The sequence below is a fragment of the Dendropsophus ebraccatus genome, chromosome 5, assembly GCF_027789765.1.
Source record: "Dendropsophus ebraccatus isolate aDenEbr1 chromosome 5, aDenEbr1.pat, whole genome shotgun sequence".
Taxonomy (NCBI): Eukaryota; Metazoa; Chordata; class Amphibia; order Anura; family Hylidae; genus Dendropsophus; species Dendropsophus ebraccatus.
The window spans coordinates 4,701,369-4,773,457 of record NC_091458.1 but is presented as its reverse complement, the minus strand read 5'-3'; the positions used below and the strand labels follow the sequence as shown (position 1 = coordinate 4,773,457).

The following is a 72,089-nucleotide window of genomic DNA, read 5'->3' as shown; positions in this document are numbered from 1 at the left end:
CCTATGTTTCACCTGACACCACATATAAGTATACAATATTTACAGCTGTATACCTGACACTACATATAAGTATATGTTATATAAAGCTGTATACCTGACACTACATATAAGTATACGCTATATACAGCTGTATACCTGACACTACATATAAGTATACAGTATATACAGCTGTATACCTGACACTACATATAAGTACACGCTATATACAGCTGTATACCTTACACTGCATATAACTATACTGTATATACAGCTGTAGGCTGGGTTCACACTATGTATATTTGAGGCTGTATTTGTGAGGCTGTATAGCAACCAAAACCAGGAGTGGATTGAAAACACAGAAAGGATCTGTTCACATAATGTTGTAATTGAGTGGATGGCCGCCATTTAATGGCAAATATTTGCTGTTATTTTAAAACAACGGCTGTGGTATTGAAATAATGGCCGTTATTTACTGTTATATGGCGGCCATCCACTCAATTTCAACATTGTGTGAACATATCCTTTCTGGGTTTTCAATCCACTCCTGGTTTTGGTTGCTATGAGGACCTGACATGAGGACCAAATACAGCCTCAAATATACATAGTGTGAACCCAGCCGTATACCTGACACTACATATAAGTATATGGTATATACAGCTGTATACCTGACACTACATTGTATAATACATAGTCTGTGTGAGCTATTCCTGTAGATTTGTGACGTATTCCCACGGTGTTAGATGAATCAGTAATTGTATTTCTGTATCCAGGATGGTGTGAGATGAACAGGAGGCTGCCGGTCACTGAGGGATCATCACTCTGTCCCTATGACAGCTCTTCTGGGACCTTCACATCATCCAATTATTCTAACAAGCTGGACAGGAGATAATGATGTCCTGAGCTGCGGCCTGGCTTCCCTGCCACCAATTACTCAATAATTGCCTCAGATCCATCACATAGACTGGGGACGGAGCGCAGGGGCCAGGCCGGGGACGGAGCGCAGAGACCAGACCGGGGACGGAGCGCAGAGACCAGACCGGGGACCCAACACTTAGTAAACAGTCACCGGCCCCGGGGCCCTTGAGGCGGCCACTTCATTAGGCTTATTGTTGTATTTGTAGGATAGAAAGGGTAAATGATTATGAGCAGGAGATGAGGCTCCTGAGGGACCACGTTCAGTGCTGGCTCCCTGAGCTGCTGAAGAGCAAGAATCAGTTTGAATCTATACAGTAATACAGTAATATATGGTGTGCAATCATCTGCAGAGCGGTGTCCTGACAGCAAGAGCAAATGTGCTGCACTAATAATAATCAGAATACAGTGTACAACAATCTGCAGAGCGGCGTCCTGACAGCAAGAGCAAATGTGCTGCACTAATAATAATAATTAGAATACAGTGTGCAATCATCTGCAGAGTGGCGTCCTGACAGCAAGAGCAAATGTGCTGCACTAATAATAATCAGAATACAGTGTGCAATCATCTGCAGAGCGGCGTCCTGACAGCAAGAGCAAATGTGCTGCACTAATAATAATAATTAGAATACAGTGTGCAACCATCTGCAGAGCGGCGTCCTGACAGCAAGAGCGAATGTGCTGCACTAATAATAAAAATAATAATCAGAATATAGTGTGCAACCATCTGCAGAGCGGCGTCCTGACAGCAAGAGCGAATGTGCTGCACTAATAATAATAAATAATAATAATAATCAGAATATAGTGTGTAACCATCTGCAGAGCGCCGTCCTGACAGCAAGAGCGAATGTGCTGCACTAATAATAAAAATAATAATCAGAATATAGTGTGCAACCATCTGCAGAGCGGCGTCCTGACAGCAAGAGCGAATGTGCTGCACTAATAATAAAAATAATAATCAGAATATAGTGTGCAACCATCTGCAGAGCGGCGTCCTGACAGCAAGAGCGAATGTGCTGCACTAATAATAATAAATAATAATAATAATCAGAATATAGTGTGTAACCATCTGCAGAGCGGTGTCCTAACAGCAGGAGCGAATGTGCTGCACTAATAATAATAATGATAATAATAATAATAATAATCAGAATATAGTGTGTAACCATCTGCAGAGCGGTGTCCTGACAGCAAGAGCAAATGTGCTGCACTAATAATAACAATTAGAATACAGTGTGCAATCATCTGCAGAGCGGCGTCCTGACAGCAAGAGCAAATGTGCTGCACTAATAATAATAAATAATAATAATAATAATAATAATCAGAATATAGTGTGTAACCATCTGCAGAGCGGCGTCCTGACAGCAAGAGCGAATGTGCTGCACTAATAATAATAATAATCAGAATATAGTGTGCAACCATCTGCAGAGCGGCGTCCTGACAGCAAGAGCGAATGTGCTGCACTAATAATAAAAATAATAATCAGAATATAGTGTGCAACCATCTGCAGAGCGGCGTCCTGACAGCAAGAGCGAATGTGCTGCACTAATAATAATAATAATAATTAGAATATAGTGTGCAACCATCTGCAGAGCGGCGTCCTGACAGCAAGAGCGAATGTGCTGCACTAATAATAATAAATAATAATAATAATCAGAATATAGTGTGTAACCATCTGCAGAGCGGTGTCCTAACAGCAGGAGCGAATGTGCTGCACTAATAATAATAATAATAATAATAATAATAATAATCAGAATATAGTGTGTAACCATCTGCAGAGCGGTGTCCTGACAGCAAGAGCGAATGTGCTGCACTAATAATAACAATTAGAATACAGTGTGCAATCATCTGCAGAGCGGCGTCCTGACAGCAAGAGCAAATGTGCTGCACTAATAATAATAAATAATAATAATAATAATAATAATAATCAGAATATAGTGTGTAACCATCTGCAGAGCGGCGTCCTGACAGCAAGAGCGAATGTGCTGCACTAATAATAATAATAATCAGAATATAGTGTGTAACCATCTGCAGAGCGGCGTCCTGACAGCAAGAGTGAATGTGCTGCACTAATAATAACACTGGCCAACAATTTTTCAAAAGTTGTTTGGTTCAGAAATAAAATTCTCCATTTCTTAATGATTTTTCTGTGCTGAATTCAAATATCACAAGGAAAAGTGTGAATTGTCTCTAGTTCCTCTGATATGGGAGAGTTCTCATGTTACTGTTTTGTGAATTGTATAGAATCCAGTATAATAGCCGACAGATTTATTACTTCTGCAGCATAAGGAAGCTCGGTTACTGTTCATAAACTACTGAACTCTGAAATCAGCTACAATTCACAGGCAGGTCTAAGAATTCTTATAAATTAATTCTGTTTATTGACCTCTGGGATGTCGCTCCTTATTCCATGGCTTCTCGGTGCATTTACACCTGTCTTTTCTATTCATACATGGGATTGTGTCTGATAACTGTCCAACAGTAATCTGCAAGCATTGATGGCTTCCATTGAGGCTAGGTTCACACTGCGTTTTTGCAATCCGTTTTTTGCAAAAAACGGATGAAAAAAATGGATGCAATTGTGTGCATCTGTTTTGATCCATTTTTCCATTAACTTCCATTGTAAAAAAAAAAACAGATCCGTTTTTTTTAACGGACACAAAAACGTAGCTGACACTACTTTTGTGTTTGTCAAAAAAATGGATCCGTTTTGATCCGTTTATTATTTTATAATGGAAGTCAATGGAAGAACGGATGCACACAAATGCATACGTTTTTTTCATCCGTGTTTTGCAAAAAAAAAAACGGATTTCAAAAACGCAGTGTGAACCTAGCCTTACCCTGTTACCTTTTTTTCCATATTGGTCATTCTAAGATGATGCAATATACCAGTTGATGATGCAATACTGATGATGCAAACTTTTCCCAGTATTGTATCACAGGCTGTGAGAAATATAGAAAGTGCGTCCATATCTTGAAAGTTGGAGCCAATTTCAAAATTTGAACATCATTTTCGATTTCAGCCCCCAAAATTAGTTAAGATCAACTGTTTTCATGACGGAACCTTTTTGGCCGTTGACCAGTGTAATCAGTATAATAATCAGAATACAGTGTGCAACCATCTGCAGAGCGGTGTCCTAACAGCCGGGGGGAATGTGCTGCACTAATAATAAAAATCAGAATATAGTGTGCAACCATCTGCAGAGCGGCGTCCTGACAGCAAGAGCGAATGTGCTGCACTTATAATAATCAGAATACAGTGTGCAACTATCTGCAGGGTGGCATCCTGACAGCAAGAGCGAATGTGCTGCACTAATAATAATAATAATAATAATAATAATAGTAATATAATACAGTGTGCAACCATCTGCAGGACGGCGTCCTGACAGCTGGGGGGAATATGCTGCAATAATAATAATAATAATAATAATAATAATAATATATTCATATGTAATTAGACTCTAGACAGTAACATAAATGTCTAAGTTCAGATATCAGTTATAGTAATCATCATCATCATCATCAGTAAGTTCTTCTCACATTGATCGGCATATTAATACAAAGAATGAAAATCACTATTAGGCCAAGTTCACACGCTGTATTTTTTGATTAAACAACAGTCGTTGTTGCAGGTTTGCAGTAACGGCCATTGTTTAATGTCAGCGGCCAATCACATTAACCATTATGGAATCCCGGCCGCAGTGTATACACATAGTACATATATACATACACCCTGTATACACCACAGCCGGGATTCCTTGCAGCCGCACAGAAAACTGACATGTCTATTTTGTGCGGCTGCTATTCAGTGAACGGATTGTGCAGGCAATGTAAAGCGTGGCTCCGGCTCCCGGCTGTACTTTACATTGTGTGCGAATGTTGAATAGATGTCCATCTGGCTGGTACTGCCCTAGGTACTACACCTGCAGAGTATATATAGCTGCTTCTATGTATATATATCTGGTGACCACCCCCCGTGTGGAGATGGTACGGCCGGTCACTTGCCAAATGGTGAGGTGTGACGCCAGTTCTATAGTGGTTGGCCGAGATACTGTATGTGCCCAGTGATGCTATGTCGTGACGCCAGTGCCGGTTGGGCACACAGGTATGGGGGCACACCTGCTTTTATTTTAATGGGCCGGATATACCTTGTTCCAGTGTGGACAGTGACCTCCCGGGTTGTTGCGGGGTCCCTTGGGTACTTATCACGGTGGCCTGGAGTGGAGTTGTGACCCATCCGGACTATTGGTACTGCCACCCACAGAAAGGGGAGATGACCCAAGGAGTGTGTGTGCTGTGTCAGTGCTCAGCGAGGAATCACAGAGTCTCTTTACCATAAATATAATCTTAACTACCCTGAAGATACTGGAGGTGGCAGCAGATCATACAGCTTTGCCTGGATACAATACTTTACATTTGATACTTTAGGATCCAGATTTGTACTGAGAGCAGAAGGAGTGGTACAGTCGTGCTGACTGAGCTGCATGCTCACAGGTATGAAAGAGGATCAGAGAAGCAGAGAGGAGGATGTCGAGAGAGTCTCAACCCAAGTAGTACTGTGCACTGCCAGAACTTCAGAGGTAGAAAGTACTTGAGAAGAGAGAGAATACTTGTGCCTGTGTTTTGACTCTTTAGTCTTCGCACCACCTTATGCCCACCAGTGTCGAGTGACCCGTCCTAGTGGATGACACAAGCCCCAGACCTTGTTACCTGGGATGAGTGGAATGCTGAGGGTTCCCTGCATACACCCGCGCTGCAAGATAGAGTGCATAGGCTTCTAGCAACTTTGCTCTATCTGGATCAGTTCCTTACTTTCTTACTTACTGCAACGTGTCTCTCCTTGTCCACGGCATGAGTTGAGATGATCCCTGACTTGTCCTCTAGGGAAGATTTAATACTGCATAGTGTTGAGTGAGTGTACTTGAGAAGAAACTGTAGGTAGCTGCATGTGCTCTGGTCTATGTCTAGACTGCACAACTCAGACTGGGCCCAACCGGACAGCTGTATATATATATATATATATATATATATATATATATATATATATATATATACATACAGGCTGGGTTCACACACAGTATATTTCAGTCAGTATTGTGGTCCTCATTTCAACCAAAACCAGGAGTGGATCGAATACACAGAAAGGCTCTGTTCACACAATGGTGAAATTGAGTGGGTGGCCGCCAAATAACAGTAAATAACGGCCATTATTTCAATATAACAGCCGTCGTTTTAAAATAACAGCAAATATTTGCCATTATATGGCGGCCATCCACTCAATTTCAACATTGTGTGAACAGATCCTTTCTGTGTTTTCAATCCACTCCTGGTTTTGGTTGCAATGAGAACCACAATACTGACTGTAATATACTGTGTGTGAACCCAGCCACAGGGCGGTAATACCAGCTGCTGCTGTCCTAGGCACTACACCTGCAGAGTATATATAGCTGCTTCTACATGTATATACATACAGGGCAGTATTACCAGCTGCTGCTGCCCTACGCACTACACCTGAAGACCCCCCCCATCTTAACTCACCAATTAGCACCGCTATACCAGACCTGACCAATACCGCCATACTGTGACTGGAAAACACCACCATACAAGACCAGACCAATACCGCCATACTATGACTGGATAACACCGCTATACCAGACCTGACCAATACCACTATACTGTGACTGCATAACACTGCCACACCAGACCTGACCAATACCGTCATACCGTGACTGGGTAACACCGCCACACCAGACCTGACCAATATCACCATACTGTGACTGGATAACACCGCCATACCAGACCTGACCAATACCGCCATACTGTGACTAGATAACACCGCCATACCAGACCTGACCAAAATCACCATACTTTGATTGGATAACACCGCCATACCAGACCTGAACAATACCACCATACTGTGACTGGATAACACCGCCACACCAGACCTAACCATACTGCCATACTGTGACTGGATAACACCGCCACACCAGACCTGAACAATACCGCCATACTGTGACTGGATAACACTGCCATACCAGACCTGACCAATACCGCCATACTGTGACTGGATAACACCACCATACCAGACCTGACCAATACCGTCATACTGTGACTGGGTAACACCGCCATACCAGACCTGAACAACACCGCCATACTGTGATTGGATAACACAGCCATACCAGACCTGACCAATACCGCCATACTATGACTGGATAACACCACCATACCTGACCTGATCAATACCACCATACTGTGACTGGATAACACTGCCATACCAGACTTGACCAATACCGCCATACTCTGACTGGATAACACCACTATACCAGACCAGACCAATACCACCATACTGTGACTGGATAACACTGTCATACCAGACCTGAACAATACTGCCATACTGTGACTGAATAACACCGCCACACCAGACCTGACCAATACAGCCATACGGTGACTGGATAACACCGCTATACCAGACCAGACCAATACCGCCATACTGTAACTGGATAACACCCCCACACCAGACCTGAACAATACCACCATACTGAAACTGGATAACACCGCCACAACAGACCTGACCAATACCGCCATACTGTGACTGGATAACACCGCCATACTGTGACTGGTTAACACTGCCATACCAGACCTGACTAATACCGCCATACTGTGACTGGGTAACACCGCCACACCAGATCTGACCAATACCGCCATACTGTGCTGGATAACACTGTCATACCAGACCTGACCAATACAGCCATACTGTGACTGGATAACACCGCCATACCAGACCTGACCAATACCACCATACTGTAACTGGATAACACCCCCACACCAGACCTGAACAATACCACCATACTGTGACTGGATAACACCGCCATACCAGACCTGAACAATACCACTATACTGTAACTGGATAACACCCCCACACCAGACCTGAACAATACCACCATACTGTGACTGGATAACACCGCCACAACAGACCTGACCAATACTGCCATACTGTGACTGGATAACACCGTCACACCAGACCTGACCAATACCGCCATACTGTGATTGGATAACACTACCATTCCAGACCAGACCAATACTGCCATACTGTGACTGGATAACACCGCCATACCAGACCTGACCAATACCGCTATACTGCAACTGGATAACACTGCCATACCAGACCTGCACAACACCGCCATACTATGACTAGATAACACTGCCGCACCAGACCTGACCAATACCGCCATGCTGTGACTGAATAACACCGCCAAACTAGACCTGACCAATACCACCATACTGTGACTGGATAACACCGCCACACCATACCTGACCAATCCCGCCAAACCCCTCCCCTCCCCTCAAAAAAACACCAGATTTACTGGCAAATCTGAATGAAAGGTGGGAGACAAAAGAAAAAAAAAGTTGTTTCCTTCCTCCTGCTCCCTGGTGCTGCCCCCCCTGCCAAGTGCTGTCCTAGGCACCAGACCACGGGTGGCTAGTGGTAAATACAGCCCTGCCTAAATATAAAATAACCAGAAGTCTCCTATATAGAATAATGTAACTGACCATTACTAGAGAATTGTTATTAACTTTGCAAAGAGTTCAATTTCTAAACTAATCAAATCTTATAAAATGTTCATATAAACCCGGTCCAAAATGTCGGCTGCACATAGTACATTACTGTCTAGGAGAGATCTGATTATAAAAAGAGCCGATAAAGGCGGTAATATAGTCCTGATGACCCGCGAATATTACATGTCTGAAGCTAATAGACAATTAAGCGATAGTAGGGTCTACACTAGACTTACAGAAGATCCTACAAATAAAATTCAGCGCAAACTTACATCTCTACTTACCTGTAATATAGAGAGAAATGTTATCTCTGAAAAAACAGCTAAACGGCTAAAATATGATTTTCCTATAAAGCCGATATGGCATTTTTTACCAAAAGTGCACAAAAATTTAAGCCAACCACCAGGCCGCCCTATCGTGGCAGGGATCGGATCTGCCTTGGAGCCCCTCTCAAAATTTGTTGATTGGGCTTTGAGACCATTACTATAAACTGCCCCTGCTCACATAAAGGATACCAATGAGTTTTTAAAAATTATCCAAGATCAGGAATGGCAAGTAGGGGATATACTATGCTCTATAGACGTAGAGAGTCTATTCACCAGGATCCCCCACGAAGCAGGTATCCAAGCTGTCAGGAGTGCCCTCGCCGTTACCGATAAATCTGATATGTACCGTGACTTCATATGTGATGCACTTGAACTTATCCTCAAGAACAATGCATTCACATTTGATAGTCGCTGGTATATTCAGAATACTGGTACGGCGATGGGCACTCCTGTATCTTGTACTTATGCTAATATTTTCCTAGCTTATTTTGAAAAAATGTACATCTATTCCACAACAAACCCATATGCCAAGTACATCAGATCATACCACAGATTTGTGGATGATGTGTTTGTTATATGGGGGGGATCAGAGAAAGAATTCAGTGAGTTTATACAGCATCTTAACGAATTTAACTCCATGAACATGTATTTTACTTATAAGGTGGGAGGTTTAACCCTGGAGTTTCTTGATGTTAAGGTATTGGTGGAGAATGACGTACTCACTACTGAAGGTTATCGTAAACCCACGGCCACCAATGCCTTACTTCACTATCAGAGTTTCCATCCCGATCATGTAAAAAGAGCGGTCCCATTTGGTCAATATATGCGTATACATACATAAAACAAGTTGATGATTTAGATAGGAGACTCAGACAAAGAGGATATCCTTGGAATGTTTTAAAAGATACCAGGAAAAAAGCGAATGACTCTAATGTGAATATGGCCGTAAAAAATAGTGAAAGAAGATTTAATTTTTCTTTTAAGCATTCAAATATGGATACTAAAATAAAAACGGCCATAAATAGACATTTTAATTGAGTCAGACCATGATTTAAGAGATATTGCCATCCGGAAGCCCCTCCTTTCTTACCGTAGGGGTAAAACATTAGCAGATAATCTTACAAGTAGTGCGGTGCAATCCGCATCCCCTAATTGGTTAAGGGGAGCTGCTCCAAATGGCAATCATAAATGTGGACACTGTAACTTTTGTTGCTATAATATGTGCTCTAAATTCATCCGCATAGGAGGGCATGAACATACAATAAAACAATTTATGACATGTAGAAGTACATACATTGTCAGGTGTTTATATGTAAGATTCAGAGAGCACCGTAGATCTATCCGAACAGGAATAGGATCGCCGAGGTTAATAGAACACATAAATAGCGCCCACAATGGTAATGCGGATGTCTTGCGCTTTGCAGGTCTGGAGCAGGTAGAGCCACCTAGAAGAGGGGGGAATCGTCAGCGAATGTTGCTGCAAAGAGAGGCTCGCTGGATTATCCAGACCGATGCACTTGGACTATTGGGTCTAAATGACCGTAACGAACTTAGGGTATATTCACACGGGCGGGCTCGCAGCGAGATTCTCGCTGCGAGCCCGGCAGGTCCTGCCAGTTCCCATAAACTACATACTTGCTGCGGTCTAAACGACCGCAGCGAGTATATAATTATACCGCGCTTAACCCCTTCTACTCCCGCCGGCTGTAAGCAGCATACATTACCTGTCCTTGCTGCACGGGTCCGGCGTCCTGCTCTCCCGTCCGGCCAATTAGTGTGTTGCCCAGCCGCAGCCACTGATTGGCCGGGCGGGAGAGCAGGACGCCGGACCCGTGCAGCAAGGACAGGTAATGTATGCTGCTTACAGCGGGGGAGCCGGCGGGAGTAGAAGGGGTTAAGCGCCGTATAATTACATACTCGCTGCGGTCGTTTAGACCGCAGCAAGTATGTAGTTTATGGGAACTGACAGGACCTGCCGAGCTCGCAGCGAGAATCTCGCTGCGAGCCCGCCCGTGTGAATATACCCTTAGTGTGTTTTTATAATTTACCATTTGCATTCAGTTAATATGCTTTTATATTGTAAATCTTTTTAATGGTGTTTTGTCACTTTAAATGGTTACAACATTCTGGCAGTAACGCCTTACGTCTTAGACTATATAATGAGCACGTAAGAGCGTTATGACGTACCACTAAGCCTGTTGATGCGTATGACCGCGAAACGGCCGTCGCTTTAAGTGGAGTGCACCTGTATCTGCCATGTAACCTTTTTTGAGCACATGTGGTTACATTGTATGCTGTTCAGCGATTAATAAAGATTCCTATGAATTTCAAGTGAGTGCCGCAACGTCATAATTCTCTACCTGCTGTGTACATTACTGTATATCACAGCAAAAATGCAGTAGTAAGGGGTTACCAGTAATCGATAGGCTGCAAGGCACCATATTCACCCTCACCCTGAGACGTCACATTTTCTCCTTCACTATTTAGATTGGAGTAAATCATCTCTGTACAGTGAACTGAACGCATACATTTACATTAGATAGAGAGAGATAGAGGCAGAGAGAGGCAGGGTTAGACATGGTTATAAAAGGTTGATTAAGTATCAGGGACAGACAGAAGATAGTAAGGGGTAGTAGTGTTAGCTTTGTAGCTGTTAAATGGTTCCTGTCCTGTCACTTTGTATGTCAGTACACTCTGTCCACAGCTCTCCTGGGTGAAGTCCACAGCTCTTTTGTGTGAAGTTAACCCTGGTAATAAGGAGAGAGTATGTTGAAGCAATAATAAAGTGTTGTTACAGTACGTTTCCTATAATTCTCCTAAGATCTGCCACAAAGGTTGCAGGGGGCTTCACCAAGGTGTTGGTGATACTGTAGATGTAGCTTGTAGTTTCCCCCAGGGCCAGCTCCCTAATACTAATATGTGTTGTCCCACCACAGGTGTTTCTAGTATGGGCACCTGTCGTAAAAGTCCTGTACTATAGAGTATAGTGGTAATGTAGTTGCATTCTATATGTTTACCACAAAATGTCACCATGTATTACTTTTATATATATTGCACGGCTGTAGTCATTCAAGGGTTACTGTTATATTTTGTGATTCTGTGCACCAATGAGAGAGACTCTTTCTTCCCTACCTATCCCTATTCTCCTTTCTTCTGTACACTCTCTTCTTCACCACTCACAGAGATTGTTACACACACCCTGTAGGAAGTAGTCACATAGGGGGGGAGGAAGTGTAGGACCACACTTAGTTCTTTTCTGATTCTCTAAGGAGTAGCACACACAGATCAGGCATCACTGCTGAAAGCCAGGAGCCTGGTTCTGCTAGGTTCCCTGTCCGGGACAGACCAGCTGTTGTTGTGGACACATATGGAGAACACAGAGACTTTCTTTTCTAAAGCTACGCTTATATTCACAATGCAGTGCTAAACACTTAAGGAACACAAGTTAGAACACCCCAACCCGTGAACATCTCTAAAGGTGCAGGGTGGTAGACAGGTCCTAGACAGAGGAACTGACCCGGATAGAGCAAAGCCATAGCCAAGGCCTATGTACTCTATCTCGCATCGCAGATGACACCAGGACATGCTCGGACAGATTGCTCAACTCAGATAACCAAGACTGGGGCTTTTGTCACCCTCGTAGGATGGGTACCCCGACAATGGAGCGCAGAAGTGGTTTAGCAACAAAGGTTGAAACACGGGCACAAGTATTCTTCTTCTACTCAAGTATCTTCAAGTATCTCTTTTTCCAGAGCACATTACTAAATTGGGTTGGGGCTCTCCTGACAAACTCCTCTCTACTTTTCTGAACTCTCTACTTCACCCACTCAATATCTCTCAGAGAACGCAAGTCTGTATCCTAAAAGTCACTGGTTATCCTGTACTACAAGAGACTTGTTAATAAAGATCAGTTTATTTATTATACTGGGATAATTGCACCAGCACCTATACACACAGGCTACACCGTCCTTGGGTCATCTTCCCCTATCTGTGGGTGGCAGTACCAACAGTCCGGGTGGGTCATCTCTCCACTCCAGACCACCGTGATAGGAGCCCAAAGGACCCATCACAGCCCGGCAGGTCACCGACCACTGGGGACCAATATAGCCAGCCACACACTAAAGCAGGTATACCATCACACCTGTTTTCTGAACTATCACTGGAGTCACAACAGAACTATAACCGGCTGAGCTATATTCCACTGACCAACCACCATAGAAGTGGCGTCACCCGGAACAACTTAGTAGTTGACCAGTCGCAGCAGCACCACAAATACACCTACATCCCTTTAAAGATTGTGTGATTGTGGGTGGCCACCTATCACTTATACTCCATAACAAGTGCTTAGTGGTACCAACACCTGCAACCCCCGTTCACCACACCATCCTGGAATCAGTAGGTTTGCCTGGTTACAGAGAGGGTGGAAAGAGGGGGGATTCTGAGAGACCTAGGCCTAAATGTTCGGTCGGAGGGTTGGAGGTAGACCATAGTAGGGGCTCCTGGTTCCAATGGAGGGGGGTTACATGTGGCTCTATACCTGAAGGACAAGGTGTGATAAAAGGGGATGGTCACTAGACAAGCCTGGTGCTGTGTGAAGTAACACAGACCAGAATGGCTCCTATCTGGAAGGAGTGAATTCGCCAACTAGTTTTAAAGTAACCGCTAAACCTCGGTGCCTGGGTGGGCATTATGGCATGGCCATTGGACATGGAAGAGATGCCTTATCAGTAGTGATGAGCGAGCATGCTGGTCCGAGCTTGGTACTCGTTCGAGTGTTAGGGTACTCGATGGTACTCGAGAAAATACTCAAGAAAATCTCATCATCCGTTTCCTGTAAGTTTGGGCGCTATTTCTCAGCCAATAAACATGCAGGAGACTCTTTGGTACATCCTGCGATCATGTGGGACCCATATATGTCGATAGCAGCGATTGGTTGGCCAGATCAGATGACCCTGCCGTATACAAATGTCGGCCGGCAAGGCTCGGCTCACATGCATGCTGGAAGAGATTAGGTGTAGATATGTAGTCAACCGACTACAGGACCAAAGACCAAATCCACACCAGAATACGAAGAGCGCTGGAGTATACGCAATTTGCACACACCGGTGCAACCAGAAGTATCCAAAAGTAGATGGCGTAGTAAATCAATGTTCCTTTATTGCAACGCGTTTCGGCCCTATATTATCTAACATGGGCCTTTATCAAGCATACAAAGTAGACACTGCATAAGGTATATATAGGCACAATTTGATGACATCATGACATCATGTGGGCATTCCGGGTCAGTGACCTCAGGAAGTCCAAAGACAAAGTAAACAAACAAAAGCACATGGTCGGCAAACATAAATAAATAAATATACCCATGTGGCCCAAATGAACAGATATAAATATATGCTAAAAATATATATAAAAGATATGTATAAATAAATAAATAAATATAAATAAATATATATATATAAACCCGTAAACAAAGAAGAAGAAGCATCAGTCCATGAGTCCATAAAATTCCCAAAGCATACCGCTGTAAATTCATGATAAAAATACGCACAGTGTCGTTCCCACCGTCGGTGGTGATGTCCCCCAGTACAGCTGCGGAGTACACCCTTACATGCTGCATTTAGAGTTGTGCCTAATATTCGCACAACCTACCCAGGTGAGTGAATCCCTGTTAGATCTTTTGTCCATCCACCTGGTCATTCTTCACTACACGAGGAAGCGCCCCCTGTCTCCCTTCTTTTCATTTCAGGAAGAGATTAGGGACAGAGCTGCTGCTGGTCAGGGAGAGCGTTAGGGAGGGAATTAGCGTTCCAGTAGGCAGGGATACTAGCGAAACAACCAAACAGCCCTTGTTTATAAATAGTATTGCGATGGCCAAGCCCCTAGGGGCCTCTCCGCTGATAGGTGTAGTTACTGGCAGGAGCCGGAGCAGCTGCTGAGCAGAGGTTTATCACGGTTTTGGCACGAGGGTAACACAGCTGAGAACCGGGCTCCAGACCATGCAGAGGCTGGGCATGCGATTCCTCGTTGTCCTTAGTCAGGGCACCAATTATCACACCAATGCCAAGATTCAGAAACAACGGTAGTTGTATATTTATTGTAACGGTGGTAACTAGTAGCAAAAGTCTCTCCGGATGCAACCGGGTATAAGGCAGACTTGGATAAGGCAGAGTAATGGGTGATGCTGCAATAGGCTGTGATGATAGCGTACTGAATGATGGGAGTAGTAGTGATACTGAGGATAAGATGCTGGGCGGAATGGAACTGAGATGAATACTTGCTGTTGATGATCAGAGAAGAGGATGAGAGGAATGACTGAAGAACGGCACCCAGATCTTGAGAATAGATGAGAATCTTGAGGACTTGAGAATAGAACACAGCCAGGAACACTTCTTGTGGAACTGGAGCAGCAGAGCACATGTCTATTTCCTGACAGGGGAGAGAGGACACACAGAACCTGTCCCCCTGATGGTGGAGGACATGGTATCCTCAGCCAAAGCTCGATGGCCATTGGAGTTACCATGGAAGCAGGGGCAGTCACGTGACATCCAGCCATTGCATCATCACACCATTAGGCATATACAGTGAAATATACATGAGAAGTACTATACTTGAACACTGGGGGGCGACATAATACCTTTAGGCACTGATACCTGAATATGCATACAAGAAAAGAATGGAATAGCAGACCTGAACACTGAGAGGGGTGACACAATACACACAGTTTGCAGTGGACCATAGCTTTCCAGAACAGGACTGGTCATAATAAAAGTGTGAGGATAAGAGGACCTGTTCCGGGACACTACAGTATTACTACAGACTGCTGGCTGGGACTTGCAGTGCAGCTACCACAATTTTAGCAGCACACTGTGGTGATCGGCTGCTGACAGAAAGTGGACATTAGGTGTTGCACACAGACCCCTAAGAAGTGCTCAGTACTATTTTATTGGGCCCTCTACTATATTTCCTGATTTCTGTATTTCTTACACAAGCCATATCTAAGTTCACTACTGCTTCCACAGTGTAAAGGGGGTGTCACAGAGTGTGTATAGGTGCAGCCACCAACAGATTGTATCTCACAGCCTCACAAAAACTTGTGGGACCTGACCACCAGTATATTTTCTTATTTTTGTATTTCTTACTGAGGGCATATCCAAGCTCACTGCTAATTGCCCTGTGTAAGAGGTGGCATACACTATATACCTGCACTTACACACAGACTCTATACGACTGCCTCCAAAAGTAGTCTGAGTAAAAGCTGTGATCTGTAGTGCAGCTTTCTCAGTCTTGACTGTGCAGTGTCCATAAAATGGTGACCCCCAGGGGTAAGGGTCAAGGACGAGGGCGTGGGGTTCCAAGCGATGCAGTGGGCAGAGGCTGTGATTCAGGGCAGGGTGACACAGCAGCACCTGTTGAGGACAGTGGCGTAGCTACAGTGAAGGCAGGGAAGGCGACTGCTATGGGGCCCCTGCATGAAGGGGGCCCGAGGAAGCCTGCCCTGCCTTCATGGTAGGTATCCCGCTCCCCCAGGGGTCCAGAGAGGAAGAGGGACCCCCACTGCACTGTTCAGCCCCCTCACTGTAGTGCCGGGTGAGCGGGCTGAACAGAGGAGCAGGACCTGCCAGACGGCACAGGAGAGGGATAAAGGACCTTTGGGTCACATGACCCAAAGGTCCTCAATACCTATGTGAAGATCAGCCCGGACTACAGGAGGAGGAGGGGGGAAGCCTGGGAGCTGTAAGTGCTGTGTATGTGTGTCAGTGAGTGTATATATATATGTGTCTGTGGGTATGTGTATATGTCAGTATGTGTATATATGTATCTGTGTATATATTTATATGTCAGTATGTGTATGTATCTGTGGCTATATGTGTGTGTGTATGGCTGCAATGTCTGTAGCACTGGTGTATATGTGTGTTTGTGTATGTCAGCAATGTCTGTAGCACTGGTGTATATGTGTGTGTTTGTGTATGTCAGCAATGTCTGTAACATTGGTGTATATGTGTGTGTTTGTGTATGTCAGCAATTTCTGTAGCACTGGTGTATATGTGTGTGTTTGTGTATGTCAGCAATGTCTGTAGCACTGGTGTATATGTGTGTGTGTGTGTGTGTGTGTATGTCAGCAATGTCTGTAGCACTGGTGTATATGTGTGTGTTTGTGTATGTCAGCAATGTCTGTAGCACTGGTGTATATGTGTGTGTTTGCTCCCAAAGATGTTCTGCAGCAGCTTCTATTAATGCTGGGCTCTAATAAAAGAACTCACCATTAATATCTGCTGCATTTTCTTTTATTTCTGTTTGAGTATTTCTTATTACACTGAGATGATTTCCCTGTGTACAGTCTACTCATGGTGTATACATCAGCACTAGTGTAATCACATTACAGCGTATATATGTGTGTATGTCAGTGGCGTATCTGTATATATGTTAATGGTGCCTCTGTGTGTGTATATATATGTGTGTATGTCAGTGGCGTATCTGTATATATGTTAATGGTGCCTCTGTGTGTATATATGCGTCATTGTCTGTGTTTGGCGGGGGGGGGGGGGGGGGGGGGCGTACAGGATTTATGGGGCCCCATACAGTTTTTTGCTATGGGGCCCCATGAATCCTAGCTACGCCCCTGGTTGAGGAGGGAGCAGTGGCACACCGCAGACATTCACTCCCTAGCTTCTTCTCGCAACTTACGGGGTCTCAGGCAGAACATCTTTGGGAGCAAACCTGTCAATCACTTGAGACACAACTGACAAACACAAATACATCAGTAGGAAACAAGGTCCTTATAAGACTATAGGGCCCACAAACGATCCTTCAAACAGCATAGCGCAGGTATCAGAGTCAGCAGGTTAGTAAGCCATAAAATACTGGCCAGATGGGAATACCAAAGTGAGTTTATTAAAAAAGCGACGCGTTTCGGCACACTGGTCTATCAGTGCCTTTCTCAAGCTCAACAGAGAGTAAAATACAAAGCAATACATATACGCCTATGGTACAACAGGTCCCAGCATGGCACTTCCGGTATCGCCGATTACAAAACCATGTTAATCGCAAGCCACCCAGTCACATCACAACATGTAATATGTATACTGCCGGTACCACTATTAAACAAACTACAATCAAAATCCAAACAGGAAATATCATATACTTACTGTTCTACGACTGTCCATGTCTCTCACGTACCGAGTCCAATATGGCTGCGGCGGAAATGACATAGGACGTAGTGAACAGTATCCTCTAGTGACGTAAATGGCGTAAGACTACGCCAACTGCTTAGAAGTAATAGCCGATACGCCCCACTAGATGGCAACCTATCCGAATTCGAATCTCATTCCTTCTGTGTGTGAAATCACACACAGGGGAATGACAATTCATAGAAAAACTATATATTAATAAACATCAATAAATAAATAAATATATAAATAAATAGATAATTAGGTGATATCCTCTCTGCACTCTTAGAATCTAAAAATATCATATACAATATAAAATATATAAATATGTAAAAATCCCTATCTGCACAATGAAGTATAATTATATATGCTCTATAACCTCATTAAGACCATCAGGGTATAGTGATTGGATCCTATATATCCAGTATGTTTCCCGTTTATTAAGCACTGTCACTCTATTATGTGTATTTACTGGGATTTGTTCAATGGGAGTGATGGATATTTTGTTAAAATCTTTATTGTGTGAGCATGTAAGATGTCGTGACCCGCTATGTTTAAGAAATCCTTTAGTGGTATTATGTCTATGTGAGTTTATCCTCTTGTGTAGAGGTTGGATAGTTCGTCCGATATATTGTAGTCCACATTCACATGTAAGGAGGTATACCACAAAGGGGCAAGAGCAATCTAGGTGTTGTTTTATTTTAAATATTTCCCCTGTTATATTAGATTTAAAGGTTTTTGTCCCCATTGATATGTTTTGACAACACTTGCATTGTTTCTTTCCACATTTCCACACTCCCCTCTTCGCATCCTCTTCTGGCATAGTTGAGTTTCTACCTTTTTTGGAGTTTTTTAGCCTGCTTGGGGCTATGAAGTTACGTAATGTTTTTCCCCTCCTATAGGTTAAACCTGGTTTTTCCGGAATGAGTCTTTTTAGAATAGGATCCGTAATCAACAAATGCCAATGTTTCTCCAGAGTTTCCTTGATTAAACCATTACTATTATTAAAAGAGGTGATAAAATTGAAACGCCATTTTTCTGAATCACTACTTCCCTTCTTCTGAATTTTTTGCCGTGGTTCTAATAAATCATTCTGTGTTTTTGTAAGATTCTTCTTAAAAGCCCCGTCTATCAAATTCTTCGGGTAACCCTTCTCCGCAAAACGTTTTTTCAGGATTTTTGACTGTATTTTAAAATCTTCAGTATCAGTACAATTTTTCCTTATCCGATAAAATTGACTAAAAGGGGAGTGTGGAAATGTGGAAAGAAACAATGCAAGTGTTGTCAAAACATATCAATGGGGACAAAAACCTTTAAATCTAATATAACAGGGGAAATATTTAAAATAAAACAACACCTAGATTGCTCTTGCCCCTTTGTGGTATACCTCCTTACATGTGAGTGTGGACTACAATATATCGGACGAACTATCCAACCTCTACACAAGAGGATAAACTCACATAGACATAATACCACTAAAGGATTTCTTAAACATAGCGGGTCACGACATCTTACATGCTCACACAATAAAGATTTTAACAAAATATCCATCACTCCCATTGAACAAATCCCAGTAAATACACATAATAGAGTGACAGTGCTTAATAAACGGGAAACATACTGGATATATAGGATCCAATCACTATACCCTGATGGTCTTAATGAGGTTATAGAGCATATATAATTATACTTCATTGTGCAGATAGGGATTTTTACATATTTATATATTTTATATTGTATATGATATTTTTAGATTCTAAGAGTGCAGAGAGGATATCACCTAATTATCTATTTATTTATATATTTATTTATTTATTGATGTTTATTAATATATAGTTTTTCTATGAATTGTCATTCCCCTGTGTGTGATTTCACACACAGAAGGAATGAGATTCGAATTCGGATAGGTTGCCATCTAGTGGGGCGTATCGGCTATTACTTCTAAGCAGTTGGCGTAGTCTTACGCCATTTACGTCACTAGAGGATACTGTTCACTACGTCCTATGTCATTTCCGCCGCAGCCATATTGGACTCGGTACGTGAGAGACATGGACAGTCGTAGAACAGTAAGTATATGATATTTCCTGTTTGGATTTTGATTGTAGTTTGTTTAATAGTGGTACCGGCAGTATACATATTACATGTTGTGATGTGACTGGGTGGCTTGCGATTAACATGGTTTTGTAATCGGCGATACCGGAAGTGCCATGCTGGGACCTGTTGTACCATAGGCGTATATGTATTGCTTTGTATTTTACTCTCTGTTGAGCTTGAGAAAGGCACTGATAGACCAGTGTGCCGAAACGCGTCGCTTTTTTAATAAACTCACTTTGGTATTCCCATCTGGCCAGTATTTTATGGCTTACTAACCTGCTGACTCTGATACCTGCGCTATGCTGTTTGAAGGATCGTTTGTGGGCCCTATAGTCTTATAAGGACCTTGTTTCCTACTGATGTATTTGCTCCACATGCTATGTGGATGATCCCTGGCTAAGCTGCGGTATTGATATCACGTCTGTTATAGTGTTGTGCCTATTATCGCACAACCTAAAAAGGTGAGCACATTGACGTTTTTGTGCTTTATTGTTATCCAGTAACTCTGATATTGCACTAGGAAGCGCCCTTTCCTCCTTCTTCTTTTAAAACACAAACACACACATATACACCAGTGTTACAGACACTACTGACATACACACACATATACAGTACACCAGTGTTACAGACTATATACATATAGCCGTAGATACATACACATACTGACATATACATATACCCATAGATACACTCACTGACACACACAGCACTTTCAGCTCCCAGGGCTTCCCCCTCCTCCTCCTTCTGTAGTCCGAGCTGATCTTCACACAGAAGTATTGAGGACCTTTGGGTCATGTGATAAGGTCCTTCATCCCTCTCCTGTGCCGTGTCCTGCTCTCTGTTCCTCTCCTTTTGATGTTCAGCCTGATCAACCGACACTACAGTGAGGGGGCTGAACAGTATAGTGGGGGGTCCCAGTGGTCGGGAGCAGTGGTCGGCTGTCAGTGGCATACAGTACCTACCATGAAGGCAGAGCAGGCTTTCTCGGGCCCCCTTCCTGCAGGGGCCCCCTAGCAGTCGCCTTCCCTGCCTTCATGGTAGCTACACCACTGGTCTCAGGGTAGACCACTATTGAAACCGCAGCAGTGTGAACAGGTGCTGACGTGGATAGCGGATAATGTGTCCAGTAACTTATCCACCACCCAGTCTTCCACGCAGTCCACCCACGCTACCCAAGGGAGTGGAACCCTTGCTCCATTAGCTCAGCCTCCTTCCCCACAGCCTGGCCCCTCCAGGGAAAGAAGGGATTAAGAATTGGAGGAAAAGCTGGTGTATGAGGGCGAGGTGGGTAGATAAGCCTAGTGAAGACCGTGCTTCTGAGGGGGGGGGGGGGCAAGTTCAGCTATAGGACAGGTTGGAAGAGGGGTGGGCAGAGGGAGAGGCAGGGGCAGAGCAAGTAGATCAGCAACTGTTTCACGGAGTCAAACTCCAGTGGCCAGGGCTAGATGTTCCCGAGTCTGGAGGTTTTTTAGAGAAACTGCGGATGACCGACGGACTGTAGTGTGCGACCTGTGCCACGCCAGGATCAGCAGGGGAGCCACCACTACCAGCCTAACCACTACCAGCATGCGCAGGCATATGAGTGCTAAACACCCCACTCAGTGGAGCCAAGGCCGTTCACTTAATGCTCCTTCCCCTGTGTCACATGCTGGCTCTGTCAGTCCCCCCGCCCAGGCCCCAGGCACGAGCGCCTCCCACCCTACACGCACCCCTTTACCTCCACTATGCTCAAAGTCAGACTCCAGACTGTTGGCTGGGACATGTGGTGCAGCTACCCAGATTTTAGCAGCACACTGTGGTGATCGGCTGCTGGCAGAAAGGGGACAGCAGGTGTTGCATACAGACCCCTAAGAAGTCCTCAGTACTATTATATTATTACTATTATATAGTATATACCACCATCTTTCACAGGGCAATTAGCAGTGAGCTTGGATGTGACTGCAGTCATAAATGAAGAAATAAGAAAATATACAGGTCACACTAGATTCTGGAGGCTGTCGTATACAATCTGTGGGTAACGGCAGCTATATAGTATATAGTATATGCCACCACCATCTTTCACAGGGCAATTAGCAGTGAGCATGGATGTGACTCACCACTTCTCCCCAATGCTGATTGGATTTTGAGTTTGACTTGGAGGTGCTGGGCTGCCCTCCCCCTAGCGTGTTGTCAGAGCGGGTCATCAGTGCAGCTGGTGGCATCATTAGTCACTAATAAGCGCACAAGCATGTCAACTGACAGCGCTGACAGGCTGACGTTTATTAATTTTTTAATTTATTTATGTCTTATTGATGTCTAATTGTAATTAGCAGTGAGCTTGGTTGTGTGTGACAAGGAGCGGAACCTGGTGACGGCTCTGCAACTCGGCAACCTAACACATGTACCATGCCTGGCCCACGTCTCCAACCTAGTGTTGCTGCCGTTCCTTAAAACCTACCCCAATTTGGCTGACTTGCTCACCAAGGTGCACTGCATCTGTGCGCAATTCCGCAAGTCAACCAAGGAAAGTTACCCCAACTGCTACAGTCAAATTCTAAGTCAAATTCAAACTCAAAACAGCGGTGGGGGAAGAAGTGGGGAGTCACATGATACCAGAAATGTTACCCAAACTGCTACAGTCAAATTCAAAGTTGAAACAGCGCTGGGGGGAGAAGTGGGGAGTCACATAATGCAGGGAATGTTACCCCAACTGGTACAGTCAAATTCATAGTCAAATTCAATTAAGCATCCTTGTCTTGTCCATTTTGAACTATATTATCTGTGGATGTCATCTTACGGGTGTCCTCTGATTGTATTGTCCATCTTGGTCTTGGTCTGTGGTGTCAGGCTAAGTTTTTGGGTGGTTCATATGCTACCTGTGTTTGAATGGTTCCCTGTGTCCTCACCGCCATGCTGTGTCAGGCTAAATTTTGGGGTGGTTTATATGCTACCTCTGTTTTTAATGGTGTTCGGTTCAGGGAAGAAACAGAGTGCTGCACCTCACACCTATGGCTGATACTAGTGCCCCTAGGCTAAATAAAAAACACATCAGAATTTTGTGTATGAATTGATCAAGCCATACTGCCCCATGTACCTCGTGCCGGTATCTGATACAGTTATCGTTTTCTGTTTTTAATGGTTCTCTGTGTCCTCACCGCCATGCTGAGTCAGGCAAAGTTTTTAGGTGGTCCCTATGCCTACCTCTGTTTTAACCAGGCTGTTGCACAGAATTAGGCATAACGGTGCCATTAGGCAGCCTCAGAGGCATGCATACATGCTGCCCCTGCTATTTCCTGTCCATTTCCGTGGTGTTTCCATCATTTTCTGAGGTTGACAGGTTTTCACATGACCTTCCCTCTACCGAACTTGGGTCCCCTGCAAAAATGCTTGAGTTTCCCATTGACTTCAATGGGGTTCATTACTCGAAACGAGCACCCGAGTATCCGGAAATATTTGTCTCAAGTAACGAGCACCCAATCATTTTAGTATTGACTCATCACTACTCATCAGTGCAACTTCTACTTCTGGGGTCTTCATTTACTGATTTGCAGTCCCTGTCATTGAAGTTCATGAAAGTGATGGTACTTCACCTCTCAGGAACCCTATAGCAGCATTTCTCTTTCTAGCATTAACTTTTTCTAGTGGAGCCTCACTCAACAGAACAAAGTGATGCCTGGTCCTCACCAGACTGACCAAGAGGAGGCCAGAGCCTTAACAGTCAGACCAAAGGAAGGCCAGGGCTTCACCAGACTGACCAAGAGGAGGCCGGGGCCTCACCAGACCGACCAAGAGGATGCTGGGGCCTCACCAGACATACCAGGAGGATGCTGGAGCCTGACCAGGCTGACCAAGAGCAGGCAATGGCCTCACCAGATTGACCAAGAGGAAACCTCACTAGATTGACCAAGAGGAGGCAAGGGCCTCACCAGACTGACCAAAAGGAGGCCAGGGACTGAACATACCGACCAAAGGAAAACCAGGGCCTCCCCAGACCGACCAAGAGGATGCTGGGGTCTCACCAGACATACCAGGACGATGCTGGAGCCTGACCAGGCTGACCAATAGGAGGCAAGGGCCTCACCAGACTGACCAAGAGGAGGCCAGGGCCTTATTAGACTGACTAAGGGGATGCTGGGGCCTCACCAGATTGACTGTGGATATGGTGTTTAAAAATCTGGGTGACAACAACTATGGGCTGGACAACATGGAGAAAGCGTGGTACTCCCCCTCTCGGGAACAGCAGCATTTCTCAAACTTTTTCTAATTGAGCCTCACTCAACAGAGCAAAGTGATGCCTGGGACTCACCAGACTGACCAAGAGGAGGTCAGGACCTAAGAAGACTGACCAAGAGGAGGCCGGAGCCTCACCAGACTGACCAAGAGGATGCTGGGGCCTTACCAGACTAACCAGAAAGCTGCAACGGCCTTACCAGACTAACCAATAGGAGACAAGGACCTCACCAGATTGACCAAGAGGAGGCCGGAGCCTCACCAGACTGACCAAGAGGAGGCCAGGGCCTTATCAGAATGACCAAGAGGACGCTGGGGCATCACCAGACCGACTGTGGATATGGTGTTTGGAAATCTAGGTGACAACCCCTATGCGCTGGACAACAGGGGTAATCATTAGTTGTCCCCTAATGGGTGGGAATTATTTACCTATAGATGGCATCAACCTAACAATGGGTGATAACTATCTACCTGTAGTAGGTAAATGTGGGGAATATTCTACCTACTGGCATCTTCTTAATGTGGGGGTATTAAGTTAACTACTTACTGAGGGCATCCACGTAATAGGAAAATTACCTGAATTGTAATGAAAAAGTATCTATCTACTGGGGGCTTTGACCTAAGGCTATGTTCACACAACGTATATTTTCGTAAAAGTACGGCCGTTGTATCAATTGGCAACAGCAGCTGTACTTTTTACGAAAGTATACGTTGCCTTACTTTTTATGGAATCCCGGCCGGAGCGTATACACATAGTATACGCTCTGGTCAGGATCTTGAATGGCGCCATAGAAAACTGACATGTCAGTTTTCTGCGTTCGCTATTCAGTGAATAGCGGCCACAGAAAAGCCTGTCAGTGCACACTATGGAACCAGCGGCTCCGGCCGCACGCTCCATAGTGGGCAGTGGGGAGTTCTGATGCAGGCGCTCTACGGCTCTACGGCTGCAGAGATCATCTGGCTGATACTGCACTACCGGCCAGGATGATCTTTTCAGAGACTGGCCGTTCCGTGACCCAGCCAGGTCACGTAATGGCCGGTCTCTTACAGCATTTGAACATAGCCTAATGGTGGAAGTATCTATCTACTGCAGGCTTTAACCTAATGGGGGACTATCTGTCTACTGGGGGCTTCTACCTAATGGTGGAAGTATCTATCTACTGGGGGCTTCTACCTAATGGTGGAAGTATCTATCTACTGGGGGCTTCTACCTAATGGGGAAGTATCTATCTACTGGGGGCTTCTACCTAATGGGGAAGTATCTGTCTACTGGGGGCTTCTACCTAATGGTGGAAGTATCTACCTACTGGGGGCTTCTACCTAATGGTGGAAGTATCTATCTACTGGGGGCTTCTACCTAATGGGGAAGTATCTATCTACTGGGGGCTTCTACCTAATGGGGAAGTATCTGTCTACTGGGGGCTTCTACCTAATGGTGGAAGTATCTACCTACTGGGGGCTTCTACCTAATGTGGGAAGTATCTATCTACTGCAGGCTTTAACCTAATGGGGGACCATCTGTCTACTGGGGGCTTCTACCTAATGGTGGAAGTATCTACCTACTGGGGGCTTCTACCTAATGTGGGAAGTATCTATCTACTGCAGGCTTTAACCTAATGGGGGACCATCTGTCTACTGGGGGCTTCTACCTAATGGTGGAAGTATCTGTCTACTGGGGGCTTCTACCTAATGTGGGAAGTATCTATCTACTGGGGGCTTCTACCTAATGTGGGAAGTATCTACCTACTGGGGGCTTCTATCTGATGCAATCACATCAGATTGTGGATATGGTGTTTTGGGCTGGACAGAAGTGGTGATTACTAGTTGTCATCCGGCATAGGTTATAATTGTAGGTGACGGAAATGTCAGAAAAGACACCAGTGATGATTTTATTATAATATATCATTGTACTGCCATTAATCTCTACACTTTTGTATCCTGTCTGTTGACATTGAGTCATGTGGTCACATGGGGGTGCAGTCATTACATGGCCACCATCTGCCGGTCACAGTGCGCCACATTTAATGAGCCCATATTACGTCTTTATCACCGTAGTGCGGTTTATTATTGGAACTGAACTAATAACTGAGGACAGAGCAGGAATAACAAGGCCGGCCGGACTGTGACCAGGAGACTAGGGACGCACTAATTATCATGTTTACACAACACCCATCTCTGAGGACGTGGCAAACCACAAACACTGCCCTGCTGGGAGCGATCACAATCAGTCGCCTAATACCGCTCAGTCCAGAGTAACCCCTCCCAGATACTGTGTGTAATCACATGAAGAAAATATAATATTATATCGTAAAGATGAATGTAACATATACAGATCCAAAAACACTATATACAGGAATATAACAAATATAATACTGCCCCCTATATACAGGGATATAACTACTATAATACTGCTCCTATATACAGGGATATAACTACTATAATACTGCTCCTATATACAGGGATATAACTACTATAATACTGCTCCTATATACAGGGATATAACTACTATAATACTGCTCCTATATACAGGAATATAACTACTATAATTCTGCCCCTATATACAGGAATATAGTAGTTATATTCTTGTATATAGGAGCAGTATTATAGTAGTATATTCCTGTATATAGGAGCAGTATTATAGTAGTTATATTCCTGTATATAGGGGGCAGTATTATAGTAGTTATATCCCTGTATATAGGAGCAGTATTATAGTAGTATATTCCTGTATATAGGAGCAGTATTATAGTAGTATATTCCTGTATATAGGGAGCAGTATTATAGTAGTTATATCCCTGTATATAGGAGCAGTATTATAGTAGTTATATTCCTGTATATAGGAGGCAGTATTATAGTAGTTATATTCCTCTATATAGGGGACAGTATTATAGTAGTATATTCCTGTATATAGGAGCAGTATTATAGTAGTATATTCCTGTATATAGGGAGCAGTATTATAGTAGTTATGTGGTTCAGGGAAGAAACAGAGTGCTGCACCTCACACCTATGGCCGATACTAGTGCCGCTAGGCTAAATAAAAAACACATCAGAATTTTGTGTATGAATTGATCAGGCCACACTGCCCCATGTACCTCGTGCCGGTATCTGATACACATGGGTCCCTACACTAAGTCCACACCCTGCCAGTCAGTGGCCACCAACCCCGCAGGCGTGCACAGTCAGGGAACGGGGGCCATGGGACGGCCCTGCGACCCCCATGCCACAGGACCAGACCCAAAAACACCACACTAGAACCCGGCCAGCACCGCCGGCGGAGAAGGTCGCCCCCAAGCAGCACAAGTCTGGATAAGGAATTACACTCACCATAGCTGCAGCATTCTGTGAGAGCAGCAATGGTAAGTGTAATACCATATCCATACTTGTGTCGTTTGGGGGCAGCCTTCCCCGCCGGTGGTGCTGGCTGGGTTTTGGTGAGGCTTTTTGGGTCTGGTCCTGTGACATTGGGGTTGCAGGGCCGTTCCATGGCCTCCCTTCCCTGCATGTGCACGCTTTGCGGGGTTGGCGGTCGCTGACCGACACGGTGTTGAGTTAGCGTAGGGACCCGTGTGGACCAGAGGACCTGCGCGGTGGTACACGGGGCAATATGGCTTGATCAATTCATATACAGACACTCTGGTGTTGATTTTTAATATAGGCCTAGCGGCATTAGTGTCAGCCATAGATGGGATGTGCAGCCGTTCCATTCTCTCCAGTTCGTGTATTATAGTAGTTATATTCCTGTATATAGGAGCAGTATTATAGTAGTATATTCCTGTATATAGGGGGCAGTATTATAGTAGTTATATTCCTGTATATAGGAGCAGTATTATAGTAGTTATATCCTTGTATATAGGAGCAGTATTATAGTAGTTATATTCCTGTATATAGGGGGCAGTATTATAGTAGTTATATCCCTGTATATAGGGGGCAGTATTATAGTAGTTATATTCCTGTATATAGGGGTCAGTATTATAGTAGTATTTTCCTGTATATAGGAGTAGTATTATAGTAGTATAATACTGCTCCTATATACAGGAATATACTACTATAATACTGACCCCTATATACAGGAATATACTACTATAATACTGCTCCTATATACAGGGATATAACTACTATAATACTGCTCCTATATACAGGAATATAACTACTATAATACTGCTCCTATATACAGGAATATACTACTATAATACTGCTCCTATATACAAGAATATAACTACTATAATACGAACTGTAGAGAATGGAACGGCTGCACATCCCATCTATGGCTGATACTAATGCCGCTAGGCCTATATTAAAAATCAACACCAGAGTGTCTGTATATGAATTGATCAAGCCATATTGCCCCGTGTACCACCGCGCAGGTCCTCTGGTCCACACGGGTCCCTACGCTAACTCCACACCGTGTCGGTCAGCGACCGCCAACCCCGCAAAGCGTGCACGTACAGGGAAGGGAGGCCATGGAACGGCCCTGCAACCCCAATGTCACAGGACCAGACCCAAAAAGCCCCACCAAAACCCAGCCAGCACCACCGGCGGGGAAGGCTGCCCCCAAACGTTTTTTACTCCTTGTGCATCAAAGGCCATAGCACTTGCATTTTTCCTCCTAGAAACCCACATGACCCCTTATTTTTTGCGTCACTAATTGTACTTTGCAATGACGGCTGAATTTTTGCATAAAGTCACTGCGAAACCAGGAAAAAATTCAAAGTGTGGTGAAATTGAAAAAAAAAACGCATTTTGTTTATTTGGGGGAAATGTGTTTTTACGCCATTCGCCCTGGGGTAAAACTGACTTGTTATACATGTTCCTCAAGTCATTACGATTACTATGATATGTAACATGTATAACTTATATTGTATCGGATGGCCTGTAAAAAATTCAAACCATTGTCAACAAATATACGTTCCTTAGAATCGCTCTATTCCCAGGCTTATAGCGCTTTTATCCTTTGGTCTATGGGGCTGTGTCAGGTGTCATTCTTTGCGCCATGATGTGATCTTTCTATCGGTACCTTGATTGCGCATATACGACTTTTTGATCGCTTTTTATTACAATTTTTCTGGATTTGATGCGACCAAAAATGCGCAATTTTGCACTTTGGGATTTTTTTGCGCTGACGCCGTTTACTGTGCGAGATCAGGAATGTGATTAATTAATAGTTCGGGCGATTACGCACGCGGCGATACCAAACATGTTTATTTATTTATTTATTTGTTTACTTTTATTTATAACCTGGGAAAAGGGGGGGGAGGTGATTCAGACTTTTATTAGGGGAGGGGGCTTTTTATTGACAACAACACTATATATTTTTTTTTTACACATATACTAGAAGCCCCCATGGGGTTAGGGTTATTCCCCCCCTGGGGTTAGGGTTATTCCCCCTGGGGTTAGGGTTATTCCCCCTGGGGTTAGGGTTATTCCCCCCTGGGGTTAGGGTTATTCCCCCCCTAGGGTTAGGGTTATTCCCCCCTGGGGGACTTCTAGTATATACACTTTGATCTCTCATAGAGATCTCTGCAGCATAGATATGCTGCAGAGATCCATGAGATAGGCTGCTGCAGCCGGAAACAAACGAGTGCCGAGCCGGGACGGCGCCATCTTGGAGCGGTCCTCGGCCGGCTTCAGAAACGGAGATCGCTTCCCCGGGATAACATCCCGGGGGAGCGATCTCCTCCACTAGACACCAGGGAACAGCTGAATCCGGTAATCGGATGCAGCTGTCATGTTTGACAGCTGCATCTGATTACTGTATTAGCGGGCACGGCGATTGGACCGTGCCCGCTAATACCTACGGTCCCGGGCTATAAGCGGCACCCGGGACCGCCGCGGTTCAGAGCGGGGTCGCCGTGCGGCCCCGCTCTGAACGCCCTTACCGACAATAGGGCGTACCTATACGCCCTTTGTCGTTAAGGGGTTAAAGATGAAGGTGAGTTTGGTAATGGTGAGGATTGGGGGCACAGATTCAGATACCTCCAGCTGAGAAATGCCTTCGCTAGGACCCAGGATAAAGAGCTTTTCAGGGTAGGCTTTAGTGAGGGCATTGAACAGTTGAGGTGTATGGACATTACTAGGCACTGTATTTCCAAAATATATAAGATTCTGGGGAAGCAAAAATATAGAAATGCACTGTGTGGGTTTAGGAGTCAATGGGAAAGGGAAATAGGGACACTGTCCGATGGGTCTTGGGAGAGCATTGTGGGCAGTATATCTAAAGTGTCATCTAATCCAGAGTTTCAATTAACGCAGTTTAAAATTTTACACCGGTCCTATTATACACCTGTACTAATGAAACGTATAGGACTCAGAGAAGACTCAGTCTGTACACGGTGTAATATGGAGGATGCCAACCTGAGACATATGTTCTGGTCTTGTCCGGTAAGCGGGAAGTTCTGGTTGGAGGTTATGGATGAACTTCAAGGAAGGGGAGTGATATGTGAGCCCCTTAACTTCGAAAATGCTGTATTGGGAGAGAACAGTGTGATGGGGAAGTATAATGCCCTTGTTAATGCTGTTCTTTTTCAAGCGAGATTAATAATTTTAAGGAACTGGATAAACCCTGCAGGGCCCACTAAACGGGAATAGATCAATCAGGTTAGTAAAATCAAGAGGCTGGAAGCTTCCGGAGGAGGGAAGGAGAGCTCGGGAGGTGAAAGGTTAACTAGGATTTGGAAAGATTGGGTCTGAAAGATGGATTATAAGTATGTGTGCGGTTATACTATTTGGGTAAACTATAATTGCTACCCATATTATCCCCCCCCTTTTTTTTCCTTTTTTTTCTCTTCTTTCTTTCTTCTCTTTCCTTCCACGGCTGATCAGGGGTTGTGGTGGATGGGAGGGTGGGTGGTTATAGGGGGGGAGAAAAGGGGAAAAAAAGAGAATTGTTCATATTTTTTGTATGATGTATGAAGATGGTATGGCAATTTTATCTCTGTCTACTTTTTAAATACTGTAAAAATTGCTAAACTGAAAAGAATAAAGAATTAAAAAACAACAACCCAACATCAGAAGTTAGTATATAATTTCATCAAACCATATTGCCTCATGTACCACGTGCAGGTCTCTGATACACGAGTCCCTAACCAAAAAACATCACTGTGCCGGTCAGTGAACACAATCCCCGCAAAGCATGCGCAAGCAGAGAAGGGGGGCCACGGAATGGTCCTGCAACCCCAATGTTACAGGGCTAAACCCCTAAGGGGCCCCCCTTAACCCTGCCGGCACCTGTGTACATATGGGGAGGAACTCCTACTGTTCTCCCATTCTACCTGCAGGAGCAATGGTGAGAGGTAAAAGTTTGTTCACACTTGTGTCGCTTGGCATCCACTCTCTCCGCTGGCGGGGTTCGGGGGGGCCCCTTAGGGATTTGGTCCTGTGACATTGGGGTTGCAGGCCATTCCGTGGCCCCCCTTCTCTGCTTGCGCATGCTTTGCGGGGATTGTGGTCACTGACTGGCACAGTGCTGTTTTTTGGTTAGGGACTCATGTTAGGGACTCATCAGAGACCTGCACGTTGGTACATGAGGCAATAAGGTTTGATCAAATTATATACTAACTTCTGATGTTGGTTTTTTAAATGTACAGTAGCTGAACACGCTTCCATGTCAACCATGGGTGCGATGTGCAGCCATTTCTATCTTTTTGGCTTGTGCATATATAACTACAACAATACTGCCCCCTATTTCTGTTTCATTTAAGAGTCTCGAAACACAGGACTAGCCATATATCCCTCTGGGAAATGAGGCTCCACAGGCTTTTCTTTTGCATATTCATGTTTCACAGGGAGCAATGCACCTAGGATTTCACTGCATTGAGCGCTTTAATCGGCAGCCGGCAGTGTTATCGTTTTGGATGGTCTCGCTGAGATTAGCGATCTGTTTCTGTGGCTCTACTAGGCATTGCTCCCACCTAGCCAGACTCCTGCTCCACACTGATGAGGGGCAACACCCCAAAACAGCTGTCTGTGGATGGATACCTGTGTGGTGACCCCCGGACGATGTTGAAGAGGTAGGGCGGCTGGTCACTTGCTAGATGAAAGTGTGACGCCACTACTGTGGTGGATGGCCGAGATACAGTCGGACCTTTGCGTTTTGTCACGTGACACCAGTGCCTGGTGGGCACACAGGTGTGATGGCACTCCTGCTTTTAAGTAGTAAGGCCGGTTGTACCCTTCTCCCCTGTGGTCGGTGTCCTTTTGAGTTGCTGCAGGGTCCCTTGGGATTATGTCATCGGTGGCCAGAGTGGTATAGTAACCCTCCCGAGTAGTATTAGGACCCGCCACCCACAGATGTCCCAAGGTTGCGGTGTACGTGCTGTGCAGGTGGAGGTGAATGATCACAGACTCCGTTGATGACGTTGACTTGGTTACTACTTCTAAAGGTGCAGCAGGTAATACAACGAATCTTGAAATACACTTGATACAGTTCCAATAAATACACAAACACAGAACCACCATATCTGCGGGATAAGTGCAGAGTAGGATGTAGTAGAGTTGTACTGAGGTAGTAGAGAGGAGGGTGCCGTGAGCGTATCAATCCAATTAGTAATGTGCTCTGCCGGGATGTTGGAGTGTATAGAAGAATACTTGAAGAAGAAGAAGAAGAAACAACCCGTGCCTGTGTTTTGACCTTTCCTATAGTCTTCACACCATCTTATGCCCCACTAGCTTCGGCAGAATCGTACTGATGGGTGACACAGGCCCCAGACCCTTTTACCTGGGATGAGCTAGGTTAGGATTTCCTAAGTACACCCAAGTTGCGAGATGGAGTTCATAAACTTTACGCAACTTTGCTCCGCCCAGATCAGTTCCTAGCTCTTTGGTTCTTTTGCGGATACTGCCCTGCACTGTGGTTACTCCTTGTCCTCGGCATGGGTTGAGGTTATCTGTTGGCTAGTCCTCTGTTGAAGGGCTTAACAATGCATCACACAGAGTGTGCTGTGCTTTAAGGAGAAGGTTTGTAAGGAGACTCTGTCCTGCATCCTACCCATGTGGGGTACTGACTAAGACTGACATGTGGACTCCTCCCCTTCCTGTCCAACGTGCTTGTAAAGTGTGTTGTGGTTGGAAAGAGTGCAATAGAGAAATGGGATAGAAAAGAGAGGATAGGAGAGAAGAACGGAGAAATCCTACTGGTTAACAGAATCTGGGACTTACACAAACAATAACCCTTTAAGACACTTCAGCTGTGCAGCTTTTAGACCTTAGTTATACAATACAGCGACATCTAGAGGTCATCTATGGTAATACTGTAGCTACAACAAGACCACAAACAAGTACAAAATTTTACGGGTGTGAATAGAAGCAACACCCGTGGTGGGACACCACATACTCCCCCACTTAGAAAAAAGCCATTCACGGCGTAACACCTTGAGGAAAAGGTTGGACATTAGTAAAGGCACAGCATGGTTTATTATAACATAGTTAGAGGAAAAATACTCTTAAGAGCATATATACACATAAAACTTTTACTTTGAGGTTTAGGGCAATAATAAAATCGTCCACCATAAAACTCTTTTAGGGCACTGGTCCTTTTTTTTTGCAACAAAAATAACAATAGTGAGGTACCTTCCTCACAAGAAAGGGGAATGTAGGGAAGGGGATCACGGCTAGGCCGGGTGCAGGATCCTAAACAGGGACGTTACAAACTAGAGACACACAAGTACTGTAGGAGCCAACATGGCTCAACAGAGCAGCTCCGCCGAACTGCTCAAGGGACAGCATATTGCCTCTTCAGTATCCCTTTTGGGGGACACCGTTTCTAGAAGGTTAGAGAGCGTTGAGGTGCCAGCTTGGTGGACTTCTTCCTGGGCTGTGCCGGAAGCAGACGTCTGGATCCAAATCTTTTACATCAGACACACTCATCGGTCATAGTTGAAGCTGTAGTCATGACTGGTGCTGGAGCTGTGGTCACAGCAACATTGTAGGTGACTTGAGGCTGAATCTGTGACACGGTGCTGACCTCTGTGACAGCTGCTGCACGACGGACAGCAATGGCTGCAGTAGTAGTTTTCCGCCTGACATCTTGTCTGGTTAAGGATGGAGTCTTGGATTCAGTGGTTGTAGCCACAACAACTTGTTCCTCCAAGGTTTTTCTGTGGTGGTACTCTTCCCAGGTCTTGTTCCAGTCCTGTGATGCCGTGGGCTTGTAAGGTTCCTGCACATAGTGTTTTGGTCTGGTGATCACGCCAGCCCACTTGAGTCCTTTAAAAGCATAAGGAGTATATTCTACCATCTCACCATCTTTCAGGTTATGGCGGGTACCAGTCAAATACGACTGCTTTACGGCCCGACGACTTACACGGATCTGCTCACCAGTGTAGGAGTCTTGTACACGTCCATATCCCTTGTCCTTATCAAACGTTAGTACCGCGACTCTCTGTCTTTTCAGAGGCTTTTCACCAGGATGGGGTTGATCGTAACGCCTGATCAGTTCTCTGCTGCAATGACTTTCCTGGTGGCTACTCCACTGGACCGGGACTGTGCTGGTACTGGTGAGGCCTGTGGCTTTTCTGCCACCGGACGACAGAAGGGTGGCTGCTTAGCCAGACCAATGTCTCTGAGAACGTCCAGGAGCTGCTGGGCTTTACTCCTGTGAGCCTGCGGCTGCGGAGGTAGTGGAGGCAGTCCCGCCTCAGAAGGGTTGTGGCCCTGCAGCTCTGCAGGGGCCGGATCACGGGAGTGTGGGGGTGGAGTAGCTGTATACTCTGTGCCATCATCGTCAAAGGCGGCTTCAGCCGCATTCTCGTCCTCGTCATGCACGGAGAACTTTGAATAGGGATCACTGTCTCAGAGTTTCGGATGGCAAAGAAGCCGCTTTCACCTCCGGGTATGGCATCTCGTCGGCTGTGTAACCGGTGATTGTCGCGGCTGGGCCGGAGTGGAAGACAGTGGGGCAGGGTCCAGCTGCTTGTCTGCGGAGGTAGCTGACCAGCGGGCCATGGCTCCGACAATCTCTGCAATGGCTTTGATAGCTGAGTCATAGACCTGCTGCTCTTGATTTGCCATCTTGTCGTCTCTGAGGGCGGAGTCATCACTTCCGGCGGAGCGCAGGGGACATACATGGGCCTCGGCCTCCAACATCATGGCTGTGCCGGAAGTAGGAGAAGGCAGTTGTCTCCCCGTCAGGGGTCCTCCTAGAAACCAGTCCGTGTTGCGTTGTTCCACTAGGGGGCGGTGTTGAGATTTTGGCGCACTTTTAGGCAGTCTTTCCCGCGCCTTTCTCATTTTGGCGGTCTTTCTTGGTAGTGATGGCGCAGTCAATGTTCCAGACAATAAAGATGGCTCCCCCACTTTTATGAGCGCTGTAGGGCAGTAATTATCTTCAGGGCAATAGGTGGTGCAGTACTTAGTACACAGTTCCAACAGTGAAATACACACCATACACAGTGTTTTAGGCAGCGACAATAAACAGCAACAAGGCTTGTAATCCTGTTCGTGACGCCTCTTTTGTGGTATGCCCCCAGATGGTGTTGTAGCGGTGGGATGGCCGGTCACTAGATGGAAGTGTGACACCACTCCTGTGGTGGATGGCCGAGATACAGCTGGACCTTAGGGTTTTGTCACGTGACGCCAGTGCTTGGTGGGCACACAGGAGTGATGGCACGCCTGCTTTTAGTAAGGCCGGTTGTACCCTTTTTCCCTGTGGTCGGTGTCCTGTCGGGTTGCTGCAGGGTCCCTTGGGATTATGTCACAGATGGCCAGAGCGGTGTAGTAACCCTCCCGAGTAGTGGTAGGACCCGCCACCCACAGAAAGGGGAAATGTCTCAAGGTTGCGGTGTATATACTGTGCAGGTGGAGGTGAATAATAACAGAGTCTGTGGATAACCTTGACTTGGTTACTACTTGTAAAAGTGCAGCAGGTAATACAATGAATCTTGAAATACACTTGATACAGTTCCAATAAATATTAAGTACTGAGTAGGATGTACTGAAATAAGTACTGAGTAGGATGTAGTAGAGTTGATAAGGTTGTATTGAGATAGTAGAGAGGAGGGTGCCGTGAGAGTCTTAATCCAAGTAGTAATGTGCTGTGCCGGGAGGTTGGAGTATGTAGGAGAATACTTGTACTGAAAAAGAAGAAGACAAAGAAACAACCTGTGCCTGTGTTTTAATCTTTCCTTCACACCACCTGATTGCCACTAACATTGGCGGAACTGTACTGATGGGTGACACAGGCCCCAGACCCTGTTACCTGGGATGAGCGGAATGGTTAGGATTCCCTAAGTACACCTGCGCTGCGAGATAGAGTTCATAGACCTTTACGTAACTTTGCTCCCCCGGATTAGTTCCTAGCTCTTTGGCTCTCTTGTGGATACTGTCCTGCACTGTAGTGACTCCTAGTCCTCTGGGTGGGTTGAGGTTATCTGTTGGCTAGTCCTCTCTCGAAGGGCTTAACAGTGAATCACACAGGTTGTGTGGTGCCTCAAGAAAGAGGTTTGTGAGAGCTGACTGTTCTGCGTCCTACCTATGTGGGGTATTGGTTAGACCCAACTTGTAGAGGGGACCGGGCAGAGGGGCAAAGCCCCGGTAGAACCACTGTGGAGAGCTATCTGAGCTGCGTCCTTTCTCCACCTCGGCTAAGACTTCTCCTTCACCCAAGGGACAAACTTCCTAACCAGTGTGTAAGATAGGACAGAAGAAAGGGGTAATCCTACTAGTTAACAGAATTTGGGACATACCCAAACAATAAGACACAATAAGACAAACTTTAAGACACTTCAGCTGTGCAGCTTCTAGACCTTAGTTATACAATACAGCGACATCTAGTGGTCATCTTTGGTAATACTGTAGCTGCAACAAGACCACAAACAAGTACAGACTTTTACGAGGGGTGTGAATAGAAGCAAGACCCGTGGTGGGACACCACCTAGGGAGTGTGTCTATCTCTGTCTAGGGGGTGTGTCTATCTCTGTCTAGGGGGTGTGTTTATCTCTCAGGCTAGGGGGTGTGTCCATCTTTGAGTTGGTGTAACAGCAGTTTTTGTGATAACTATGATTAACCATAGAGAAGCCAATCAGCAGTCATCTTGTAGAGGAGGCTGCTATATTATATTATCAGTCACCAGCGGCCATCTTGTAAAGGATGCTGCTATATTATATTATTATATCAGTTACCAGCGGCCATCTTGTAGAGGAGACTGCTATATTATATTATTATATCAGTCACCAGCGGCCATCTTGTAGAGGAGGCTGCTATATTATATTATTACATCAGTCACCAGCAGCCATCTTGTAGAGGAGGCTGCTATATTATATTATCAGTCACCAGCGGCCATCTTGTAGAGGAGGCTGCTATATTATATTATTATATCAGTCACCAGCGGCCATCTTGTAGAGGAGGCTGCTATATTATATTATCAGTCACCAGCGGCCATCTTGTAGAGGAGGCTGCTATATTATATTATTATATCAGTCACCAGCGGCCATCTTGTAGAAGAGGCTGCTATATTATATTATTATATCATTTACCAGCGGCCATCTTGTAGAGGAGGCTGCTATATTATATTATCAGTCACCAGCGGTCATCTTGTAGAGGAGGCTGCTATATTATATTATTATATCAGTCACCAGCGGCCATCTTGTAGAGGAGACTGCTATATTATATTATTATATCAGTCACCAGCAGCCATCTTGTAGAGGAGGCTGCTATATTATTATATCAGTCACCAGCGGCCATCTTGTAGAGGAGACTGCTATATTATATTATTATATCAGTCACCAGCGGCCATCTTGTAGAGGAGGCTGCTATATTACAGTATATTATCAGTCACCAGCGGCCATCTTGTAGAGGAGGCTGCTATATTATATTATTATATCATTTACCAGCGGCCATCTTGTAGAGGAGGCTGCTATATTATATTATCAGTCACCAGCGGCCATCTTGTAGAGGAGGCTGCTATATTATATTATCAGTCACCAGCGGCCATCTTGTAGAGGAGGCTGCTATATTATATTATTATATCATTTACCAGCGGCCATCTTGTAGAGGAGGCTGCTATATTATATTATCAGTCACCAGCGGCCATCTTGTAGAGGAGGCTGCTATATTATATTATTATATTAGTCACCAGCGGCCATCTTGTAGAGGAGGCTGCTATATTATATTATCAGTCACCAGCGGCCATCTTGTAGAGGCGGCTTCTATATTATATTATCAGTCACCAGCGGCCATCTTGTAGAGGAGGCTGCTATATTATATTATTATATTAGTCACCAGCGGCCATCTTGTAGAGGCGGCTTCTATATTATATTATCAGTCACTAGCGGCCATCTTGTAGAGGAGACTGCTATATTACAGTATATTATCAGTCACCAGCGGCCATCTTGTAGAGGAGACTGCTATATTACAGTATATTATCAGTCACCAGCGGCCATCTTGTAAAGGAGACTGCTATATTATATTATTATATCAGTCACCAGCGGCCATCTTGTAGAGGAGGCTGCTATATTATATTATTATATCAGTCACCAGCGGCCATCTTGTAGAGGAGGCTGCTATATTATATTATTATATCAGTCACCAGCGGCCATCTTGGTTACACAGATAGAATAGATTTATTATATTGCTGTAACATTAAAAACAAACTATTCAGTGTGATAAATATACAGATATCCATTCATAAGGGGGGCAAATACTTTCTCTCAGCAATGTAATACACGTCCCCGGCAGTACTTATCCATAATAAGACCTTTCCAATAATAACACAACATATTGCGGTATATGGCGTCTTCTGTCACTGTGTGCTGTTGTCTTCTGATGTCAGCCAGGTCTGATCCTCCCAGCGTGGAGTCCTATACTGTGTCAGTGTTACAGATCGGTCAGACACATAGAGACTCCGGGCTGAGGCATCCAACATTAGGAGCCCCAATGAGGGACAAGCCTGGAGAATATAATGGCGGCCCTGTAGACCCCCCTTCCTGTCTGCGTACCTGAGATAAGGGGGTGGGGGGCATAAAACTGGAAATGGGAATAAAATGACTTAAAGGGGTATTTCAAGAAAAATTAACTTGTCCCCTAACTACAGAGTAATTGCGGGGGGTCTGACCTCTGAACCCCCCGCTGATCTCCTTATCTGCCCCCGGCTTCTGTGTTATGAATAGAGCTGCTGAGTGATATTACATGATCCGCGGCTCTAGTCATTCCCATGGGGATGCTGGAGAAAACCAAGTACAGCACTCTTCCGGCTTACTCTCTGGCACCTCCATAGGAATGAATAGAGCTGTGGGTCACGTGCCGTACTCTATTCATAACACAGAAGCTGGGGCCCAATACGGAGATCCGCTGGGGCTATGGAGGTCGGACCCCCGTCATCTCTTACATGTCCCCTCTCCTGTGGATATCCTGTGGATAGGGGACAAGTTAATTTTTCTTGAAATACCCCTTTAAGTGTGGAGGTGTTCTTATTCCATACGCAATATTACAAACTGAAAACACTGGAACTGTCAATCCACTCTGGAATGATATACATAAAAACCTCCAACACCACGAATCACGGATCAAGGGGCGCAGGTCCAGAAAGAAAAGAAAAGATGAAGGTAACGTATAAAATAAATTTAATGAGACTCAACGCGTTTCGGAACCGCACCGGTTCCTTTCTCTGGAGACAGTCTAAGTATCCTACAATAATGGCAATCTCTAATCTAAAAAAACTTCATCAGGGAGCCGAAACGCGCGTTGTGGTCATGGCGGCATCCCAGGCTGGAGCAGACATGGGCATGTTACTTACTCCTCTCTGCATTGTTATTTTCCCATGCACAGTCCGTGTGGGGTCGGGTCTGCGGTATTGGCCTGATGTAACCTAATGATAGGGATATTTGTGTGACTAGTGAGGGTATCTGTTACCGCTGTATTTCTTGCTATCTGTGCGTCTGTATCAGCTTTATTATAAGCTTTTGTTTATATACATTATTATCACCTGAGCCGGTCTGACATGCTGCCTCTTTGTGTGTGAATTTATTGCAGATTTTTTAATATTGTTGTTTTAGGGACGTAAAGGGGAACTCCGGATAAGAAAAACTTGTTTTCTATTAAAAGTACATTAAAAGTTATATAGATGTGTCTATACAATGTGTTACTCTATGTGTGCGGTTCTGCCACACTGGTAGCTGATAAAAATCCAGGAAGTGAAGAAAGATGGCCCCTGTGCCAATTCACATTGTCTCCTGCTCTTTCTGCTCTCCCCCCTTAGGAGACAAATATTCCAGGTCTCTGTCTCACATTGTGTGTGTTTGCTGAGCACAGGCTGATGATGCAGACAGGGGGCAGGGTGTGATGTCACAGGAGGCGCGGCTGGATCCCCCAATCCCCTAAGTGATTCACCATCTCTGAATGGCCAGGTGCAGCATTAATTTTACTGATTGAGATGGGTGGGGACTGTGATGGTCAGCTGAGGGAAAGCATTGTATTCTGGGAACTGCTGAACCAGGAAGGACAGAAACACAAAACAGAACAACCCCCCCCAAACAAATGGATTTTTAGTAGTTTCAAAACTGGGATAGGTCAATAATCCTATATACTTCTGCAGAAGTTTCATTTTTTTTAACCTCTACCCAGAGTTCCCCTTTAATAAAGATATTGGTTTAAATAAGAGGCCTCATATCGCTCTCTTTTTTAGATGGGATATATTCTTCCATACGCAGCATGTTCCGGTGGATCTGGACCGCTGCCGCTATAGCACTTACTGGACACCTCTTCAGGTTTGGCATGTTTCACGTTTATATGTCTTTTTTTTTTTTTTTTTTTACACCTTTATTTCAGCAATCTAAAAAAACTGCAGAAATATTGTTGAATCTGTAACAAAAAAAAAAAACAAGGATGAAAAACAATCAATTTATAACAAAATATAGATCAAAAGAAAACTCCAAAAACAAACAAAAAAGGAATGAATTTCTTGTATATTTAATCTGTATCATCATCGCTCGGCACCTGGCCGCTGTAATCCTGCACCCAACTGACGTCCCTCCATCTCTTACAATAACCGAATAACCAAGTCCTGCCGAATAACGTCCTGGATGTCCTGGGCCCCTCTGGTTGCCTCATACTGTATTTGGGGCTGACAACAAGCTTTACATATCTGGTAGTGGAGTCTAAATCAGCCTGAACCTGAAGCTCTCCAGACGTTTCACCAGAAGGAGGACGCATCCTCAAATCCTGAGACCAGGGTGGAATGAACCATCGTGATGAAGATCATGGGCTGAAGATGTGAGAACTTACTGAGATGTTTTCTAAGGAGCGTTCATTCAGCTTTCGATGTATATAGATGTCCCTGTACAGTTGGGTGTTCTCATTCGTATCATCAGAGAAGCTCCTTACATGGGTCAATGGACAACCAAAATATTGGCTACAAATTCTCAATTACCGAGTCCTTTGAGATGCACATTGTAAATGGCGACAACATTAACTAGGGTATCTTTTTAAGGAGAAGAATGTCCTCACCCGCTCCCTGATTTGTTTAGTTCTTATCCCATAGACCAGAGGGTTGAGCAGTGGGGGTACGAGGAGGTAGACATTTGCCAGGAGGATATGAGTGTGGTGAGGAACATTTCTCCCAAATCTGTGGACCAAGGATGAGCAGAGTATTGGGGTATAAAAGCATAGGATAGCACAGACATGGGAAATGCATGTCCCGAAGGCTTTCAGGCGAGCCTCAGCAGACAACCTAAGAAGAGCCTGAAGGATCAGGACATAAGAAGTTACAATGAGCACCGAGTCCATCACCAACACCATGAACCCAACTGTCATGCCAACATGGTCATTGAAGGAGCCATCGGCACAGACCAGCCTCAGCACGGCCATGTGCTCACAATACGAGTGCAGGATAACATTACTGGTATATAGGTGGAACCTCCTCAGCAAGAGTGGCAGGGGTAGGATGTAAATAACCCCCCGCAGTATGGCTAATACCCCACTACTGATGATAACACTGGTGGTGACTATAACTGAGTATCTAAGAGGGTTGCATATAGCCACGTACCGATCATATGCCATGGCCAGAAAGATTCCCGACTCAATGGTAGAGAAGGCGTGGACACAGAACATCTGGACAAGACATGTATAGAAGCTAATCCTGTTATATTGGAACCAGAAGATGCTGAGAAGCTTGGGCATAGTGGTATGGGCTAAAATAAGGTCTATGAAAGCCAGAAGGATGAAGTAGACGTACATGGGCTGGTGGAGGGTGGTCTCCATCACGATGATCAGCACAACCGTATAGTTACCCACAATGGCTGAAAGAAATATAGAGAAGAATGGGATGGAGATCCAGACGTGGAGGTGCTCCAGGCCCGGGATCCCCACCAGGACAAAGAAAGACGGGTGGAAACAGGAGTTATTGGGAGTTCCCATGGTGGTAGAAAGGTGGCAAAATGGAGATGTAATTTTACCCCTCGAGGATGTGGATATTTTGGGGTCTTAGGACTCATCACCCCAGCTGTCAGGAATGGAGTCAGGGCTAATCCCCATAATACTGAAGGTCGTAGAGAGAAGGTGCGAAAACGAGATTAGAAGAACAAATGTCAGAATGATAATGGTGGATCCACGTTCTTCATATAATAATCGAGTCTGGAAATCTTCTCAGTATTATCAGTATTATGGGTTATCTGCCTTTCTAGACTGTTGACTTCTATGGAGCTGATGGGATTGTCAGTTTTTCTGTTTCGGGATCAGTTCACAGTTTGCTGCGTCACAGGACATAACACATCACCATCGCCCTCACACCCGTCACCATCACCCTCACACACGTCGCCATCATCCTTACACACTAACACTTGGTGGACCGGGCTCCTTCCAGCAGCAAATACATCAGAAGCTGGAGATATACAGTATATATATATATATATATATATTAGGTGTGGGAGCTATCGATGTGGACTGGGAGCTATAGCCCAGGTCTCCCGATCCTCCACAGAATCAGTCACAAGAGAAATGATAGCAGCTAATGCTAAGAATAATTGTCTATCAGTCCGTAGGGTTGGGATTCCAGTGTTCAGGAACAGACAGGTTCCCACATTTTCTTTTTAACTTATTTTAACTTGTTTCAGCTCAACTCAGATGGTACAAGGCTAAATAGTTACTGTACACCAGGTGGTGCTGTAACTTGCATGTGGTGAAACTCCACCGAAACCCCAACTACAGGACCTAAGATATATATGACTGTAAAAGGAGGGGATAGAGAGGACTGTGCAGCTGTTACTGTATGTCCTCACAGTTCTCTCTATGATCATAGAGATGAGTGCACGAAGGGGGTAGAGAGGACTGTGCAGCTGTACCTACTGGGGTCTCTGGGATCACTGGGATTTGAGAGTCCTTATCAGGGCCGCATCCAGCTACTGCTGCTGCCCCCGGTGCTAAGCCTGCAGACCCTCCCCCATCTTCACTCACCAATAAGCATCATGATTGGGATTGGTAGATTGGGAGGTAATAGCTCCATGCATCACATTTACCACCGCCATACCAGACCTGACCAATACCGCCATACTGTGACTGGATAACACTGCCACACCACACCTGACCAATACCGCCATACTGTGACTGGATAACACCGCCATACCAGACCTGACCAATACCGCCATACTGTGACTGGATAACACTGCCAGACCTGACCAATACCGCCATACTGTGACTGGATAACACTGCCATACCACACCTGACCACTACCGCCATACTGTGACTGGATAACACCGCCATACCAGACCTGACCAATACCGCCATACTGTGTCTGTATAACACCGCCACACCAGACCTGACAAATATCACCATAACCCCCCTCCCCTCGAAAAAATCAAACATCAGATTTACTGGCAAGTCTGAACGGGAGGTGCGAGACTTAAAAAAGTAAAAAAGTTTTTTTTCTTTCCCCCTGCTCCCTGGTGCTGCCCCCCTGCTCCCTGGTGCTGCCCCCCTGCTCCCTGGTGCTGCCCTAGGCTCCGGACCATAGGTGCCTAGTGGTAAATACGGCCCTGGTCCTTATCATCAATGATAATACATGTATGACTCCTTCTCGGTGATGCAGTATACAGCAGGGGCTGTGACTTACAGAACTTGTTTGTGCCCCTGGGGGGTAGCTATAGGGAGTCTTGTTGCACCTGGGCCCAGGAACCTGAGGGGGCCCATAGGGTCTTCCTTCCCTCTATGAAGAGTACTATAAAGTTGATGGGCCATGTGACTGATTTTGCACTGGGCCCACCAGCTTAAAGTTACACCTCTGTGGTCTCCTGTTCTTCTCTGCCCTCCAAGTCCCTGGATGATGCCCCCTTTATACAGTATGTGCCCAGTGTATGGATACAGGAGGATGAAGCCCACAAAGTCCACTGGGGCTGCATTAATCCCAGTGAACTCACAGAACATCAGAGGATTCGCCAATAACAGTCAAGCAACTATATGTGCAACCACCAAGAGTATTGTGCCACCAAGTGCGTTCCTGTAACCATAAAGTGTGCAGTGTCTTAATGATATACTGCAACCACCAAGCATTATATGGAAGAATTGTTTGTCTAGACAAAATTGTTATCTCACAAAAACATACACACAAAAAAATGCAGCAGCTCACCACTAATGGCAAGAAACAGACCCCATACAGATATGAAAATCACTAAAATCTCCATAAAAATAATGAGGCTCTTGGTTACTATCTGAGCCACTCAAACTCAAATTCAAAATCAAATCAGCAAAATCAGCGGTGGGGAGAAGTGATGAGTCACATGATAGAGGGAAAATTACCCCAACTGCAAAAGTAGTCAAGGGGGTGTCATGATCACGTGGAGAGAACATACAAAATTCATGTAGATGTTGTCCTTGGTGGGATTTAAACCCCAGCGCTGCAAGGTTACAGTGCTAACCACTGAACAGGTGCGGCAGAAAAATAAGCACAGAGTCCGGCACTTAACCAGAAGGTGACTTTTACTTAAAGACTCCAGTGCAATCCACTATTATTATTACTATTTGGAGGACATTGCCGGGGGAACATTATTACTATATGGGGGACATTGCCAGGGGAACATTATTACTATATGGAGGACATTGCCGGGGGAACATTATTACTATATGGGGGACATTGCAGGGGGAACATTATTACTATATGGGGGACATTGCAGGGGAAACATTATTACTATATGGGGGACATTGCAGGGGAAACATTATTACTATATGGGGGACATTGCAGGGGGAACATTATTACTATAGAGAGCACAACAGGGAGCATTATTACTATATGGGGGACAATGCAGGGACACATTATTAGTATATGGAGGACAATGCAGGAGACATTATTACTATATGGGGGCACAGCAGGGGATCCTACATACAGGGGGTAACCCACATACCTAGTTACTTTACTGCACCAAACCGCAGAATTATTAAAGTTTTTAATATTGTTGCCAGGACAACAATTACCGATTTTCCCATAGGGATAAAACTTAGCTTTTATTTTTAATCTTTAATAATGAGGACAGAAGTAGTGATCGTGATATTTATATACAGTGCTAAATATAAAAATAGTCGTGCTTGGGATACAGCAGTAATAGTATAAAGTTTGGTGTAGTACAGAGGTTGTGCTATACATATACAGTCTGGTACGTTCCCAGTACGTATACAGTACGGTGGGTAAATCAGGCAGTTAAGGGGTTAATTCACCTCTCTTATGACTGCCTTGATTATGCTTTGCTAAAGACCTATGTAATAGCACTTAGAATTTTGACAATGTAACAGTTCAAAGAGGTCCTTAAGACCTCGAGAAAGATACACTGTTGTTCAGACCGCCGGCCAGTCTGGCAACAAGAAGGAACCAATCTTGAGAAAATAATCATGGAAATTAAGCAAAAAAAATTAAAACGTGATACACAAGATTACACAACAGATGACGTGTACAACTGGAAAATAAATAAATTCCCAAAATCCATCATGAAAAAAGGGAAAAGAAACACAAGCCGCACAGTGAGTTTTTCATCTGTTGAAACAGATTCCATGGAGGACACCACAGTATCCGAACCAGACATACCGCCACAGACTTTAAATGTGAATACCCCCCAAAAAAAGTCAAAAAACGCAAAAGGAGGCGGGGGGGCAAAAGGAGGAAAAACTACCAAAGTGGGGAAAGTGTACCAAACGAGACAGAGCGAGACATAGGAAATGTGTTTATTCTGTCGCCCACAATTCTGTCCACAGAACAATTACAAATCCTACAGAAAGGACTTAATTTTGTACCACAACAGAATTTTGATTTATTCCACACTTTATTAGATGTAAATAAATTCACTAGATTATTAACGGTGAAAAGACATTTCCTAGACGAAGCAGAGACAGAGACAGGTGAGAATTTGTTACAGTCTTATACTGATTCAAATGCCCCTGAAAGGGCCATTTGTGATTTTGGGGAACAAATGATGGTATCTCATTTAAAAGATTTACAATCTGAATGTAACAATGACTTTTCCTCCATAGCTCCTTTACCATCTAAAATTAAAAACAACCCAGGCTTTTATCCCATGAATTCAAGGGTACCTGCTCTGGATGGTTTTCAATATGCGGTGGAGAGAGATCTTAAGTCCTTGCACGACAATGCACCTAAAAAAACTGCGTTTCATGAAATGTCTAGAGCTCTATCTGAATTAAGCTCTAACAAATTGATAGTTAAGAGCGCAGACAAAGGTGGAGCAACAGTCGTGATGGACTTAAATCTCTATCTACAACAGGCATATAAAATTTTGGGGGACAACAACACCTATAGAAAAGTTAGAGATAATCCTGAGCCGATATGTAAGGCTCACTTACACAATTTACTCCAAGAGGGCAGGGCTTTGGGGATTCTCACAGAAAAGGATTGTAATTTTCTCATGGTTGAGAACCCTATAACCCCTGTCTTCCATGGTTTACCCAAAGTGCACAAATCTTTTTTTCCCCCACCACTCAGACCAGTGATATCCAGTATTGGATCTCTGTCTGAGAAGGTTAGCATCTGGGTGGATGAATTGTTACAACCAATAGTGAAGAACTGTGTAGGCTATCTCAAAGATAGCAAGGAGGTGTTAAAATCCATGTATAACCTCAAATGGGAAGAATCTTACAGATGGTTTTCTTGTGATGTTGTAGGTCTCTATTCATGTATCCCACACCATCTGGCACTTACAGCATTGCAATACCATCTTCACAGAACCAGTTTATACTCCAATGAAATTAATGAATTCATTCTGTCAGCAGTAGAATTTTTGTTAAAATTTTTTTTTTCCTTTTTGAGGGTGAGTTTTTCTTCCAGATTACTGGAGCCCCGATGGGGTCTTGTTTCTCCCCCACTTTAGCTAATTTGTATATGGCTTGGTGGGAGGATACCTTTCTTTTCTCTGATCACAACCCTTTCACTGACTGCATTATATGGTATGGGCGGTACATTGATGACCTCTTGTTCATTTGGGGTCGCAATGTACCGCCCATACAGGATTTTATTACCTACATCAATGACAATTCCTACAACATCAGATTTACGAACACTGACCCAACTACTTCTATTGACTTTCTAGATTTAACCCTCAAGGGAGATTCAACCTCAGGCCGTGTGACCACCACCCTATACAGAAAGCCGATAGCGTGTAATAACATTCTGGAGGCAACCAGCTGTCATCCGAGGCATACGATAACTGCCATTCCAAAAGGTGAATACCTTAGAACTAAGAGAGCTTGTTCTCATCAATATGATTATGAGGTAGAAGTCAAAAAGATAGACAAGAGATTACTTGATAGAAAATATCGCCCTTGGATGCTAAATAAAGCAAAGGCTTCAATAGCACAAAGGGATCGTAAATCCCTTTTATTTTCTACTACAAATAATGAGAAAGGCAAAAGCAGGGAAGTGGTTTTTAGTACATCTTACAGCATGCAATTTAATGATATTAAGAAAATCCTAAAAAAACATTTACCAATTTTGGGTCAAGATGAAAAATTAAATAGAATTATAGGAGAGGGTTGTAAGTTCGTGGCAAGAAGAGGCTTAACTATTGGCAATTTGATTTCCCCCACAGTACCCAAACACAATCAAAACAAAGGAAAAGTGTGGCTGTCTCAGAAAGGTTTCTTTCCTTGTGGTGGAACAAGGTGCAATGTTTGTAAGTACACTAAAAAAACCACCACATTTACTGACACTAGCGGAACAAAAACGTATCAAATAAAATCTTTTTTAAACTGTAACAGTGACCATTTAATATATGCCATCTTTTGCTCTGCTTGTGTCAAAACCTATATAGGCTGCACCACAAGGAAATTAAAAACCCGCATTGCGGAACATATTTACGATATTGGACGCAGGGGGGAACATGTATCTGGAGCAGCAAAACATTTTATCTCGGCTCATGATGGTGATTTAAAATATTTCCGTTTTTATGGTTTGGAAAAGGTTCATAGAGATTGCAGAGGAGGAAACTGGGTACAGAAGGTTTTAAATCGCGAAGCTTTCTGGATATTGAACATGGATACTCGTTTCCCTAAGGGACTAAACTATAGAACGGATCTAATGTATATATATTAATGAGTTTGTGTAGTACATTTATATGTTGTTTACTAAACATTTATTGTTTACTATTTTTCATATATTGTTGCCATTTTTGTGCAAGATGTATCATGTCTGCTCACATCCACTGGTGTGAACTTTTTTCTCTTCCACCGCGCCACCTGCATTCTCAGTCTCTGCATAATCAAGCTAATTCACGCATGCGCAGTTTGACCTGGGTGACGCGATGGTAAGGGAGAGGTTAATTTCCTTTTGGTTTTACTTTTTGATACCTGTATATAAAGTGGTTTTATTCATATGGTGCTTAAGCTGTGAAAAAGACGGAAACGTTGAAACGCGTTGCTGTGCACGCTCTCTTTTTAAGTGGATTTATTCGTGCTTGCTAACAATAAAGGATCGTTATTTTGGGAAATGGAGTGCTATGGACTTTTTATCTTGGATTTCAAGAACGCTCGCTTATTGTAGTGTGGCTTTGTCAGTGTTCTACATCGGTATGGGGAATATAGATGTAGTGCCACACTGCGTTCTCAGATGCCGTAGTTTGTGTGTACAAACTCTTCACCGCTGTCAGTGTATGTGTGCCGTTTACCGCTGACAGTATTATGATCGGTGGTTCACTGATAAAGCTACAGGCTATATACACTGTCATTACATGGGTTATGGGCGAGGATGCGCTTCGGGGTTTGGCAGCGGGCAGCTTGCCCGATGACCCAGAACGTGCTATCCTGCTCAGTATGTAGAGTGGTGTGCTCACACCGGTAAATGGTGACCTACGGGATGAGACCCGTGGTCGCGGTGTATGCCGTCGTCACTCTATCATGTCTACACTTTGCTGTATGATCGCTTTTTCGAAGCTAATACAGGATACAGGATATATCTGTCAGATCCTAGAAGCACTGACTATATTAAAATATCATGCCTTTACAAGACCTAACTAGTTTCACCAGTTACACTGGCTTTGTCAAAGGAGGCAATAAATGGGTGGAGCTACGCTCAGTATAAATGCTTTTTTTCAACTAGTTGACCCCCAGGTCACGTCAGTGTTCACCTATGTGTGAACGGTACTGTAGCGAGGCTTGGATAATATGGGATTGGTGCCTCTGATTGGAGGGTATCAGTCTCCGTACGAATGTGAAAGACGGCACGCAAATGAAGCGCCGCCCTCTGGCCGTTAACGTTAACAGAATGTCGTACTGCGCCTGTGTCGACACTTAGTCTGAAAACCACACTGATGTGGCCATTGCGCATGTCTTCGGACTTAGTCGATATAGCGGAAAGGATGTGAGATTGCGCATGTCACAGGACTTAGATCGCATCTATGAGTGGTGGACCTACTGCGCATGTTACTGCACTTCGTCGTGGAAGGGCTAAGAAACAAGTAAAGCGCATGTTTTTGGACTTAGTCTACTTTGGTGATATATGGTAATCTGCGCATGTTTGTGGACATAGTCTAGTTTGTAATCGGTATGTTATTAACATTCTATACGTAATATGAGGCACGGTGAAGATGTACTTAACATGTACTAGTATAATATAATATGGTTGTAGCGTGCTGTATGACAATTGGGGTCTGACGGCCAGGTTGTGGGGTAAGGGGGGGGGGGAGTGTTAAGATGTTGACACTGAAGGACCTAAAATTAGGACTGTATGAAATGGTGGTAATGCACTACATGATTGTGAAATAAGTTACAAGAAAGGGGTATACGTGAATCCCTCATTGAGGCCACTTGGTGATAAAGTTTTTAGCCGATATATCCACTTGGCTTCCGCTTGAAGGAGTTTTAGATCTAGGTTGCCTCTTCGTGGTCCCAATTTTATTTTCTGGATCCCCCAAAAGGTTAAACCTCTGGGGTTCCCTCCGTGTGTAGAATTAATATGTCGAGCTATACTCGTGTCCGTCTTGGTGCGTATGTTGCTCAGGTGTGAGCCAATACGGTTCTTGAAGGGTTGGATGGTCTTTCCTATATATAGGAGGCCGCAGGGACATTTTGCTGCATAGACCAGTCCTTATGTTTGGCAGTTAATGAATTCTTTGATTTGATATTCATGGTTGTCGATTGGGTTACAGAATGACTTAATTTTGGGCATGAATTTGCAGTAGGTGCAACTGCCACAGGGGTAGGAGCCTATTATATTGGATTTAAGCCAGGTGGTATGAGGGTTGTCTTGCTTTTCAGAGAAATGGCTGTGTACCAGCTGGTCTCTATGGTTTTTTCCTCTTCGATATGTGATGGCAGGGGTGCTAAAATGATGTCTTTCAAGTCGGGGTCCGCTTGTAGTATCGGCCAGTACTGTGCTAATATCTGTCGAATTTCATGATGAGTGACATTGTATGTAGCGATGCAACGGATAGTTTTATCTGGGCCCGTGTTGGGTCTCGGATTAAGTAATTCATCTCTAGTCGTGTGCTTGGCTCTGTAGAATGCCCTATGCAGGACCTTTTTGGGGTAGCCTCTGCTTCTGAACTTTTGATATAATACATTGCATTCTTTAATGAAGTTCTCTTCTGTAGAGCAGTTGCAGCGGGCCCTGAGATATTGGCCCACTGGTATGCCTCGATTGAGAGGCCCTGGGTGGAAACTCTTCCAGTTTAGGAAGTTTGTGGTCGCAGTGGGCTTCCTGTAGATATCTGTGATGATGTTGCCATCTTGGTCCTTACTAATTGTAAGGTCGAGGAAATTGATTTCATTTTGATGGATTTTGCTGGTCAGCAGGAGGTTGATGTTGTTTTGGTTGAGGGCTGTGACAAAGGTCTGAAAGGATGCTACATCTCCATCCCAAAGGATCAGGATGTCATCGATGTAACGTCCCCAGAAGATGATGCAGTCCGTGTATTCCTCCATTTCGTCTGTAAATACCTGTGTTGCCTCCCAACAGCCTAAGTATAGGTTGGCATAGGTTGGTGCACAGCTGGTGCCCATGGCAGTGCCGTTTTTTTGTAAGTAATACTGTTTATCGAACGTAAAAAAATTATGTGTCAATAAGAATCGGAGTAGTTTGATGACAAAATTATTGTGGGGTATGAAGGAATTGCCTCTAGTTGAGAGGTAATGTTTGACAGCTCTTAGTCCAAATTCGTGTTTTATACTTGTATAAAGAGCCTCGACATCAAGACTTGCAAGTTGTACAGTTTCTGTTACGACGACATCTTGTAGTTTTATGACGGTGGAGGTGGTATCCTTAAGGAAGGAAGGTAGCGTCTCCACAAAAGGAGAGAGTATCTGGTCTATATATTGACTTATTGATTCCGTCAGATTGCCATTGCCAGACACTATGGGGCGACCCGGTATTGGTACTTTCTGCTTGTGTATTTTGGGCAATGAGTAAAAAGTTGCTATTGTAGGGGTGGGGTTGTATAGTGCTTTAAATTCAGCATCAGTAATCATTAGTGTTCCCTTCCCTTCCAGTAGAATGTCGCGTAATTGAAGTTGATAGGCCTTTGAGGGGTCTTGTTGTAGTATTTCGTATGTGTTGGTGTCCTGTAGTAGTCTCAGACACATTTGTTTGTAGTCAGGTGTGTCCATTACAACGAGGTTTCCCCCTTTATCAGAGGGTTTGAATACGATATCGTTGCTCTGTGTTAGGTCGTTGAGGGCCTGATTTTCTTGATGTGTAAGATTTTGGTTGTTTTGGACACTTTCTTGTTGACCCTTTCAATGTCATTACAGACCAGGTTCACAAATTTATCTATATTGTGGAAGGTTACTAGGGCCGGTGTAAACAGGGATTTTGGTCGCATCCTAGATGCCGGGGCCGAAAAACACCTAACCCCTGTCTGGTTTTCAGTTTCTAGTGCAGTCAGTGCCTCGAGGGCTTCCTTTTCACGAGTCGAGAGTACTCCTGGAAATTGTTGTTTGTTCTTAAAGAACTTGTGGAGTGCCAGTTTCCGGGCAAAGAGATTAACATCTTTTATCCAGATGAATTTATCGAAGAAGGGAGTAGGTGTAAACGTGAGTCCTTTTTCCAGGAGTTGGAGCTGGGCAGTGTTCAGCATAACTTTAGAGAGATTCAATATTTGAGGTTTTGCAGCTACCGTCTCTGTTTGTAGGCCCATTGGCTCCTGTCGCGTAGCTGCGCCGGTCCTAAAAAATGTGTTGTTTGTGGGGCTAGTGGACGTGACATAGCAGGTGCATTTGCTTGTGATGGTTGATAGTGTCCTTGTAGGGGGGGACCCAAGGTGAGGGGTGCCGATGTGATGGATGTATGAGGTGGAGGTGCTTGTGAGCTGTAAGCAGAAGAGGATGGTGATGGTCCCAAGGGTTGTGTGGGTAGCTGTGTGGGAATCCATTGTTGAGCAATTGGTGCTTGATTGTATTGGTAATTCTGAGTTTTAGGTTTTCTCTGAAACCGCCTGTTTCTAGATTTAGGTGTTGGCCGGTACTGGTGTATCGTCTGGTCCGGAAAGGTCTGATTCTGAGTACTCTGAGAAAGAGAAGCGCTTCTCAAGTAAATTATTTCACAATCATGTAGTGCATTACCACCATTTCATACAGTCCTAATTTTAGGTCCTTCAGTGTCAACATCTTAACACTCCCCCCCCCCTTACCCCACAACCTGGCCGTCAGACCCCAATTGTCATACAGCACGCTACAACCATATTATATTATACTAGTACATGTTAAGTACATCTTCACCGTGCCTCATATTACGTATAGAATGTTAATAACATACCGATTACAAACTAGACTATGTCCACAAACATGCGCAGATTACCATATATCACCAAAGTAGACTAAGTCCAAAAACATGCGCTTTACTTGTTTCTTAGCCCTTCCACGACGAAGTGCAGTAACATGCGCAGTAGGTCCACCACTCATAGATGCGATCTAAGTCCTGTGACATGCGCAATCTCACATCCTTTCCGCTATATCGACTAAGTCCGAAGACATGCGCAATGGCCACATCAGTGTGGTTTTCAGACTAAGTGTCGACACAGGCGCAGTACGACATTCTGTTAACGTTAACGGCCAGAGGGCGGCGCTTCATTTGCGCGCCGTCTTTCACATTCATACGGAGACTGATACCCTCCAATCAGAGGCACCAATCCCATATTATCCAAGCCTCGCTACAGTACCGTTCACACATAGGTGAACACTGACGTGACCTGGGGTCAACTAGTTGAAAAAAAGCATTTATACTGAGCGTAGCTCCACCCATTTATTGCCTCCTTTGACAAAGCCAGTGTAACTGGTGAAACTAGTTAGGTCTTGTAAAGGCATGATATTTTAATATAGTCAGTGCTTGTAGGATCTGACAGATATATCCTGTATCCTGTATTAGCTTCGAAAAAGCGATCATACAGCAAAGTGTAGACATGATAGAGTGACGACGGCATACACCGCGACCACGGGTCTCATCCCGTAGGTCACCATTTACCGGTGTGAGCACACCACTCTACATACTGAGCAGGATAGCACGTTCTGGGTCATCGGGCAAGCTGCCCGCTGCCAAACACCGGGCCAGATGGAGAGGAAAAGGAAAGTGACCCCTCAGATCAAAGAAGATGTCACCTGTGAGTAACTGTATGATGTTTTTGTACATTAGAACATTATATGGTAGGGGCGCAACACCACTCTATGACGTAATACACACACACTGCTTCTTCCTAGTAACCCAAATCCTGATAAAAGCCCCCCTTCCCCAGGGCTGAACTGAGTGAGGTGCTGTTTGAGGGGGTGAAGGTGAAGTAGTGTGTATGGGGGGGATGGTGGTCAGGTTAATTGCATGCAGGAGGGGAGCCTAATTACTATGGTTGGTACAACAGGGGCATTATTACTATATAGGGACACAGCAGGGGACAATATTACTATAAGGGCACAGCAGGGGGCATTATTACTATATAGGGCACAGCAGAGGGGATTATTACTATATGGATTTAACAGCACAGGGCATTATTACTATATGGATGGCACAGCAGGAGACATTATTACTATATAGGGACACAGCAGGGGGGCATTATTAATATGAGGGCACAGCAGGGGACATTATTACTATATAGGGACACAGAAGGGGGCATTATTACTATATGGAGGACACACTGGGGGCATTATTACTATTTAGAGGGCACAGCAGGGAACATTATTACTATATGGGGCACAGCAGGGGCATTATTACTATATGGGGCACAGCAGGAGGCATTATTACTATATGGGGCACAGAAGGAGGCATTATTACTATATGGGGCACAGCAGGGGGAATTATTACTATATAAGGGTGCACAATAGGGGGCATTTTACAATGTGGGGTAACAGCAGGAGGCATCATTACTATGGGGCACAACACTGGACATTATTACTATATGGAGGCACAGCAGAGGATTCTACATACAGGGGACAACACACTTACCTACCTACTCACTGACACCAAGTGGTGGAATTATGACTGGATAGGAGCCTATAGGAGGGAAAAGGGAAGTAAGGTGAAGGAAAAGTGCGGAGCCTAAGATGTTTGTCTGGCAGGTTCTGAAGAGATTAATTGTAGCTGCAAGAAATCATCATGGAGGTCCGGGACAGATGGAGAGGAAAAGGAAAGTGACCCCTCAGATCAAAGAAGACGTCACCTGTGAGTTACTGTATGATGTCTTTGTACATTAGAACATTATATGGTAGGGGCTCAACACCACTCTATGACGTAATACACACACACTGCTTCATCCTAGTAACCCAAATCCTGATAAAAGCCCCCCTTCCCCAGGGCTGAACTGAGTGAGGTGCTGTTTGAGGGGGTGAAGGTGAAGTGGGGGGAGGGGGGGGGGAGTTGAAAGTGGGGTGAGGTGGCTGGTTGAGGGTGGAAAGGGGGAGTAAGGGGGCTGGTTGAGGGGGGAGTGAGGGGTTAAGTGGGGGCTGGGTGAGGGGTGGAAAGAAAGAGGGATGCTTTTACTTTGGTACTACTTGGTACTTTTTTACTACTTACTATATGTTTTTTTTATAGTCCGGCCCTCCGACAATCTTAGGGACAGTGAACTGGCCCCTGTGTGAAAAGTTTGGGGACCCCTGGTGTAGAGCATGACTTAGTGTTCTGTAGAGAATCCTTGTACTAGCGGTTAGAAGAGAAACTAGAGAGAAGACGGCCTTTTGACAAACCAGCCCAGAGACTGCCAGGTTTGGTGGCACGAGTCCCAGGCTTGAACTACGGTGCAAGCCTACGCCCTCAAGATTACCCAAGGAAATCGAGCAGGTACCAGTGGGATACTTCAGCTTATGCCCTTTGTCCTACTGAGGATCAGTCCCTTGACTTTAAAGATTGTTATGAAAGTTAACCCTTTACCTTCAGCTGTGCCTACAACGGATATGGGGAAGTGAGACACTAAGTGGTGATGGAGCAAAAAGGCAAGCATCATCCCAGAGTGTGACACCTGACAGAGACACCTTTAATCGGGTGGTATACGTCTTAGTGGCACAACTGTACCAGGACACTACAGAGACACTTATGACCGCAGAGATGAGTGAGCCCTACAAAAGTATGGTTTATCTGGCTCTCCAAACTTCAGCACAAAGCTCAACTTGGACTAAACTGGTTTAGTCAGAACCGAAACTTCCCCAAGTCACCTAGTAGGGCATGTAAGTACTTCTGAGTTGTTTTTAAGGCACTGCTAATGTATGGCTATGGGTGGATGGATAGAACCCGGTGGTAGCAGCTTATTAATAAACACTGCATTAACTGTTTTTTTTTACAAAAAAAAGGTAATAAAAAAATGTTTTTGTTGACAGAAGCTGCTGGTGTGTGTGTGTACACAGAGCGTGTGCGTGTACAAGCCAACTCAAAATTCTGCCATTTTGGGGAATAGCCGCAGGATTTGGTGACCTAGAAAGTGATGCACTTCTTTCCAGGGGCGGTCTTGGCATTTCTGGGGCCCCAAGCGAAGTTATGTCTGCCCCCCCCCCCTCGACACGCGTTCCAAAACAATAGACTGCTGTGTGTTGCCCCCAGTAGTATATACCCCTTGTGCGCTACCGCCAGTAATATATACTCCTTGTGTGCTGTCCCCAATAGTATATACTCCTTGTGTCCTGCCCCCAGTAGTATATACCCCTTGTTTGCTTCCCCCAGTAGTATAAAGACCCCTGTGTGTTCCCCCAGTTATATATAGCCCCCCCGTGTGCTCCCCCAGAAGTATATAGACCTCCTGTGTGCTGCCCCAGTTGTATATAGACCCCCTGTGTGCTGCCCCCAGTTGTATATACCCCCTGTGTGCTCCCCCACTAGTATATAGGCCCCCTGTGTGCTCCCTCAGGGGTATTTAGCCCCCCTGTGTGCTCCCCCACTTGGATATAGACCTCCTGTGTGCTCCCCACTTGGATAAAGACCCCAGTGTGCTCCTCCAGTAGTATATAAACCCCCTGTGTGGTTACCCCAGTAGTATATAGACCCCCTGTGTGCCCCACCAGTATTATATAGACCCCTTGTGTGCTGCCCCAGTAGTATACAGACCCCTGTGTGCTCCCCCAGTTATATATAGACCACCTGTGTGCCTCACAAGTAGTATATAGACCCTCTGTATGTTCCCCCAGTAGTATATAGACCCCCTGTGTGCCCCATCAGTAGTATATAGACCCCTGTGTGCTCCCCTAGTAGTATATAGCCCCCCTGTGTGCTCCCCCACTTGGATATAGACCTCCTGTGTGCTCTCTAAGTTGTGTATAGACCCCATTCTGCTGCCCCAGGTAGTATAAAGACCCCCTGTGTGCTGCCCCCAGTAGTATATAGACCCCTCTGTGAAGTCCCAGTAGTCTATAGCCCCCCTGTGTGCTCCCCCTGTTATATAGCCCCCCCTGTGTGCTCTCCCCATTTATATAGACCCCCGATGTGTGCTCCCCCAGTTAAACAGACCCCTGTGTGCTCCCCCTCCCATATAGTATATAACACAATAAAACAAACACTTATACTCACCTGGGTCCGGGCGTCTCCTCTTCTCTTCACTCTTGTGGCCGCAGGAAGGGTTTTCCCTGCGATCACAAGAGGCCGCGCTCCCCTTGTCCTGGCGCCGATGCTCTAGTGATGTCACTGGAGCGCCGGCACCACAAGGACAAAGCTGCCACTTGTGACCGCAGGGAAAACCCTTCCTGCGGCCACAAGAGTGACTGACAGGAAGGGAGCCAATGTCTCCCGCCCTGTCAGTGCTGCTGCTGCATGTAACTATGAGCGCTCATTACGAGTGCTCATAGTTACAGTTCAGATGGCCGCAGCGAGCGGGGCAGTGGCCCTGTCCAGCGGTCTTGAGCACAAGAGCGGGGCGTGGGGGCCCCCCTGGATGTTGGGGGCCCCAAGCGATCGCTTGGGGTGCTTGGTGCCAAAGACCGCCACTGCTGCTTTCTCACAACAAGTAGTGTACCACAAATCAGATATGTAAAGCAGCTCTCATGCCGACTTTAGGTGTTTATGCCATAAAGCCGCCTTAGGTCATGACTTGGGATTCAATAAGGAGCGTTCTCCCATCTGTAGATCTGTTGCTGTCTCTTGCCCCTCATCGTTTTAGCTCTGCTCATTGGTTGTGATTCTAAATACTGTACAGAATATGTGACTATACCTAGAGATTTACCATACGTGTAAATAACCAAAAAGACGACAGAAACACAAAGATCATCTGTTTCATGTTTGTATTAAAATATAAGGTTTTCAGCATTTAGTCCTCAGTTACATTTGCTCACATGTGTGTAGGGCGCTGAGGTCCACAATGTACGCTGCAAACCCCATAATGTGCCACCCCTGTAACCTTTGGCACAGGTGCTCAGGATTGCTTAGACCATCAATGATCTGGCAGCTTTGTTAGGAGAAGAATGTCCTCACCCGCTCCCTGATTTGTTTAGTTCTTATCCCATAGACCAAAGGGTTGAGCAGTGGGGGTACGAGGAGGTAGACATTTGCCAGGAGGATATGAGTGTGGTGAGGAACATTTGTCCCAAATCTGTGGACCAAGGAAGAGGACAGTATTGGAGTATAAAAACATAAGATAGCACAGACATGGGAAATGCATGTCCCAAAGGCTTTCAGACGAGCCTCAGCAGACAACCTGAGAAGAGCCTGAAGGATCAGGATATAAGAAGTTACAATGAGCACCGAGTCCATCACCAACACCATGAACCCAATGGCCATGCCAAGGTGGTCATTGAAGGAGCCATCGGCACAGGCCAGCCTCACCACTGCCATGTGCTCACAATACGAGTGCAGGATAACGTTACTGGTATATAGGTGGAACCTTCTCAGCAGGAGTGGCAGGGGAAGGATGTAAATCAGCCCCCGCAGTACAGCAAACATCCCACTCCTGATGATAACACTGGTGGTCATCGTGGCTGAATATCTAAGAGGGTTACATATAGCCACATACCGATCATACGCCATGGCCAGAAAGATTCCCGACTCAATGGTAGAAGATGCATGAACAAAGAACATCTGGAGTAGACATGTACAGAAGCCAATCTCATTATACTGGAACCAAAAGATGCTAAGAAGCTTGGGCATAGTTGTATTGGTCAAAATAAGGTCAACAAAGCCAAGAAGGATAAAAAAGATGTACATGGGCTGGTGGAGGCTGGTCTCCATCACAATGATATGTACGATGGTGTAGTTCCCAATGACGGCTGACAGATATATTGTAAAGAATGGTATGGAGATCCAGATGTGGAGGTGCTCCAGGCCGGGGATCCCCACCAACAAGAACGAGGAGAACTGGAAACAGGAATTATTAGGAGTTTCCATCAAAACTTTATCTGCAGGATAAAGTAAAACATGGGATCAATGGCGATTGCACAACACGTAGAGCGAGGATATAACATTCAGAATTACTGTACGTAACAGTCACATCAATTACTATCTTCATCACCTTGGCACCATCCATCATCACTATACTGCACCTGGATGCCAATTTCTCACAATTTCTCCCCCCCCCCCCAACAGGCTGGATCTTTTTCAGTTTCAGTGTTTCCCTGTAGAAGCGCCCATAGTCCGTAGAGCTCCATACTAGATGACGAGTTTATAGTGCTTACATTATAGATGTTACAAAAGTTGTAGTAGTTGTGAATCTTCCAGTGAGCCACCAGTCGTTACGGCAACTCCCGGAGTCCAGAGATCTAAAAAGCCTTGGAACATCTCAGAAGAAGCTCCAGAGGTCCACAGCCTCTTCAGCCTCATCCATGGCTATTCCTCAGGACACGATGGAACTCATGGAGGACACCTCTGCAAGAACAAGAGATGTGAGGTCTGGATGATTCTCGAGACATTTATCGTGCTGGTGGTGGAGCCATGATGGGGGTTCTGAGACTAGACAACTTGTTATTGTTCTGGGAAAGGTGTCTATGAACTCAGTCAAAACACAAATACACCCCAAAATTAAAAATGTATCTGTTCAATGCACAGGATTTCATGGCTTTCAGTGTGAAGACACACAATGAGCGTCTACGCTCTATTACCTCTACATAATGTCTGAATAACACTGCCGTATTGTTATAATACATCTACACAATGACTGTATAACAATATAACAATAAATTGCACCAGACAGTCCATCGAATGGTAATTCAGGTCGAATACTGGATTCCACCACATGGACTAAGCACACGCCCGCCATTATGTAAGTATCCTCCAGCCTATTCTATGAGGACTCTGTCCTAAATATCTACTTACCAGAACAGAAGCGTCATCTATGGGTCACATCCATGAATAAAGACGAGCAGGGATGAAGGTGCCTTTCTGGTAGAGGACTCGCCACCGGGATCCAGTCTCTGTCATTCCTGTAATGGTCTTACTGATGGGAATCAGAGACTCGGAGTGAAGGTAGCGAAGGTATAGATGATGCCCGTATCTCATACACCAAGCCTGGGAGCTGCTGATGGCGTCTGGAGCTATAGAAGATGCCTGTATCTCATACACCAAGCCTGGAAGCTGCTGGTGATAGGGTCTAGCGCTATAGAAGATGCCTATATCTCACACACGAGGCCCGGGAGCTTGTTACGACCTCTGGAGCTATAGAAGATGCCTGTATCTCATACACCAAGCCTGGAAGCTGCTGTTGATAGGGTCTGGAGCTATAGAAGATGCCTGTATCTCACACACGAGGCCCGGGAGCTTGTTACGAAGTCTGAGGCTATTATTATTGAGGTCTGAGATCTTTATATTGGGTCTCCTGACTCCCTCTGGCACCACACCAGCCGCACAGAATCCACCCAGGGTGGCAGAACTCCCAGAAGCCTCCAGAACAAATGACCTTTGAGAACAGAATATAGACACAGAGGACGGCTTATTCCCCGGGGTCTTCGTTACCACAGATAACACATCCTGTAATCCTGGATACGGAAATAATATCAGAGAAAAGGGAGTGTAGGTTTGACTGCTATAAAACTTGGCGAGGTTATCCTTATAAGCCTATACCCAAAGGAATAAACATATTTAAGAAAAGAGAGAAATGAAGGTCCTCTAGTCAAGTTTCTTTGTGAAATGTATAATAATATATTTTATAATATGTATTTAGAAAGTGAGTATAAAATATACATGAAAATTATGCACAACAAATAATATAAAATTCATTCAAAGATTAGTGATGAGCGAGCATGCTGGTCCGAGCTTGGTACTCGTTCGAGTATTAGGGTACTCCATGCTCGGACGAGCAGCTCACGATATTCGAGAAAATCTCATCATCCGTTTCCTATAAGTTTGGGCGCTATTTCTCAGCCAATAAACATGCAGGAGACTCTTTGGTACATCCTGCGATAACGTGGGACCCATACATGTCGATAGCAGCGATTGGTTGGCCAGATCAGATGACCTGGGCATAAAAGAATCTGGGCCGGCGGTGCTCCCCTCACATGCATGCTGGAAGAGATTAGGGACAGAGCTGCTGAGAGTTATGGAGGGAATTAGCGTTCCTGTTGGCAGGGAATACTAGACAAAGAACCCAATAGCCCTTGTAAGGACTTAACTTTTTTTTTTTTTAAGTACTCCAGACTGCTGGCTGGGACTTGCAGTGCAGCTACCACGATTATAGCAGCACACTGTGGTGATCGGCTGCTGGCAGAAAGGGGACAGCTGGTGTTGCATACAGACCCCAAAGAAGTGCTCAGTGTACTATTATATTATTTTGTGGCTGGTGCTGCTGCTGTTAAACACGATCCCGCGGTCCCTTTGACCTCCTTCTCCAGGGACTGGGAACCTGCGGGTGCGTGCGGCCAGGAGGGCCGCGTGTGAACTCATTGCTGGTTATGAAGAGCGGGTCGGCTCTTCCGGAGTGAGTGGCGGCCGGGAATGCGGCGTGTGTGCCAGGTATGAGGAGCGGGTCAGCCACTGTTTGGGGTGAGAGGAGATGGGGGGCGATGGGCTGCTGCCAACTATCAGACTGCTGCAGGGCAGGGGATGGGAGGTCAACTGCCCCAATAGTAAATATGCGCCCTGGCATGAATCCCAGGCAGGTTGGGAGTGGGGACACTAGGGAGCTGAGGGGGCGGAGGAGAAATACCGCAAATACCGCCCTCGCAAAGTTGAGGTCGGTTTACCGACGCCAGGGACGGTATCGGTATTTTCACGGTATACCGCCCAGCCCTAAGAGGTGGCATACACCATAAAGCACCACTTACACGCAGACTATACCACAGCCTCTAAAAACCAGTCTGACCAGTATCTGTTGTCATCTGCAGCCAGTCTACAGGGTTGCTTTCTTTCTTAGTGCAGCCATATCCAACCTCACTGCTTATTGTCCTGCGTAACAGGTGGCATACACCATAAGCCACCACTTACACACAGATTCTATACAACAACCACCAAAAACTAGTGTGACCAGTATATTTTCTCATCTGCAGCCAGTCATCATGGTTGCTTTATTATTTCTTAGTGCAGCCATATCCAACCTCACTGCTGATTGACCTGTGTAAGAGGGTGCCATACACCATATAGCACCACTTACCCACAGAGGGGGCACTTACTATATGGAGACTGCACAGAGGGGGCCATCTACTACATGGAGACTGCACAGAGAGGGCCACCTACTATGTGGAGACTGCACAAAGGGGGCCATCTACTATATGGAGACAGCACAGAGGGGGCCATCTACTATATGGAGACTGCACAGAGGGGGCCATTTACTATATGGAGACTGCACAGAGGGGGCCATCTACTAAATGGAGACTGCACAGAGGGGGCCATCTACTATATGGAGACTGAGCAGAGGGGGCCATCTACTATATGGAGGCTGCACAGAGGGGGCCATCTACTATATGGAGACTGAACAGAGGGGACCCCATCTACTATATGGAGACTGCACAGAGGGGGCACTTACTATATGGAGACTGCACAGAGGAAGCCATCTACTATATGGAGACTGCACAGAGGGAGCCATCTACTATATGGAGACTGCACAGAAGGGGTCATCTACTATATGGAGACTGCACAGAGGGAGCCACCTACCATATGGAGACTGCACAGAGGGGGCTACCTACTATATGGAGACTGCACAGAGGAGGCCATCTACTATATGGAGACTGAACAGAGCGGGCACTTACTATATGGAGACTGCACAGAGGGGGCCACTTACTATATGGAGACTGCACAGAGGGGGCCACCTACTATGTGGAGACTGCACAAAGGGGGCCACCTACTTTATGGAGACTGCACAGAGGGGGCTACCTACTGTATGGAGACTGCACAGAGGAGGCCATCTACTATATGGAGACTGAACAGAGGGGGCCACCTACTATATGAAGACTGCAAAGAGGGGGCCTCCTACTATATGGAGACTTTACAGAGGTGGCAATCTACTATATGGAGACTGCATAGAGGGGGCCATCTGCTATATCAGAGATTGCAAAGTGGAAGCCGTCTGCTATATGGAGACTGCACAGAGGAGGGGGGTCACCTTCTATGTGGAGACTGCATAGAAGGGGCCACTTACCATATGGGGGCTACACAGAGGAGGCCAACTACTATATGGAGACTGCACAGAGGGGGCATCTACTATGTGGGGAATGCATAGAAGAGGCCACCTACTGTATGAGGGCTACCGAGAGTAGGCCACCTACTATGTGGAGACTGCACAGAGGGGGCTACTATTATATGGAGACTGCATAGAAGGGGCCACCTAGTATATAGATACTGCACAGAGGGGGCCATCTACTATATGGAGACTGCATAGAAGGGGACACCTATTATATAGAGACTGCATGGAAAGGTTCACCTACTATATGGAGACTGCATAGAAGGGGACACCTACTATATGGGGGCTGCACAAGGGGGCCATCTACAATATGGGAGTTTCACAGAGAAGCCTAATATTATCAGAAAGCTGCACAGAAGGGCCTAATACAACACTTGGTCTGATAGAACAGGTCAGAATGAGAGCAACACATTTTACCTCTTACCCACCTCCTCCGCCTGCAGGATTTAATGGGATTGTCCAGCACTTATATGTAATATATTGCTAGGATGGTGGGAAAATACATGCAAAACTATTCTTATCTACCCCCGCTACCCCACAGCGCCTGTTCTAATCCTTCTGACCCCCAATCTCCTGCTTTATAGCAGGATCTGACCTCTCACCCAATCACTGGCCACAGAGAGATGGTCTTGAGCAACAGCCAGTGTAAGGAGACCATAGAAGCCATATACAGTGGTACCTCGATTTAAGAGTAACTTAGGGCGTTTAGCAAGAAGAGATCACAGTTTTTCAAAATTATAACTTGGATTAGGAGCATTGCTTTGGTGTAAGAGCATTGCTTTGGTGTAAGAGCTCCCTGTACTGGGTGGGAGGGGGAGAGGGGAGGGGCATGGTCTGCATAGCGGGGTCTACAGCCCTGTACTCTGACCCAAGAAGTCTCCCTCATCTTCCAAATCATAGCAGATTCACTTCAGGCTGGGGCTTACATTAGGGGACAGAAACATGGAGGTTATTTCTTCATAGCTGTAACCCCTCTCTCCCTGGACAGAGAGTGCTGCTATATTGTGCCCACATATGTCCTGTTCATTCCTTCATCCTCCCTGCAGTCTCTGTCATCCCTTGTGTTTCCCATCCTCTCCATTCCTGCTATATTGTGACTGCACTTACACTCAGCTACACACTGCTGCTATAATGTGCCTGCACTTACACTCAGCTATGTCCGTGGTTCTCAATTCCTGATTGGTCCATGCTGAACACACCCCCTTCTCCATTGCTGTCATGTGACCACACAGCCCATACAGTTACTATACATTATACACCACATGCTGATTGCTATACTGTACAGTAAATTATATATCACATATCCAGCTGCTGTGTTATCAGGGTTATACAGTTACTATACATTATACACCACATGCTGCTATACTGTACAGTAATTTATATATCACATATCCAGCTGCTGTGTTATCAGGGTTATACAGTTACTATACATTATATACCACATGCTGCTATACTGTACAGTAACTTATATATCACATATCAAGCTGCTGTGTTATAAGGGTTATACAGTTACTATACATTATACTCCACATGCTGCTATACTGTACAGTAACATATATCACATATCCAGCTGCTGTGTTATCAGGGTTATACAGTTACTATATATTATACACCACATGCTGCTATACTGTACCGTAACTTATATACCACATATCCAGCTGCTGCTGTGTTATCAGGGTTATACGGTTACTATACATTATACACCACATGCTGCTATACTGTACAGTAACTTATATATTACATATCCAGCTACTGCTGTGTTATCAGGGTTATACAGTTACTATACATTATATACCACATGCTGCTATACTGTACAGTAACTTATATATCACATATCCAGCTGCTGCTGTGTTATCAGGGTTATATAGTTACTATACATTATATACCACATGCTGCATACTGTACAGTAACTTATATATCACATATCCAGCTGCTGTGTTATCAGGGTTATACAGTTACTATACATTATATACCACATGTTGCTATACTGTACAGTAACTTATATATCACATATCCAGCTGCTGTGTTATCAGGGTTATACGGTTACTATACATTATACACCACTTGCTGCTATACTGTACAGTAACTTATATATTACATATCCAGCTGCTGCTGTGTTATCAGGGTTATACAGTTACTATACATTATATACCACATGCTGCTATACTGTACAGTAACTTATTTATCACATATCCAGCTGCTGCTGTGTTATCAGGGTTATACAGTTACTATACATTATACACCACATGCTGCTATACTGTACAGTAACTTATATATCACATATCCAGCTGCTGTGTTATCAGGGTTATACAGTTACTATACATTATATACCACATGCTGCTATACTGTACAGTAACTTATATATCACATATCCAGCTGTTGTGTTACCAGGGTTATACAGTTACTATACATTATATACCACATGCTGCTATATTGTACAGTATCTTATATATTACATATCCAGCTGCTGTGTTATCAGGGTTATACAGTTACTATACATTATACACCACATGCTGATTGCTATACTGTACAGCAACTTATATATCACATATCCAGCTGCTGTGTTATCAGGGTTATACAGTTACTATACATTATACACCACATGCTGCTATACTGTACAGTAACTTATATATCACATATCCAGCTGTTGTGTTATAAGGGTTATACAGTTACTATACATTATACTCCACATGCTGCTATACTGTACAGTAACTTATATATCACATATCTAGCTGCTGTGTTATCAGGGTTATACAGTTACTATACATTATATACCACATGCTGCTATACTGTACAGTATCTTATATATCACATATCCAGCTGCTGTGTTATCAGGGTTATACAGTTACTATACATTATACACCACATGCTGATTGCTATACTGTACAGTATCATATATATCACATATCAAGCTGCTGTGTTATAAGGATTATACAGTTACTATACATTATATTCCACATGCTGCTATACTGTACAGTAACATATATATCACATATCCAGCTGCTGTGTTATCAGGGTTATACAGTTACTATACATTATACACCACATGCTGCTATACTGTACAGTAACTTATATATTACATATCCAGCTGCTGCTGTGTTATCAGGGTTATACAGTTACTATACATTATATACCACATGCTGCTATACTGTACAGTAACTTATATATCACTAACCAGCTGCTGCTGTGTTATCAGGGTTATACAGTTACTATACATTATACTCCACATGCTGCTATACTGTACAGTAACTTATATATCATAAATCCAGCTGCGGTGTTATCAGGGTTATACAGTTACTATACATTATATACCACATGCTGCTATACTGTACAGTAACTTATATATCACATATCCAGCTGCTGTGTTTTCAGGGTTATACAGTTACTATACATTATACACCACATGCTGATTGCTATACTGTACAGTATCATATATATCACATATCAAGCTGCTGTGTTATAAGGGTTATACAGTTACTATACATTATATTCCACATGCTGCTATACTGTACAGTAACATATATATCACATATCCAGCTGCTGTGTTATCAGGGTTATACAGTTACTATACATTATACACCACATGCTGCTATACTGCACAGTAACTTATATATCACATATCCAGCTGCTGCTGTGTTATCAGGGTTATACGGTTACTATACATTATACACCACTTGCTGCTATACTGTACAGTAACTTATATATTACATATCCAGCTGCTGCTGTGTTATCAGGGTTATACAGTTACTATACATTATATACCACATGCTGCTATACTGTACAGTAACTTATATATCACATATCCAGCTGCTGCTGTGTTATCAGGGTTATACAGTTACTATACATTATACACCACATACTGCTATACTGTACAGTAACATATATCATATATCCAGCTGCGGTGTTATCAGGGTTATACAGTTACTATACATTATACACCACATGCTGCTATACTGTACAGTAACTTATATATCACATATCCAGCTGCTGTGTTATCAGGGTTATACAGTTACTATACATTATACAACACATGCTGATTGCTATACTGTACAGTAACTTATATATCACATATCCAGCTGCTGTGTTATCAGGGTGATGCAGTTACTATACATTATATACCACATCCTGCTATACTGTACAGTAACTTATATATCACATATCCAGCTGCTGTGTTATCTGGGTTATACAGTTACTATACATTATACACCACATGCTGCTATACTGTACAGTAACTTATATATCACATATCCAGCTGCTGCTGTGTTATCAGGGTTTTACAGTTACTATACATTATATACCACATGCTGCTATACTGTACAGTAACTTATATATCACATATCCAGCTGCTGTGTTATCAGGGTTATACAGTTACTATACATTATATACCACATGCTGATTGCTATACTGTACAGTAACTTATATATCACATATCCAGCTGCTGTGTTATCAGGGTTTTACAGTTACTATACATTATATACCACATGCTGATTGCTACACTACAGTAACATAATCAGGGGCGGTCTTGGCATCTCTGGGGCCCCAAGCGAAGTCATGTCTGCCCCCCCCCCCTGTAGTTCTCTTATAACCCTCCTAGCACCGTACAGTGATTACATATTGCCTCAAAACTGCTCTGAACAAAACCGAAAGATATCACCAATGATGCCATTACATAATACTGCTACACCATGTCCCCTATCACTACAAGCCTATAACAGAGTGCAGTTACATCCAGTGACTCACAGGTGGCGTCTTTTACTTCTTTTTTCCCCCTCTACATCCAGCCTGGGCCACCTTGAAGTCTTCTCCCAGTTATATATAGCACCCCTGCGCCCCCCTTATATAGACCCCCCTGTGTGCTTCCCCCGTTTATATAGCCCCCTGTGCGCCCCCCCTCCCCGTTTATATAGACCCCCGCTGTGTGCTCCCCCCTCCCATATAGCATATAACACAAAAAACACTTATACTCACGCTCCAGTGACGCCTCTCGAGCGCTGGCACCAGGGACACAGAGCAGCCTCTTGTGATCACAGGGAAAGCACTTCCTGCAGGCACAAGAGTGATAGACAGGGAGGGAGCCAATGGCACTCGCCCTGTCAGTGCTGCTGCAAGTGACTATGAGCGCTCGTTACGAAAGATATCACCAATGATGCCATTACATAATACTGCTACACCATGTCCCCTATCACTACAAGCCTATAACAGAGTGCAGTTACATCCAGTGACTCACAGGTGGCGTCTTTTACTTCTTTTTTCCCCCTCTACATCCAGCCTGGGCCACCTTGAAGTCTTCTCCCAGTTATATATAGCCCCCCTGTGTGCTCCCCCAGTTATTTATAGCCCCCTGTGTGCTCCTCCAGTTATATATAGCCCCCCTGTGTGCTCCCCCAGTTATATATAGATCCCTGTGTGCTACCCCAGTTATATATAGCCCCCCTGTGTGCTACCCCAGTTATATATAGCCCCCTGTGTGCTACACCAGTTATATATAGCCCCCTCGGTGTGCTCCCCAGTTATATATAGCCCCTCTGTGTGCTCCCCCAGTATACTATATAGACCCCCGTGTGCTGCCCTAGTTAAATATAGCCCCCCTGTGTGCTCCCCCAGTATACTATATAGCCCTCCTGTGTGCTGCCCCAGTTATGTATCACCCCCCTGTGTGCTCCCCAGTATACTATATAGACCACATGTGTGCTGCCCCCAGTCGTATATACCCCCTGTGTGCTCCCCCAATAGTATACAGACCCCCTGTGTGCTCCCCCACTTGTATATAGCCCCCTTGTACCCCTTTATTGTAGTTACACCCCTCTGTGCCCCCACAGTTTTAAGGTGTCCCTGTGCCCCCACTTAATAATTAGGTATGCTCTGTGCCCCAGTATAGTAGTAAGGCATATAGGCACCTCTATGCAGACCCAGGGTAATATAGACTGCTGTGTGCTGCCCTCAGTAGTATATACCTCTTATGCGCTGCCACCAGTAGTATATACCCCTTGTGTGCTGCCCCCAGTAGTAGTATATACTCCTTGTGTGCTGCCCCAGTAGTATATAGACCCCTCTGGGCTCCCCCAGTTATATATATGGACCCTTGTGTGCTCCCCCAGTTATATATAGACCCCCCTGTGTGCTCTCCCAGTATACTATATAGAACCCCTGTGTGCTCCCCCAGTTATATGTAGCCCCCCTGTGTGCTCCCCCAGTTATATATCGCCCCTCTGTGTGCTCCCCCAGTATACTATATAGACCACCTGTGTAAGGTGTCCCTGTGCCCCCACTTAATAATTAGGTATGCTCTGTGCCCCAGTATAGTAGTAAGGCCTATAGGCACTTCTGTGCAGACCCAATGTAATATAGACTGCTGTGTGCTGCCCTCAGTAGTATATACCTCTGTTTCCCCTCCCCCCAGTTGTATATACCCCCTGCGTGCTGCCCCCAGTTGTATATACCCCATGTGGGCTCCCCCAGTTGTATATACACCCTGTGTGCTCCTCCAATAGTTTACAGACCCCCTGTGTGCTCCCCCACTTGTATATAGCCCCCTGTGCGCTCCCCAGTAGTCTATAGCCCCCCTGTGTGCTCCCTTAGTTATATACAGACCCCCTGTCGCTCCCCCGTTTATATAGACCCTCCCGCGCTCCCCCCATTTATATAGACCCCCTGTGTGCTCCCCCGTTTATATAGACCCCCTGTGCACTCCCCCCGTTTATATACACCCCCTGTGTGCTCCCCCATTTATAAAGCCCCCCTGCGTCCCCCTTATATAGACCCCCCTGTGTGCTTCCCCCGTTTATATAGCCCCCTGTGCGCCCCCCCCTCCCCATTTATATAGACCCCCGCTGTGTGCTCCCCCCTCCCATATAGCATATAACACAAAAAACACTTATACTCCTCTCGAGCGCTGGCACCAGGGACACAGAGCAGCCTCTTGTGATCACAGGGAAAGCACTTCCTGCAGGCACAAGAGTGATAGACAGGGAGGGAGCCAATGGCACTCGCCCTGTCAGTGCTGCTGCAAGTGACTATGAGCGCTCGTTACGAGCGCACATAGTTACAGTTAAGATTGCAGTGGTCTTGGGCAACAGAGTGGGGCCCCCCTGGATGCAATTGCGTGGGATGCTTGGTACCCAAGACCGCTACTGCTTATAATATCACATATTCAGCTGTTTCTCATTGTTTCATCTGTTTTACATGTTATTCAGAATAATAAATCATCATATTTGGGGGTGGAACCAATTGTCTGCATATCAGTGATTTCTTATGGGAAAAGTTGCTTTGGTATAAGAGTGATTTGGATTACAAGCGCCGTCCTGTATTGTATTATACTCCTAATCCAAGGGACTACTGTTCCTGGTGTAAACCAAGGGATGACTGGAGATGATTCCAAATAACAATGCCGAGAAGGACTATGGGGAAATGCCCCAGATCTCAATGTACGACCCCCCATGCACCATAATCCGCCGCCCCTCCTGTCCCTGTGGATGAAACCTATTTCTCACCAGAGTAAAGTATAATGGATTGCTGGATTATTCATTATATGGCACCAGTGGCTCATGCCCCAAATAAAATGCCTGCTGCCCCGGATTTTTTCTGCCCCGGCATCTTGCGAGCCAGATGTGGCTCTTTTGATCGCCGCATCTGGCTCGCAGGTTGCCGCGGCTGCCCCTCCATCTCACATTCCACCCACCCGACATAGCGCCTATACATACGTGATCCTCCAATCCAATCAGCGCACAGCGGGACCATGGAGCCACTGCGGCCGCGGCGCGGCGCACACGTTGATTAGATGCGTGCAGCATGCCCGGCCGCAGCCGGTCCACACTCCCGCTCTGTCTGGATTTGAGTGGAGGATCACGTATAAGCGTTTTGTCAGGTGGGCGGAATGTGAGGCTGCCTCTGCTACCGTTGTGGCACCCAAGGTGGAGGAGGGGAGACAAGGGGGAGGCTGGAGGGGAGGCACAAGGGGGAGGCTGGAGGGGAGGCAAGGGGGAGGCTGGAGGGGAGACAAGGGGGAAGCTGGAGGGGAGATAAGGGGGAAGCTGGAGGGGAGACAAGGGGGAGGCTGGAGGGGAGACATGGGGGAGGTTGGAGGGGAGGCAAGGGGGAGGCCGGAGGGGAGACAAGGGGGAGGCCGGAGGGGAGGCAAGAGAGAGAGACAAATTAATTGCAGGCAGGAGGGGAACTTTTACTATGGCACAGGCACATTATTACTATATAGGGGGCACAGCAGAGGAGGCATTGTTACGACATGGAGGGTACAGCAGCACATTATTACTATATAGGGGGCACATCAGGAGGCATTATTACTATATGGGGCAAAGCAGAGGACATTATTACTATATGGGGGCACAGCAGAAGGCAATATACTGTATGGAGGGCACACTGGGGCATTGTTACTATATGGGGCAAAGCAGGAGGCATTATTACTATATGGGGGCACAGCAGGGGACATTATT

General features: G+C 45.1%; 3 protein-coding genes across 3 annotated transcripts in view; all 3 read right to left on the bottom strand.

The window, feature by feature from the left end:
• LOC138793356 (olfactory receptor 52K1-like) overlaps nt 1-17,956 on the bottom strand; it is a 91,506-nt gene extending 73,550 nt beyond the window's left edge. The window contains exon 1 of the mRNA XM_069971895.1: nt 17,918-17,956. The gene's annotated coding sequence lies outside the window, so the exon portion shown is untranslated. The remainder of the gene's footprint in view (nt 1-17,917) is intronic.
• Nucleotides 17,957-41,632: 23,676 nt separating this feature from the next.
• On the bottom strand, nt 41,633-42,580 carry LOC138794225 (olfactory receptor 52M1-like). The gene has a single exon (XM_069973006.1). It carries the CDS (start codon nt 42,578-42,580, stop codon nt 41,633-41,635), a length of 948 nt encoding a protein of 315 aa, XP_069829107.1.
• A 15,913-nt stretch (nt 42,581-58,493) lies between these two features.
• On the bottom strand, nt 58,494-59,791 carry LOC138793355 (olfactory receptor 52M1-like). Its single transcript, XM_069971892.1, has 2 exons — nt 59,711-59,791; nt 58,494-59,434 (listed from the first exon to the last, which is right to left on the bottom strand). Exon 2 carries the CDS (start codon nt 59,421-59,423, stop codon nt 58,494-58,496), a length of 930 nt encoding a protein of 309 aa, XP_069827993.1. The 5' UTR covers nt 59,424-59,434; nt 59,711-59,791.
• Between the last annotated feature and the right edge of the window lie 12,298 nt (nt 59,792-72,089).

What these genes read in the sequence shown, in the direction of transcription:
- LOC138794225 (XM_069973006.1), bottom strand. Translation starts at nt 42,580, where the DNA reads ATGGGAACTCCCAATAACTCCTGTTTCCACCCGTCTTTCTTTGTCCTG.
- LOC138793355 (XM_069971892.1), bottom strand. Translation starts at nt 59,423, where the DNA reads ATGGAAACTCCTAATAATTCCTGTTTCCAGTTCTCCTCGTTCTTGTTG.